This window comes from Wolffia australiana, chromosome 20 (assembly GCF_029677425.1).
Source record: "Wolffia australiana isolate 7733 chromosome 20, ASM2967742v1".
NCBI classification, from domain to species: Eukaryota; Viridiplantae; Streptophyta; class Magnoliopsida; order Alismatales; family Araceae; genus Wolffia; species Wolffia australiana.
Window position 1 is genome coordinate 5,432,211 of NC_135854.1, and position 71,397 is coordinate 5,503,607.

The following is a 71,397-nucleotide window of genomic DNA, read 5'->3' on the forward strand; positions in this document are numbered from 1 at the left end:
TAGGAATAGATTATCTTTTTCTTCTTTACAGATATGTACTATCTCCTCTAGAAATTGGCATCCGTAGGACTTTGAAAAATATATTGTAATTTTAATGACACTTCTATCCATCAAATTCATTTATATATCTTAATGATTGAGTGGTTTCAATAAAGAATCTAACAAAATCATAATTTAGAACAAAATTACTTAATCTTAGCATCTGATATTAGTTGTATTTTTTAATTTAAATCAAAGAAAATACGATCAAATTTTTTAATTTTTATTCTCTATTTGATAGGGATCACATAGCAGCCAAGATCAATAGAGCCCACAGGGGAAGATCACAAATTTTTATAGTAAAGCTTTTCCAAAAAATATGTAAGGATTTTAATCTATTAATGGAAGGTTTTCTTAATACTTGTTATGATAATCTTTTTTGTGGATATTAATCATAGCTTTGGTACATTTATGTTTCATAATTTATGTTACAAGAATTATTTTAATATCAAGCATCATGTATCTTAATTTTGCCTTTCTTAATAATGGAAAAAAATAATCCCATAACTGAATTAATTAACTATTATTATTTAGTTAATCATTATACATCTTTTTATACAACCGTTAGGAAAATTAAGGAAATCAAATCATTATCTCCAATTATAGTGCAGGGACGCAGACGGGACGGGACGCAGATGATTCGAGATGAAATTTTTCCCGTCCTACGTCCCATGTTAGCGTAGGGACGAAAGACGGGATGGTTTTTCGTCGACCGACAAAAAACTGTCCCGTCCATTAATCTCGGGATGATTTTTTGTCCCGTCCCATCCTTCATCCCAAATGAAAATTTATAATTAAGTAATATTTTTAATTATAAGTTTTAAGCTTTCCTATTTGAAACGCATAGTTCCCTGCGCGGTGCAGGACAATCTTCCGAAGGAAGGAAGAAGAAGAAATTTTAAGGCATCCTCTGGAAGTCTGAAGGAAGAAGAAGACCACCAGGGCACCAGGCGCAGGGCAATCCTCCATTCGCAGCTTGAGTGTCTCCCAAATCTGAATATTATTATGCATCTTCGCCTTGCTCGACACCCACTTCCCCGACTGGTCCGGGCCTCCTTATCACTGCAGCATCATAACCGGGGAAGAGGATCTCGTTCCTGGTACATCCATACATCTCTCTCTCTTCATCTTCATATCCATGCATCTCTCTATCGCTCTATCTCTCTACATATCTTTTTATTCAATATTTATGGGTTCCTTCACGCAGTTCACTTTGCCCAGAACTTTTACATCTGAAGTGGTGTTCACACGTTATTTGACCTATCATTTTTCTCAATTTTTTTTGTCCTGGTGGGGTTCTGTCGATTAATTTCCCCTGTGGTCCCTCCCACATCCCGAGTTGCTCCCAGCCCATCAATCAACGCGGATCTATCTTTCATCTTGTTGGAAGCTAAGAGGGGGGTGAATTAGCTTTTCTGATTTTATATTATCTAAATACCTTTTAATGATTCCTTGTTTTAACTCTCACCTCCTTTCTCTAAGACACCAAGTTTACTTGGTTCCTCGATCCACTAAGTGATCGAGTCAATCCAAGGTCCCCCTTCGAGTCCAAACTAGGACTCAGGATATCCTTATCAAGGATCCTCCCTTGTAAGGTACCCTCACCCAACTTACAGAGTTGCTGAGGAGTCTTCCGGTGGCATTTCTCGTTCCTTGGTGCACGAGCTTCAACCCCGAATGCCTTCGGGTAGACCGTCACGAGCACTTCCTTGTACGCCTACTTCTCTCGTCACCGTCACGTCCTTGATGCCACCCACGTCACCTCCCCGCCTTCTGAATCTTCTTCACCTGCTCAGATTAGTAAAAAGGAAAACAATGCCACTCCCCGTGATTGATTCAACAGTCAATCACCGCACTCAATGATGGATGAGTATATGATAATATCACAAGCACAAGAATCAAATCTTCTTTCAATCTCAGATCAAATTACTATCAAAAATCTCTCTCAGATCACAGAAATCAACTTCAAATATTTCTTTCAAAAGATCAAGATCAAAATTCCACTATCCTTCACAATACTATATGAAAAATCACCACTAAGACTATGATTGTGAAGGAATCTATCAACCTTTTCACTAAATGAGTGAATGATCAAAATGAAAAACTTCCCTTATGAGTAGAGAAGCACAGCCACACCAATTGCAGGGGAAGAACTTCACAAAGAGGAGCACTTTCTTCACACACAAAGAGCTCAAGAGAGATGGTTTTCAAAGAGGATGCCTCAACCCTTGCTCTGAAGGGGTATTTATAGGGGTAGGGGTAGATTGTAATTTTCTGAGAATTTCAAAAAAAATTTGAGCTCAAAAGGAGCTGTAATTAATTTTTTATGATTTTTTCAAAGTTTTATAGAAAGTTTCCTTAATTAAAAAATTAATTATAGTAATTAATGCTAATTAAAGTAGTAAGGTTTAATATAGGAATTTCAAAAGTCGGAAAAAATATGATTTTTAGAAATAAGAAATGATTTTGGAAAGTCAACCGCCGTACCCGACCTTTGGAATAAATCGAATTTCCTAATTCGATTTTTCGGGTCCAAAGTATATTATATATAAATAATTTATTTCTACACTAAGAGATGACTTCTGGCACAGTGGTAAATCGCTTCATTACTGAGGCGGAGGTCTTGGGTTCAAATCTCATTCTCCCAATATATATATATATATATATATATATATATATATATATATATATATATATATATATATATATATATATATTTAATTCAAACTTTAGTAGCGGACCCAACCTCGGATTTAACTGGTTAAATCACTGTCGGTCCGCCACTAAGGTTAATGGGCTCCGCCCATTTAGGCCTTATTGGGCCCTTCTTAAATGAACTAAAATGCCAGAAATTTATTTAGGAGTCAATTTTGCACTATTTAAAATACTTTTAATTGTTTAAAAAATTCAGAAAAATGTTTATAATATTTTTAAAGTATTTAAAAATATTTCTAAGGCTTCTGAAAATAATTTCAACATACGTTAAATATGAAATGACCTTTTAAAATATTTTAAAGTATTAAAATAACATTTTAATACTTTAAAACTATTTTCAGAAACTTTAAAAAACATTTTTCATTCTCCCAAGTACTTTATGATTATTCTAGTTTATTTTATAGTTTTAACACATTTAAAAAACATAATCTTAAAATATTTTAAGCTCTAATTATAAATTAGTTTCTTAATTATAAATTCATGATGTTAATGTAATTTAGTGTACATTAAAACACAAAAACCTCAACACATCTATCTATCCATCCAGTCGTCCATCTTTGTAACTATCTATCTATCCATCAATGAATCTATGTAACTATCTATCCACCAATACATGCATCTATGTAACTATCTTTCCATCCATCCGTGCATCTTTGGGACTATCTATCCATCCATCCTTGCATCTTTGTAACGATCTATCCATCCATCCATCTTTGTACTTATCTATCCATCCATCCTTGCATCTTTGTAACGATCTATGCATCCATCCAAATCCATCCATTTTTATAACTCTATCCGTCCGTCCTTGCATCTTTGTAACGATTCATCCATCTGTCCATCCATCTTCCTAATTATCTATCCATCCGTCCATTTTTGTAATTATCAATCCATACATCATAAAATCTTTGTTACAGTTTATCCATCCATCCATCCATCTCTCTAATGGTCTATCCATCCATCTTCGCATGTTCGTAACAATCTAGCCATCCATCCATGCATCTTTGAAACTATATATATCCATCCATCCGTCCATCGTTCCATGCATCTTAGAAAATATCCATGCATCTTAACATATGTCATCCTTGAACGGCTTCAAAGTCGAGTTCACAAAGATACCCAAAATTCTATTCGTCGTTGGGTTGTCAGCCCTCTGAAATAATCGTAATGACAGTTGGCACCTGTTTTCTCTGCCAACTTAAGTTGTCAATAGAAGAAATTGTTGGGGTTGGTCCGTCAGCTTTCATCATGGAGCATTTTATGGAGTCTTTCACTATTGTTCAAATATGACAAAGCAAAAACAACATGGCTATAATATTGCTTGTGTAGCGACTTATACTTTGTCAGACTTATACTTATACTTTGTAAGGTTAACTTCCTTGCAAGTATTCTGATCTCAGAACCAGAATCGTGAGTTGTGAAAATGGGTTTCTGTTTTTGTTATTTTCTTTCTAAAGAGTCCCCTTTTGATGGTTAATTTTCCATTTTATTTATGTAATTCTTATTTTATTTTTTTTGAAATAGAACTTCTTATCTTTATTGTGACCACTCCTTTCTATGACTATCTGGAAGCAGTATATAAAATTAGTAGGGCAGTCTTCTTCGTCTCGTCGATAAGCTTGCATGGACCATAATTATATCTGTGTTACTAATTACTGAATATGTATCTCCACGTATCGCAGGAGATTTTATTATAAACTCAAAGTATCAGCTAATCTTTAAGAAATGTGTACCATACGTTGAGATACACTATTGTTAGTAGTCTTTTTCATCATATCTCCTTTTTCTGATGGGGCACGCAACATTTTTATTACTTTGCACAGTTCTTTGGGAATTCGAGGTATCAACCGTATTGCAAAGTCCATCAGTCTGTTCAACTCCTGAAGGTATCAATTCGAAGTTCGAGGTACCAACTTCACCCTTTTTTTCAGCACTGGCTCCTCCTTCAAAGCTTGTTTTTAAATTTGAGTTAATTTATAAATTCATTAAAATAAATGTACCAATGTTGGTTTTCTAAGAAGAAAAATACAGTCTTCTGATTTTTACGAACGATGAGAAATATAGAGATATCATGTGTCTGTAATGTGGAATGGGGATAATGAAACAAGGTAACTGGTCATCAAGTATGTGCTTATGTACTTATTGAATGATTATGAAACTTGGGATAGGGATAATGAAACTTGTTGAATGATTATGTACTTTTCATGGATTTATTTACTTTGGAGAATTCTGTTGTTTAATTTTGATACTGTCAGTTTTGTTATTCTTTATTCCTCTTGATGATGATCTTACGGATGGGGTTCATTGCCTGACATAGCGTGCACTGATACTCGTGCGGAGCAACTTCAAAAAATTGATCTAATACTTTAGACAGACTGCGTCTTCTGCAACGAGTTGATATGTTGTCATCAACCTCTACTGGGATGCACTCCGCGGACATCGACGGCGTAGCCTTAGCCGTTGATTTTGGGGTAGTAGCATATGTAGAGTCCATTACTTTACCAAGGTAATTAAGAAGACACAATCATTTGTAAAATACATGTCACATATATTTAAAATCTATCAAACTGGAATTTTGACGATGTTTCAACTTTGATTAAAAACGAAGACTAAGATAAACTTGACTCAGATTTTGTTCTTCGAATTTTGACGATGATTATTGTTGACACTTAAGTTCTTTTTGTAACTAATAGTCCCATATGGGACATTCTTAACTAGCCCATTAGGGCTCCCCTATATAAACTCTTGTAATCCCCTCTAATCTTTAATCAAGTTGGTTTTCTCTTCCTCAAACCTGTTTCTTGGTTCAACAATTATAAAGGGCCGTTCAGAGATAAGGAATCCAAAGTTTAAGAAATATGGGGTTTCTTTTGCTTTTTATTGTACAATTAGTTGCGACGGTTTGATGGATTGGTTGTTTTCTATTTCAAAATGATGAGCTAAATGGCCATTCAGAATTCTGGAATCTGGGGTTTAAGAAATACAGGTTTCTTTTGGTTCTTATTGGACAGTTAGTTCAGATGGTTTGATGGATTAGCTGTTTTTCTATTTCAAAACGGTGATCTAAATGGCCATTCAGAAATAAGGAATCTAAGGTTTAAGAAATACGGGGTTTCTTTTAGTTTTTATTTGACAATTAGTTGATATGCTTTGAAAGATTAGTTATTTTTCTATTTCAAAATGATGATCTAAATGGTGCTTCTCCTGTTGTTTATTGAACAAGTATCTGAGATGGATTGATGGATCAACATTTTATATCTCAAAATGATTATCTGAATGGCCATTGAGATGGAGTCCAGGGTTTAATATAATAAGGCAAGGTGATAATGGGGTTTCTTTTGGTTTCTATTTAAAAATTAGGTATGGTTTGATGGCTCAACTGTTTTTATATTTAAAAATTAGGAATGGTTTTCACAGGGATAGTCGGTCAAGTTCTTCAATTTGTTCACATTTTGTTCTTCGAACTTTGACAATCAAGCTACAATTTCTAATTCTTGGTCTTCAATTTATTGTGAAGATTATTATTTACTTTCACTGACTATTTATGCCGCTTTCGACTTCAAAAACATTATAGCCTGTTACATTCTAGAATTACTTTCATTTATTTGCAGGATAAAACTAAGTTGAGTGATAATTAAGTCTCACCTCAATCACTCTATTTACCTTCATGAAGTGGCCGGCCTTTGGTCGTGGGGGAGGCGGCTACGGTGCTTACCGGTCTCCTACTGAAAATACTTAATATTAAAGTAATCAGTAGGATTTTCTGTTCCCTTCTCTGTCGTATTGTTCGTCTAATTTCCTCGAACTGAAAATACTTGTTTCAAAGGGTGCTAAGCATCTTTTTTTAGTCTTGTCCTTTCGTGGAAGATGTTTCTTACCCTTCTTAAATATCATTCAAAATCATTTACTCATAATCTGGAGTCAGGTATATTCTCAAGAGCAATACCAGAAAAGAGTTGACATCTCCGTGACTCTCGCATTGCAGTATTTAAAGGGACTGCATGAACATTTAAGTAAGTTGATGTCTACAAATTAAATTAATTTGAAAAATTAAAAGTATGATATTTTTATATTTTTTTAAATACTCTGATCTAGTAATTAATCTCTAGAAAAGCAATACTCAATTTCTTAAAGAGGGAACCAATCTTTTAGGTCTCGGTTTTCCCTATTCATTGATTTAAGTAATCAAAATTGAACCCATAAACATAATATTTTAATCAGTAGCACAATATAATAATAAGTAATAGTGCAATTTCTTGTTACCTTCAGGGATGCTAGAATTAATTTCTCCATATCTAAAATTAAGAAATCAAAATTGAACCCATACACATAATATTTTTCCATATCTATAATTAATTTTGATTTATTAAACTCCCCAAGTAAATTTGATTTATTAAGTTGGAAATGGACTCAACTGTAATATACTTACCCTGAAGTGGGGATTTTAATTTATTTGAAAATCCATACATTTTTCGGGAACTTTTTGCCAATTTTTTTCCGTCCACATTCGTCCGTCCACCATCCAGAATATCGGACAGACGAGTTTTTCGTCCAACAGCACGAAAATCGTCCCGTCCCATTGTTCGGTGGACGATTTTTCGTCCGCAAGTTCGTCCAAACCCCCTAGATGGGACGATTTTTTCGTCGGGGGACGAAAAAACCGTCCGGTCCACGTCCCTGCACTATATCTCCAATTTTGGATTTAATATATTTCACAGATTTCAAATCATCATAATATAGTATATTTCACATATTTATTATATGATTCTGTAAACGCTCAACAGAATGAGTTTCTCTAAAATTTTTGTATAAATGAATTTCCGTACATTTTTAAGCCAAAAACATAATCTTATTAGTTATTTGATGACATTAATTTAAAGATTTTGTAAACTTCAGATATCCTTGCTTTAAGGTTATGTCATAGATTTTACTTACAATTTGGGTCGAGATGTCTTGGAGTTTTTAAGTTTATGTATACATAAATTCCATTTTGTTCATTGGTTTAAAACTTCGATACTGTACATTACTCTCAACATTTCAACATTAATTTTTTATTAAAATTTAAATTTTAGCTTTGAAGTTTTACAATAAAATCAAATAATTTGCTTTTATTTCATTGATATTTTTTGAAATTATGTTTTGTTGACAGTAAATATTATTCCAGTTGAATTCAGAGATCTTTCATAAGTGAGCTATTAAAAGGTCAGATAAGATAAAGAAAACCTACTGAATTCCAATTTTTTTTAATTTGACAAGTTATTGTGTTAAAGATGAATACATATTATCAGAAGTGTAGATTTGAACCGACGACTGGCAAAAAATATATTATAATATTTTGATATTTGAACTCACTCTCTCCCTCCGTGTTATTTCTCTCCAGTTTCTCGGCAGTCAGAGACTTTCTCCTTTGGCCCACGACGAGGGAGGCGAAACCACCTCTGCCGCCGGCCGCCGAGGCCCGCGAGCTCTTGGCGGAACCCCCCCTCTCACTCTCTTTCTCTCTCTCCAATATCTACAACGATCGCCGATAACCTTCCCCTCTCTCTCTGTCTATGTCTCTGTTCAAGAACGCCTCACTCACCCGCGTGATTCGATTCGGTTGGGTCTCTCTAGAACGCCCCTCTCTCTCAAGAATGCCTCTCTTTCTCTCTCTAATGCCTCTCTCTCTCCTTCTCTCTCTCTCTAGCACGCCTCTCTCTCTCCATCTCTCTCTCTAGCACCTGGCAGCCACGAGGGATTCCACGTCATCACCGGGATATGTCATCGTCGACTGAGCGAGTTTGGGATATACCGTGCCAAAAAAAAAGTTTAGGATAAGTCTCAGATTTTTGATACAGTTTGGGATATTTCGTGCTATTAACCCCCAAATGGAGCCAAAACAAGCTTGGCAGAAACGAGCAGATTCAAAGGGGACCACATTAAGTAGAAATTTTATGCCATTCAAGGGGGACCATCTTATTAGAAAAACTATTAACTAACCTTTCTAGTAAATTATGAATCACATATCATAAAGAAAATTTTGATTGTGTCTTAGAAGTTTGAAATCAAATTCTATAGTAAAATTTCTGATACTACATCATAAATGGATCTTGAATTGGATTTCAAAATCTGACCTTGCACACAATTGTTCGTGTTTTATCGTCTTAAAACTTAAAAACCAACGTGCTGATTTCTGATACGTCAGTTTAATAGCCAAGAAATGAAGATCTTATTGAATTCTTATATGAGAAAAAAATATCTTAAAAACGATACCAACTCTGATTTCCTATCCGTCAGATTATTAAAGTATTAAATGTCACTAGAATCAAATGAACAGTGGTGTTCAACTAACCATATCTCAATGATCTCAACCTAAAAATTGGAATTCTCCATATTTCTAAAAACTATTATTTATAGATGATTTTTATCATTTTTTCATAATATCACACAACCCTACTGAAATATTTATCCCAATATTTGATCCTAATGGTTATACCCCTAAATAGAAGCATAATACCCTCAAATTTATATATAGCTTCAACCTCTCTTCAGCATTTGTAAGGGCATGAGATACAGTGCTGAATGACCACAAAGTTTCTTGGTCTATATCTTTAATCCACATTCATTTTGAATGAAGGGTTTAAGCAAGCTCTGGGAAAAAAAGCAGTAACAAGCATTAAGATCTCTCATCAATAGTATAATTTCCTTAAACACCATTACATTGTCAATAATCTTATTTATTATATGATGATGTGAAACTCCATGCAGTACATAAATTTGGTTAAACTAATCATTATTTGATTCTTTATCGTTGGAAGTTTACAAGGGCATTATATTTATAAGGTAATGAATAATTTGCATAAGTAAAAACGTTATTTAAAACTACTTTATTGATGAATTATCGGTGAATCAATTAAAACACCCAATGATTGAAATTAACCTAAAACCTATTCAGTTAATTTTATATTTTCCTCAAAGTGCAGAGAAGTAATCCCGTGGACGGATGTAGAGAAGCATTCGTCCCGTCCGATTTACTCATCCGTACATAATCCTGTTGAGTATTGGCGAAAATACTATACATTAATAAGGTAATGAATAATTTGCATATGCAGAAAATTTATTTACTTAAAACTACTTTATTGGTGAATCAATTAAAGCACCCAATGATTAAAATTAATCTAAAACCCATTCAGTTAATTATAGATTATCCTCAAAGTGCAGAGAAGTAATCTTAGGGACGGATGATGAGAAACATTTGTTACGTCTGTTTCGTCCATTCCGTCACCCATCCATAAACCTAGTAATTATTGGTGAAAACAGTATATATTAATAAGATAATGAATAATTTAGATGCGTAGAAAATTTATAAACTTAAAACTAATTTATTGGTGAATTATATGCGAATCAATTCAAACACCCAATGATTGAAACTAACCTAAAACGTATCCCAGGGACAGATGACGAGAAGCATTCGTTCCGTCCGTTCCATCGTCCATCCATAAACCTAGTAATTATTGATGAAAACACTATATGTTAATAAGGCAATGAATAATTTGCACAAGTAGAAAATTTGTTTGCTTAAAACTACTTTGTTGGTGAATCAATTAAAGCACCAAATGATTGAGAATAACCTGAAATTTAGTATTTCCTCATTGCGCATAAAAGTAATCCCAGGGACGGATGACGAGAAGTATTCGTTCCGTCCGTTACGTCGTCCGTCCAAAAACCTATTAATTATTGGTGAAAACATTATATATTAATAAGTTAATGAATAATTTGCATAAGTAGAAAATTTATTTACTTAAAACTACTTTATCTGTGCGGTCAGAGCCCTAGTCGACGAACACTCATCAGTTCTTCCAAATCTCTACAGCAACTCGCCTCATCAGGCATTGTTGAAGGTAATGGTTCTCTTTCCTCCTCCGATTCCTCAAATTTCTTCCTGTTCATCATCTGTAGAAGATTCGAGATTTACAGTCATCGATGGGTACTTTTCTCTGTTCTTCTTACTTTCGCTTCCTCATTGTTTTCTGTTTCTACCTCAAATTTCCAATTGTCTTCCCTTTCGCTTACTCAAATTCAGGTTTCCCTTTCCTCTTGTTGTCTCATTCTGCATTTTTCTTCTCCGATTTCTGGTTTTCTCTTTGTTTTCTCTAATGACGCTGACGTATATCCCTTTGTGGGTTTCATTTGCTACTTCTCTTGAATGCTATTCTTTTTCCTGGGTTTTTCTTACTCTCCGAATTGTACTCGCTTTCCGGTTTGCGTCTTGTTTTTCTCTCACTCACTCACGTCATTCCACCCTCTCTCTCTCTTTACTTTAAGTCTCATTCTCACTCTAACTCTAACAAAGTCTCACTCTCACTTTGATTCTCAACTCTTACTTTAAGTCTCACTCTGATTCTCAATCTCATTCTTCCTCTCAGTTTCACTGTCACTCTCGCTATAACTTTGTCTCATTATCACTCTTACTCTAAGTTTCACTCTCACTCTAACTCTAAATCTCAATTTCACTCTCACTCTAAATATAAGTATCACTCTCACTCTAACTCTAAGTCCCAATTTCACTCTCACTCAACTCTCACTCTAAATTTAAGTATCACTCTCACTCTCAACTCTCACTCCAAATTTAAGTCTCACTCTCACTATCATTCTAACTCTTAAGTCTCAATTTCACTCTCACTCAGCTCTCATTCTAAATTTAAGTCTCACTCTCACTCTAACTCGAAGTCCAAATTTAAGTCTCATTGTCACTGTCACTTTCACTCCCACTCTCAACTCTCAACTCTGAACTCTCAACTTTCAAATCTCAACTCTCATCTCTCAACTCTTACTCTCACTGTCACTCTCATTCTCACTTTGACTCTCAACTCTCACTCAAACTCTAAGTCTCACTCTCACTCTCGCTCTTACTCTCACGCTCACTCTTACTCAACTGTAAGCCTCACTCTCATTTTGACTCTCAACTCTCACTCTAACTCTAAGTCTCACTCTCACTCTAACTTTAAGTCTCTCTCACTCTAACTTTATCTCTCACTCTCACTCTAACTTTTAAGTTTCTCTGTCATTCATTCCGAGCAGCCCACGAAGGTGTGACTTTCAAGACTTGTTTAGGCTGTTCTCTGTTCCATCATGTCCACCATTTTTTCAGCAGTTACCCTGGACTATTTTTTTCTTGTTGATATCCCTATCTCTCTATGTATCTTTACAAAAATCAAATGGAACCATCATAAGAGACAATGCTCTCTCTGTTAGATGACTGTTTTCTGGAGATGTCCTTTATGTTCATGTCTCAATTGTATGAAAATTATTAGGTTTGACTGTCGAGTAGCTCTGGGTAAGGGAAATAGTTTAGTGTCAGCACAAATAACCATATACAAATACTTAGCTAGATAACTCACTATTTTGACTTTTATTGACTTATGCTTATTGATCCCTGAACCAGGCCAACTTCAATCTCTCTACATGTCTCAATTTCTATTTATCGATGGTTTCTGCATGAATGAATAGATTTCTTTTGTTGGCGCTCTTAATTCCATTCCTTTATTATAAACTTCTCGTTGAGCAAAAATTCTATGCCACAAAATCCCACCCGTTTAGTTCTATGTTAAGTATATTATCATGGCAATGGGGTTGCATCTTATTAGTATAGCTTCAAAGCCTCAAAATTCTTAGCTCCCGTAATGGATTACTGCCTATGTATGTTTCTCTTCCTAGGTATCTGTGCTACGTTAGTTTATTGGTCTTTCTAACTATGAAGATGTTTCAAGTGAGATCTTGCTTGTTTTCATATAATTAATCTTCTCTCTACAACGATGGTTGTCCTTTTTCTGAAGCATATTTATTTGCGTTGACCCATTTGCTTCATGTTTCTCATCTTTGTCTATTGCAGGCTTGAACCCTTTTCATGAACTAATTTGATAGTTTAAGAGTGGAAATGCAACGCTTTACCTTCATGCAATATAATCTTCTGTTCAAGCTGGGACCTGTAGCCGACCAACTTTAAACTTTGTTTGTGGTTTCTTGACAGCATTTGGAGACTCTTTGTTGTGCTTACTTGATGGGAACTCAGACGGCATGTTTTACCCCTGTTGATGTTAGGATTTCAGTCGGTGTATCTGCTGTCCTCGGAGGAAGGTCATTGAATGATAACCGATTTAGCGGGATTAACTGGCCTCGATTAAATGAAGAAAGGAGCGGTGGCCCCGGCCCTAGTTCTCGGTTTTCTTCTGGATTTACTCCTTTGAAAGCATCTCTAAATAATTCTCGCAGCAATGACCCCTTCTTGAATTTACATCCCACGATCTCTCTGCTTAGAGGTGATGGGAACGAGGCAATTATTACCCCTGGAAAGGATAATTCAACAGAAGAAAATACCATTGGTGCTGCCCTGTCGAATAATTACAACGAAGCTAAAATCAAGGTTATTGGTGTGGGTGGGGGTGGCTCAAATGCCGTCAACAGAATGATTGAGAGTTACATGAAAGGGGTTGAGTTTTGGATTGTAAATACAGATATTCAAGCTATGAGGATGTCCCCTGTCTTTCCAGAGAATCGCTTACAGATCGGTCTAGAGTTGACTAGAGGGCTTGGGGCTGGTGGAAACCCAGATATTGGGATGAATGCTGCAAAAGAAAGCAGAGAATCTATTGAAGAGGCAGTTTATGGGGCTGATATGGTTTTTGTGACGGTAAGCCTTCATCATCTTCTTCATGCCAGTTTTTTTGCATCAATTTTATTCTGTGAAACTTATTTGCTTCTTTAAATATTGAACTGTGCTTCTGTTTACCGGTTTGCTTTGCCTGTATTTCTTAAAATGATGTAAAATTTTTGGATAGTCTCTGATCTTCCATGTTGACTTTGATCCAGGCCGGGATGGGTGGTGGAACAGGAACAGGTGGGGCCCCAATCATTGCCGGAATTGCCAAGTCAATGGGAATCTTGACCGTTGGTATTGTGACCACCCCATTTTCCTTTGAGGGAAGAAGACGTGCCGTTCAAGCTCAGGAGGGGATTGCTGCCTTGAGAAATAATGTCGACACGCTGATCGTGATCCCAAATGATAAACTTCTGACTGCCGTTTCACCATCAACGCCTGTAACTGAAGCATTTAATCTAGCGGATGACATTCTCAGGCAGGGTGTTCGTGGTATATCTGACATAATCACGGTCTGTATCTATAAATTCATTTGGTTTCTCGGCAGTTGGAGCTAAAGGATGAGATAATTACTGGTAGGCGACATGGTTATTAATCCATGGTGGCTTTATCCTGCAGATTCCTGGATTGGTGAATGTTGATTTTGCAGACATCCGGGCTATAATGGCGAATGCTGGTTCGTCTTTGATGGGAATAGGGACTGCAACTGGTAAATGTGCATTTTAGTCGTGTTCCTTATATTCGATCACCATATAGAGCAACATCCTTTTAGAAGAAAAAAGTCATTCATTTTCTATCCTGACATTTCTCTTCTTTTCATTCGTCATGCTTTTACTGCAATGCCTAAATGATTAGTTCATCGCTTGTGCTTCTCTGAATTCGAAAGGGTCCTGCATTCAACAGTATAGACAGATTCTTCAACCCTACCTAAGGACAGACGCATCTTTCCCCCTTCTTTGTGCTCCCTTTAAATAGGGGGGCCCTTCCTTTTGTAGGGCAGGTAGAAAGTATTATGCAATTTGGAAGCTCTTTCTCTCTTTCCCCCAACGTCCATGTCCTGTCTCTCTCCTTAGAAGGTCCTCTCCTTTGTGATTGTCTCTAGGTCTTTGTTTGCTTCTGCAGGCGTCTTGTCCCTGGTCAATTCCTACTTCCTCGCTTCGACCTCTCCTCTGACCATTCCTGTTCACCTTTTCATCCAGGGAACTCTTTCTAGCTCATCTCCCCTCCAAATTATTCCATTTCATCATCGCAATTATATGGAAGTCAATACGTCTGGCGAGGAACGCATCAGAAAGCTGTTCCACTGTTTGTGCATTGGGCTTTTGATCCATCATTGATTGAATTATTGGATTGTACAAAACAAATTGAATAATTGGATCGGGAAATGATTGGTCGGTACTGGGACCTATCAAAGAACGAAGAGGAGGCATCAGATAGCTGAATCCATACGTGCCGCGGAAGCTGCAGGTGCGCCTTTAAATTAACAGCATTGTGAGATGGTTACAAATAAAGGTAGAGGGCAACTCATAGAGAACTTTTTGGGAAGTCAAGAACTCAAGCGTGTCGCTGCGGAAGCGGAGATCCTCCAGCTAATGGAGGGGAGAGCGTATGATCTAGCCAGTCCTCTCAATCTTTTCTTATTTTCTTCTCATTCCTTTATGATATCTTCAGCAGGATCCAAGTAATTAAATTGTTTCCTAAATTGGAATTCCATAGTTCTTGAATGGGAGGTGAAATAAGGATTTTAGTTTTATTTGAGGTTTCTTCTGTATAGGATCACAGATCCTCTCACTTACCCTGAATCATGGATTGGTTCTACGGGTCAAACAAAATCCTTTTCTAGCAAAATCTGGGAAGTAAAATAATTGATCCGATCCTTCGTCTACCTATAGCAATGGTGTTCAACAAGTTGTATGGAAGGAGGATTTGGTTGGAAATTGGATGATCTTGGTGGAGAAGGGCTTTCGTGCGGTCTAGAGATTGTTTCTCAGCTGTTAAATTTGGTGATTGTGTTTTTTCTTTCTAAATTCGATATCCTTTATTACTATACAATTATTTTTCACTAGCTGCATATTATGGATCAAACAATTCTCCCAGAGGCTTAAATCCTTCACATTCATAATTTCCTGCGAAGGGCACATTATTCGAAACCATCATTTTTGCACGCAGGAAAAACAAGGGCACGAGATGCGGCTCTAAATGCCATTCAATCCCCTTTGCTTGACATCGGCATCGAAAGGGCCACCGGCATCGTGTGGAACATCACTGGAGGAAGTGATTTAACATTATATGAGGTAGGCATGTCCGACTAGTGGCCTCCCGTTTTGACAACGCCTCGTCATCATTGTCATTCATCTTGTTAGATTGATGACAACGATGTAGCCTCATCAAGGTCATTGTCCATCCTAGCTGAGGATATATGATAGGGGTGATGTGGATGGCCATTGGATGACAGAGTATAACTTATACAATTTGTTCCCTCAATGTGGCTCTCCCTCATCTCTGGGCATCCCCCATGACGATGGCAATTACAACAATGAGTCATCAGTCCTCATCATTTGTGGTTAGTGATTGCTGGAAGAATGTTGATGACAATTCTGTCATCATCTATCTTCGTCTGAGCAAGATTAACAAGATGATGAGAAGCGGCAACGAGACAATCATCATTAGCATTGCCATCATCAGCCTGTTGTAGAACGAGATTAAGATGATGATTTCGCCATCATCATTGTCGTCCTCGCAATGTTGACTCATCATCATCGTTTTGTCATCATCATCAGTGACACTATTCATCTGCTCGGATGACAATGACCGTGACAACTTAGATATTTCCACCGAACCTACCATCCAGTTCATAACCATAATCCCCTGACCGTTATACTTTATTTCTATGTAATTAATTTAATTTTTGAACCAGGTCAATGCGGCAGCAGAAGTAATTTACGATTTGGTCGACCCAAGCGCCAACTTAATATTTGGTGCGGTGATAGATCAGTCCATGAGCGGCCAGGTGAGCAAAAATATGTTTATTCTTGGATTCGGAAGGACTAGTATAGAAAAATTTTACATGCTAAATTTCATTGGATTATGGAACTGTTTAATAAGTATTTGTTGAGCATGCAATTTGGTTGGATAATTCCTGAATACTGGGAATATTACGCTCGAACCAATGCAGGTCAGCATCACCCTCATCGCCACTGGGTTCAAACGTCAAGAAGAGACTGAGGGCGGCAGAGCTTTGCAGGTGCCACATTAATATATTTTTCTTCCTCCCGCTCTCTCTCTTTATTTAAATTTATATATTTCTCTCTCTGGTTTGTCCCTCTTTATCACTTAAAGGCTCTCGCACGCTCTCTCTCTCTCATTCTGTTCTTGTCTCTCTCTCTCTCTCCCCCTCTCTTTTTGGGAGGGAGAGAGAGGGAGAGAGAGAGAGATTCCTTTCTTTTCTTTCTCTTCTTCATCTCTCTCACTTTCCATCTCTCACTTTTTTTCTTCGTTCATATGCTCTCTCGGCCTCGATCTTGTGCAGGGGGGCCTGTCGGATGGGTTGGGTTCGAGGCGCTCATCCGCGTCTCCGGTCGACGGAAGTGGCAGTGGTGGCGTGGAGATCCCCGAGTTCCTCAAGAAGAAGGGCCGCTCACGGTTGTCCAGGTTCTTGTGATCTTTGCCTCTCTCCCTCTCTCTCTAGACTTAGTTTACCCAGTCTTCTCAGAGTCAGGTACCAGAACATGTTCAACTCTTTCCAATTTTGTTTGAATCATAAGTTTTTCATAAATTAGTGCAGTTGTTATGTTAGAGAATGAAAATTGCTTCCTTTAGCTGTCTTCTCTGTCACTAGAACAATAATAATGTCGGATAATTCACTGGACAATAACTTGGATAGTCCAGGGGAGATCTATCAATTATTATCGACATCGTTTCTTTCACACTCTCTGCAATTTTATTCCTAATTAGCTTTCTCTCATGAGTCAGGCATTCAGGGAATGTGAAGGTTAGTCACTTTATAAATAACAGGTCATGAGATTTTATTTGTGTAATAATGGCAGTATTCGGCGTTGATGTTTGAAAAAAGATTTATCTTATAACTGGTTCTGCTTGAAATGTCCAAAATAGTGTTACACCCTGCTTCCCATTGTACCTCCACTGGAGCCTCTCAGTCTCTACTTGTAAACTTCAAAAATCAAAGTCCTTTTTGTCAATAGGGTACAACAAAAACTTTTAAACATAGGGCCAAGAAGTATTCAAGAATGCATGGCTTTGATTCAAATAGATTTTCTAAACAGGTTTTGAAGATCATTACTTGACATGATCTTATTTTTGAAGATTTTTGAGGACCCAGCTTCAAAAAAATGAAAAAAATATGTAGTTCAAATGCTTCACTATCTTTTGGTCCAAAAAATCACATTTTGGGATTTTTGTCCACCACTTGATATATTCAGTATCAGACTAATCTCTCTTTGTCAATTGGGATGGAACACAAGAAAGGAAAAAATTGCGATACTTTGATAAATGGATACAGAAGAACAACAACTTTGATTGTGGATAGGACGGGTGCACAGCCATGAAGACCAAATAAAGACCTACAAATTAATCATAATATATATTAGACCAGAACAAAATACATTTAAAAGACCATGTCCATTGCTCTGGCCATAATGTGACCATGTCATCCCCAAGGATTTATTTCACCAGTTCTCTGAAGGGGTATTTTTACATACAGTAGTTTCCATAATATAATTGAGGCCCACTCAACTTTTAGCCCTCAGTCTCCCTCAACTCTGTTCCCTTGAATCTGTCTCTCTATCACCATCTTTCAGGCAGCTGCTCTATTGATAGATCCCTCCCTCATCTCTAATTAATCTCCTAAGAAATATCTCTTCCTTGATAGACATAATCAACTTAGATAAATGAATCTATCAATTTCTTTTTCGGTTCCCTATTCGTAATCATCAATAATTCATTATATTGGTAGATAATCAGTAAAATTCAGTTTAATATTGGCAGGAACAGAAACTGAAATCCATGAGTACAGAGAGATACCTGTGTAAATAAATAGAAAGAGATTGAATAATGGAAATCAAGGAAGGGAAAGATTGGAGTCCACCTCAGTGAATTCAGGTAAGATTCTTCATCAATTCCAAGGGGCTCGTGTTGTAGGCGACTCCCTCGAGTGTTTTGGGAGGTTTATATCAGACAATCTAAATCAATTTCCAAAATCACCCCAAGTAACCTCTTAATCTCACTAATTCAGAGGCCCCCACCATTATTTTACACACCGATTAGGTTCCCATGAAAAAATTCAATGGCCTGGTAATGCCTTGATTAAAACAACGGCTGGTATGGTTTCAGCAAATGTAATAATGAAAAATCCTCTCTCCTCTCTCTAGAAAAACACGATCATTTGTAAGAGCATCGCCATATCTTGATGAGCCCATCATCCCCTCCGGATGCCAGCAAACTTTGGTCCTGGAATCCACACATATAGACGCATTCATACAAGTAAGGATTAATAATTTTAGTTTGAAACTAAACAGCAAGACCCAATAGCCGACCTTCGGGCTCCACCTCACTACGTTGACATCCATCTCATGGGCTTTCTCCTTCTTCAAGAGCATCTTGTAGGAAGGGCCATCAATCTGCAGTTCAATATATTTAATTAAAAGAACAATCAAAGATAAGGATTAGAAATTTCCATGCACAAGTAGCGAAAACATAATTATCAGAGAAATAATGTTCCAGCAAATATATCTGGAAGGCAATATACTTACAGCGCTGTATTTGTCCTCAGCAAAGATGCAAATGGCATCATCACCGGCTCCCGAGGCTATCAACCCTCCGCTGATAATGCACAAATTTTAATTAACGAGAAATTAAGTTTGGCTCTAACCAGGAGAATATAGTGTTTTTTAGAGGAACCAGGAGAAAAATGTTAAAAATAAAATAGCACGGAGAACCAAGAAACATAATTTTGAATTACCATGTTTACAATTCAAGTTATCATTTACCTTGACCAGTCCACAGAAAAAATAGTCCGTCTGTGAAAGCCGGAGAGTGTGCAGATGTGCCTCCTAAAGAAAAGATAAAAGAGCAATCAGCAAATAAATCCAGAATTTATAACAGTCTTAAGCACATAGCTACTCTTTCTGATGGGTGGTCAGAGATTGAGTCAGACTGGATCCGATCAAAAAGTTTGACTGATTGGTCACCCCTGATCGTAATTGGATCTATCTAATCTCATCTATCAGACAGGCTGGATCGATTGTGAATTAGTCCTCTCTCTCTCTCTCTCCAAATATAGAGGGTTCGGCAATTAGATAGGATACTTGTTTGGCCCTTATGGTATTCCGATCGATTAGATGGACCAGTTCAAGATCTGTTTCATTGACTGATCTGATTGATCAATTACATCGATCAATCCACACCTGAAATACACAATTATTTTAAAAACGACAAAATATAATATGGCATGGCATTCTACACTCACCAGGGGTCATGGCCATCATCACTTCCTTGGAGTGAACTGGTATCCCAAAACTTTAATGTAAGATCATCACTGCAAAATGAAAACTTCAACGTTCAAAATTTCTCATCTGGCACATTTGTAAAACTTCTTTCACCATGTGATATTGTCCAACTATGTACCTGCAGGTTACCATTTTGTCTCCCTTTGGGCTAAATGATAATGCCCACACTGTAGATGTATGGCCACTGAAAGAATGTGACGAAGAAAAACAAACCCAACATCCTCATTCAGCCATAAAAGTTAAAATTTGTTAAAGTTTAAAGATAATGTTATAAAATTACCCACTAGACTCCTCCAGGGTTTGGATACAACACCAATCATCAAGATCACCATCCTCTGCCCAAACCTGTTTGCGAGAAAATAAGATTTCATTAAGAACGATTTTGTTTAACTTAGAAGTGGTGAACGATGACGAATTTGTTGTTATTACTGTCATTCCATAATTTATTCATCCTCGTTATTTGGTATGAAAGGAATGGCGAGAAGATGACAAGATACTGACAGACTGATGACTATGAGATGACGAGATGATGGTGAGACAATGACCAGTCGATGAGGTAATGAGGAGGCGATGACGAGAAGATGATAAGATGGGGACGAGGTAATGATGAGATGATGACAAGAAGAAGATGAGGCAGTAACAAGATGATGGCGAGACAATGACAAAACAATGATGAGAAGATGACATGATGATAACAAGACCATTGTGAAGTGGTGATGAGACAATGGCAAGACAAAGCAAAGTCAACGACGAGATGATGGCGCAAGATGATGATGAAATGAATCGAATGTATGATAATCATGATTTGTCATCATCATCATCATCATCATCATCATCACGCTGAAAGGATCCGAACCCTAATTTCAATGAGAAAATTAGAAATAGACTGGACACCTTGATAGAGTTATCATAGCTAACAGACACCAGAATATCCAATGATGGGTGCCAAAGGACTGTTTTCACATCCTGAGAATGCCCTTGCAAGACAGACACACAGTCATATTCTTTGCCATCGTCCTGAACTTCCCAAATCCACACAGATTTATCGCGGCTACAAGTAGCAAGCAAGGACCCAGAAGCATTCCAGGCGACGCTCTTCACTTCATTTTCATGGCCCTGAAAATCCACCAAGAACACGATCATCAGTAAGAAAAAAAATGGGTTTTCTAAAAAACCCACCAAAAAAACTGTGATTTTTCATAAAATAACCCAATAAATACCTCCAATGTTGAGATACAATCGAAGTCATCGCCAGCATTTTCCCAGATGGCAGTCGTAGCATCAAAACTTGCAGTAGCCAACAATCTCCCCGAAGGTGACCACGCACAAGATCTCACCGTTCGAGTGTGAGTTTCATCCAGAACAGCCTACCGATCAATCAGAACACGGTTAGAAACTCATCGCAGATTGATCGGGAAGCTACGTTTCCAGAAGCATATGTGATAATGAATCCAAATTATAATTTACTTTGTGAATGAGCAAATGATAACTTATTCAATAATCGGTGGGTGGGTTAGAATTTCATCTCAGGTTGATCGGGATGCAACGTTTCCAGAATCATATATGATAATGAATCCAAATCATAACTTACTCTGTCCGTGAGCAAATGCTAATTTATTCCGTAATCGATGGGCAGGTTAGAATTTCATCGCAGATTTTTAGGGACGCTACGTTACAGAAATCATAAATTAAAGTTTATTTCAAAGACCCATGAGCAGGGAAGAATTTCATCGCGGACTGATCGGGAAGCCACGTTCCTAAAACCATAAATAACTAAAATTTATTCTCTCAATAAGCAATTGATAATTTACTCCACAGATAGATAAGAGGGTAAGACTAAAATCACAAATCCATGCGGATAATTACCTTTCCAGAATCATCAAACAAGGAAAAAAATGCTCGATTGGGGCAAAAACTCGATCAAACGCAGAGATTTGAAAGCGGGATTAAAGGAGACGAACCGTGCATTCCCATGAATCGGAGGACAGATTCTGCCGCCATATGCGGACGGTTTTGTCACCGCTGCAAGACGCCAGAACCGCCGGCGAGCCGTCCTGGCCGGCGGTCGGATGCCAGGCGAGATTCCACACTCTATCGGTGTGGCCTTCCAGCCGGCAGACCTCCTGAAGCTCCACGTCGCCTTCCATGGCCATCTTCGGAGAGAATCTCTCCTCTGCAGAGATGCTCCGACGAGGAATCTACGCTATCCGCTGCGGAATTTCAAGGGAGAAGATCGGCTTTAAAAATGTCGATTTGGTCGAATGAGTAAACTCTGACTTTAGGACTTCATAAATATATTCCATGATCCGATAATCTATAGGGTTTGACAGCTATGGATGACGTTAACGTTGACGTTGACTTCATTTTCAAAAAAATTAAAAATTAATAATTATTTTTTGAAGTCACAAAAATCATTACACTTAGGGTTTTGCGGTCCCGGTCTGGTCCGATTTTTTAGCAAAGACCGAAACCTTACCTAAACTTCGGTCTGCTTCCGGCCCGTTCTTGTTCGGTTCCGCTCCAGTTCAGACCGGTCCTGGTCTGGTCAGGTTGACTAGTCAATGTCAAAGTCAAAGTAGAAAACTTATGTTCATAGTAATGTCAAATATCTTCTACATCAAGTGGGTGCCCACAGATGGTCAAATAGAAACCTCTCTGTCGAGTTGTATTTTATTTTTTAAAAATTTTATAAAAAATATTAAATAATATACTTTCAGTTCCGGTCCGGTTAGACCCTTGGACCTAAACCTGTTTGACAAACGGGTCCACTTTCAAATGGAGGACCTATGGTTCCAGTTCGGTCCAGTCAAACCGCTCCCCAGTCCTAAATGTCCAACCCTAATTACACTCCCAATGGTTTTTCCTAAACACATGGTTCATCTTTATTTGTCATGAAGTCATAAGATCTCATAGACTTGTTAGATCTAAGGTCCTGACATCTCAAAGCTTATAAATATCCATAAATTGATCTTTGAAACTAGCATCCTTTTTCCTGAAATTCCTTAGATGCATGACCTTCGGGCTGTACCATTTACTCCTCCTCAAGGTTTTCATCGAGGAAATCAGTCTTGGCATCCATTTACTAGATCTCATAGCCATAGTGTGCAGCCATGACAATAAGGATTGTTATTGATATAATCATGGAAACAAGTGGGAGTGTTATGGTTTTTTAAAAAATCCACTTACATGACCAAAATCTTGGTATTTCTATATTTCTATTCATTAATTTATATTTCAGAAAGCTACAGGAGAGAATCCACCTGAAACAAAAACACTAGACCTTTCACTTAAATATATAGATATGCACAAAATATTCTTTATGAGTCAGTTTTAAAATAATGTGGAATGAAGTTACTGGATAAAATTCAATATCATATACAAAGATTAAGTATGTCTATTTAATGTTACAAAAGCCAAATTGTATCAGTATTAGAATCACGATCATAATTTTTTAACTAACTTGTATGGAACTAAATAAAAAAGCAAGTAGAAACACATTACTAATAAGAACTTCCAAGGAGAATGGACAGGGAGAGCACCTTGATTGAGATGTGAATTGGAATCCCCCCATTTTGCTTTTATCATATATTATTATCATGATAATCCATCTGAGTGTCCTTGAATTTTCCTAGGACATGAAACTCATCTGCTCTCTTAATTTAATCAGAATAATTATCAAATAATATTAATATGTTTAACTCAATGATCAGCCTTTATATCTTATGGTTAGCTCATTAAACTTTTAAATCATATTTATCTTGTTTGTCTTGTGTTTATTTTTAGTCAAGCTATTGCTGCTAATGTTAATAGGTTACTACTCTATGTGACATTGGTTTAATTATACACATATGTATATGATTCTCCATGACCGTATAAGAATTCATGAACATATTTCTAGGCGGTACATGTTGTGCTGCATGAGTCAAGAACGAATCGTGACTTGGGTGGAAAAAATTAGCTTAAAAGTAAATGAAAATAATTTGATGTATTATATATTAGAGAAGGGCACTAAGTAGTAATTGAAAACGAGTTTACGATCCAAAAAAAACTCTACAGTGTGCTATTTTTCAGTTTTATAATTTATTTTTTGAAATGATTATTCGGGGAAAAAAGGGGATCTGTCAAAGATTTGAGGAAAGTTTTGAAGATTTCATTTTGTATTTGATTTTTCCTTACTAATTAAACTCCTGATGTAGAACAGGGGCAAACCAAGGAGAACTATTTTTGGTTTTAATAAAATATGATATTCAAAGGTTCTTATGAAAGTCAATCATCACAATAAAGGTGCATGCTAAACTATTAAGCACCATATAACTTCTAAGAGAAGGAAACTGATGGAAGTAGTTCATATTTATATGGATAATGTATTTTTACATCTATGATTATTATATGGATATCATTATGATTCAAATTAGATCATTGAGAAGGGATCTTATTGATATCAGTAATTTTGAACTGACACAGTGAGAAATGAAACCCCAGAGTGTGAAATGTTACTTTTGATAGATATATATGTGTGTGCGTGTAAATATTTAGTTATATGTTTCACTTATAACGAGTGCCATCACTATGCTATTTACAATGATTAGGGTCCAGAAATATTATGACAACAGCGTCCAACTACATGTAATAACTTCACATCTAGTGTAGGATTGTATTTTGCTAGCAATCTTGGTGAATAATACAGAATAGATCGAACCCTCAAAGGTTACACCTTAGGGCTTCCCATTCGCTTACTTATTTTTTTAAAACTCATTCAGTAATTATGTTTCTTAACCATTCACTCAAGAGACTGAACAGGCCTCCCACAGTTGGCATTTTGTAAACAAAAAAGAGAGAAATAGATGAAAGACAGAATAAACTCACTATGAATTTTCTTGATCATGATGTGAACTATGAATTACCTTGTTTTCTAGGCAGCCAATGATGGGGAAAAATTCCAAAGAAAGGAGGTGAGAGAAATAAAGCTGCATTTATTAGGTTAGTATTTCTATGTTTATAGAACACTTTTTTTCACTTTCAAAGAGCTGCTGGTCCAATGGTCCAGCGAAATTTTCAGCCTAGGAGCCACTTAGTGCTCTCTCCAGCTCTCTTTTGGCATACTGGCCAAGCTGACAGTTGCTTTCTCAAATTTTTGTCGGGCGCCAGGCGGATCTGCATTTTAAGCCCTTGGACTAGCTTTTTGCCCCAAGATGGAGGGCAAGGATTCAATACACCAGGGAGATTTTTTGAGGAAGGTCTGGCATGTGATGAATTGTATGTTGGGCCTCCATGTTCTCCAAGGTTGCTTCCTGCTCCAGGCCAAATAGGGAAAAAGGGCCAAGAGTGCACTAAGGCAAAAGGGGGTCCATGAGGGGCCAAGGGGGCATCCCTCAATAGCTAAATTTTCAGTGATAAGTTCCTAAGTCCTGGAAAAGGTTAATCAAAGTGGGCTAGTGAAAATAATTTCATTTTATAAAAACATAGTGATGTTGGAACAATGACAAAATCAATGATAACATGCATATTTAAATGTCCAATTAAAATGGAATGATATGGATTCGGAAGGTAGAAAATAATATGAATGCATGTTATTGGACATATTTCAGAAGGTTCATGTATAACTAACTATTCGATTTAGTTTCATAACACATAGAGAATGGGTTATATTCATTGAGAGAGAAAGTATGGATATGGGAGATAGTTCATATGTATAAATTTATTTTGATTTGTATAGAAAGGGAATAACCTAATAGCAGATAAATTACATATTAGAAAATTTTATTGACAAAATTAATATAGATATCTCATATTTAAATACAAATACATAGATATATCTTATCATGTGAATGGTGGTATAAGATATAGACTGACAACATATGATATACAGTTCTTGAATTTGTCATAGGATGTTGGGTACTTGACGAACTCAAATTTGGGGGTCTTAATTTTTTGTTGATAGTTGAACTCAAATTTTTTGTTGATAGTACTTAATTGTTTATTTATATTTGGAGAGATAAATAAAATTTATAAGTTATATGACTACATCATGATGAGCAAAGGACCTCTCCACAAAATAATGTATAATTTGCTTTCCAAATATATATGTGAAAAGGTTTTCTTTTTAAATAATTCCAAAAAATCTTATATATATTTCCACTCAAATATATCTCTCCAAATATAACATCAAAATTTTTGAAAAAACATAATCTTAATTATAAAATTATTTTATTTAATTTCATGAGATTCTAAAGCAACTCAGACTTAAAAAAATTTCTCATGGAATATGATTTAAAAATTTTCATAAAAACACCATAAATATAACAGTAAAATATCATTCTCAAAATATTTAATTATTTTAAACTTTTATCATACCCTTTAACTCAACTAATTATTAGTCCTCTATAAATGCCCTTGAACTTCCTTGGATTGGGAATTCACCTTGGAAAGCTAGAAAGATGATCATTAGGTGTTAAAAATATTCATCGAATACTATAACACCTATGATAAACTCCCTCGCCATTATGGAAAGAGCTGGTGGACATGAGTGAAACATATTTCTCATTGGGTGTAATACTATAATACAGGATATGAGTGAAACATATTACTATTGGAATAAACAACAATGAGTGAAACTGTTTAAAGCAGGCCACGAAAAAGGTAAATATGATACATAAATAGGTTAAAAAGATAGCTTTGTGGCTAAATAAAATTCATTATGTGCGTATGACTAGAAAAAATGACTAATTTTATCCCAAGCACGACTCTACGCAGTGGAGACCCAAAAAAAACTAGATATTGTTCACTAATCACTCAACCTAGGAGTATACTACTACAACCCACTAGAGATCCATTTCTCGTACATCAAGAGGCACTACAATAGAAGAAATTCTGTATAATTTTTCTTGAACTTAAATTAAATAAAATCTTCAAGGTGGGGTTTGAATAAATGCATGATATAATTTTTGAAAAAATAATGTGCATCGCATGAGGTTTTATGGTTTTGAGATTGTCCAATGTTCATTTTGTATGACAATGTTCATCCAAATCAATCAAGGTTATCATAATTTTCATCCTCAATCTCAAATGAAATTAGTAAATTCTGTTTAGACATGACTCCATGGTGATTTTTGAAGCTTTGAATAGTATGTAATATTTGCTGCATCTTTCATGCTTATTGATCGCCCGATGGTAAGAAATCATGTAAACAATGAGCTTTGAATTAGGTGTTATGGCTTTGGGCTTCTACATCATCAAGCTATCTGATCATAATGATCTCTAAAATGCCGCTGTTAAATGTCTGTCATCCAAATTCTTCAAAGTTATCCTCATCATCATTGGGAACCTCAAATCAGTCAATTATGCTTTGGATATATTTCTAGTGATGAAGTTTGAAGCTTGAATAATATCTAATATTTGCTACATTTTTCTTGTGTATTGACGGTCAGGCAGTAATAAATCACCTAAGTGGTGTGGATTGCACTGTCTTATGGATTTGAGCTTCTTCAATGTTATTTTACATATTAATCCCCCAAATTATAGTGCCAACTCTCTATCATCAAAATTCATCAACGTTGTCAATGACATCATTAACATGAAATGAATAAGGGAGTTTGGACTAGACACGTATCTTATCGTAAATTTTTAAGCTCGACTACCATCTATTATTTGGTAAAAAAAATTTACTTATTGAATTCCAGGAGGTAATACATCACTAATATGGTGTGGATTAAAATAGTTGATATAGTTTTGAGCTTCTTAATCTTATTTGAAAATAATTCAGTTGTTCCTAATCGGATGGTATGAGCATATACGTATTAAATAAATGAAGAAATGGGCAAACCTTAGTCCAAACGTTGAGGGTTTCATCTTCTATGTATTCTTTACCAAGATACTTGGAAAAACACATTCCTGCGTTAGACGTCAAGCTATCTGATAAGCCTAAAATTGATGTGTAAATACGTCGTTGATTGGGCGTTTAGACTTATACAATAAAATTTATAAATACCCATAATCACTAAATACAGAGTATAGAGAAAGCAAGAAGTCGAACCACAGGGAGGAAACAAGGAAGAATTTTTATCCAATTTTTAATAAATTAATTGAAGAATGAATTAATTTTGCAATTAATAAACCTTAATTATATTTATTTATGTTTTTAATTAATCAAAATTAAGTAAAAACTTAATTTTGATTTTAAATATCTTCGGTCAAAACACTCAAAACAGTTCAATTTTAATTATCAGATCAGATTAATTTGACTTATTAATTTCCCAAGTATTATAAAATTTTAAGACAATTTTTCTGAATTAAAATTGGGAATTAATATTCAAAAATGGGTTTTTGAAATTGCACTTCAAGATGGATGAATTTTTTAATGAAATTTTATATTTAGGTTTTTTTTATATTGAATTGAATTTTCAAACAATAACTTTTGAAATCTTGAGAGAGAAAACAGAAGAATTAACCTAGAGAGAGAAAATGAAGAATTTGGGGAAAAAGTGAAATCCGGCCCTAATTAAAAATTCTAAAAATTGTTCCAGATCTATTTAAAACTAAAGATTAAAAATCAGATCTCTAATCAGACTCAAATTGCAATGCTAATTTCATTCAAAATAACTTCTTGGGCATGTACATTTCGGCCATACCAAGGCGTTTTAGAATCTCTCAAGAAGAAGTTCAAAATACAAATCAGAAACTTATAACTTTGAATGCAGAATCAAGATCTATCGACTTCCAAAGCAACTCCTGTGTCCTTCTAGGCCAAATCCTTGGGGAGAGCTTCAAAAAGTCAATTTCACCTTTTTCAAGACATCTATTTAAATATCCATCCGTCTAGATTGTAGAGGGAGAAAAGACAAACATGCCCTCAAAATTTCAGCTCAATTGGACAGGTAGATCTCAAGATATCATCGTTTTACTGAGGATTAATCCTAGCCGTTGGATTAATTTATCTCTCCTCCAAGAAGCTAGGAAATGGCATTTTCTGATTGGTTGGCGCATTTTTTCTCATTTTCCCCCTTCTCGGATAGCATTCTGACACGTCATTGTCTGTGTCCGCAGAGCACAATCATTGGATAATTGATGCTCCCTTTGAATGGCAATATTTAGCCAAGTATTTTAAGCCCTGTAAAAAAATATTTCTTCAATGAAATGAGGTTAAATACCATATAAAAATACTGTAAATTTAACAATAAAATCAAAATGTATATCATTTATCTCCATTTGTATATGATAACATGCAAATATGGTCATTAAAACACATAAATGTAATGTAAAATTCATCAATTAAACATATTAATTTTCATGTTATTATTATCACATGTTGCCTGACTCGGGTGATGTATAATTTTGTGGACCCTAATCAATATCAAAATATATTCAGATATATGTATCGGGTGTTATGAGAGACATCCCTTCATGAACAACAAAGTATGAAATGATATTATTTTGATATATATATAATGCCAATATATATAAAATCCAAACTTAATGCTATAGTTTCATCATAATAATACCCACATACTAAGCATAAAAGCAAATTTATACTGTCCCTATATCTATGAGCTACTTGCGTGCTTTGCCTTGTTTTGAAAGCTACATGGTGTTTGAGAAATTAGCGTGCCTTTCTCGACGGTGATTAACTTTCACAAGTACCCTTGAATATCATAATATATTAAATAAAATATACTTGCCGTTAGTTCACCTCTTGTCTAGATCAAGAGTTGAATCCTTAACTCAACTCATTAAATCAAATTAAAATTAAATCATCTAAATTTTCCTTTAGTATTTGACAGAGCACCTTTTGTTTCCTTTCAAATCATATCTAAAAAGAAATTTTAAAACAGAAAAATATCACAGTCCAGAGTTTTAAAATCGTTTTCAAATATTTCTATATTGGCACTCTTTTATATGCAATCCACTGATTTATTTAGATTCATTCTTAAGCTTGGCTTTGCCACCCAATCCTTGATTATTTCTCGAGTCATGTAAAATAATATATGCTACCCAGTTGCTTCTGATCATTCAATGTATCCAATCTGTGATTGGATTGATGTTATAGTTAAGTCCTAGTTGTTGATCTTCAACTATTCAGCTCAACAACTCTGAATTTAAGCAAGTGAATTGGTGAATAGAGTACATTGGATCAAACATTCCAGGTTAAGTTACTTTAATCTAACACCTCACGTGTCATGAAAAAGAGTAAGGAGACTATAAATCCCACATCAAAAAAGAATAAATCACATGGAGAATATAAATACACGCGGAATATTTCTATTTCAAATTTCTCTAAAGCTGAATTAAGCCTCTATTCCCTAATGATGGCTTAATGACACACCATGTAGTGGGCTGTTCATGCATTGTCATCATTACATGTATGCTGCATCATCTGTTGTGATTTGCCAGTTTGCTGCCATGTTGCAGCGCTCCCAGATTGCAGGGCTCCCACATCATCATGGTTGCAGCGACCCAAAATTTTCTTATTTTTAATCCAACCAAGATAGGAAAAATTCATAAAGACTAAGACTAAAATTCAGAAAATTTCCTAATCTTTAAAAGATCATCACTCAAAGTCTATAACTCCTTTTCGTATCAAAATTTTGGTATTCTTCTCTAAAGTAATTTGTCTTATAACTAATGCCACCTGAAAGTCAAAAAATAAAAATAAATAAAGGGTTATGAAATTTAATCCATTTATTTTTACATTAAAAAGTAAAACCCAAAATTTTCCAATTTTAAGGAATTAAATTTTCTGCACACAAGTAAAAAACATTATAAAGTCAATCCATATGGTTGTTTTACCATGTATTTGACACTGGGAAAAGTAAAGTGTAAATAATGCTCATAATTGGCACTAATTTAATTTAAAATACTGACCTGAATGAAGTGCTTATAGAAAACCTTGTTTTCTAAGGCAGGAAGACAATCACTCTTAAGATAAAATGAAAACTCACATTATTTTTCATTATTTTGGATGGTTATTACTTAATAACCTCAGGATCTCACAAAATTTGAACTTGAAAATGTATGAAAAATATCTTAATAAACTAAAAATGATTCATTATACCTTCTTGATAATAATTACAGCTTCAATTACTATTTTTCACTCTACTATGTAAATATTTTTTGTTGACTACAATAAATTAACATGATCAATTAATCTGGATAGGATAATAAATTATTAGAGATATTTCTCTTAAAGTAATTGATTTATGCATTATGTGAAGATTGATATCTCTTGGACATGCTCCCATGGTTGCACGATTTGAAAATGTAATTTTTTTTCAATTATTAAAAAGAAAATTTAGGACCACATGAAACAAGGATTTAGATTGAATATTTTTTCAAAATCACTGACAGAAACATTTTAATTCACATGCATTTGCCATAAATATTTAACATATAACTTTTTTGATAACTTTGAAAATATATTAAGCTGATTGAAAACCATATGAAAGAATAATATCATGTTTAGTATTCAAATTTTAAATTTAGATATACCAATGTCATAGATCATAAACATCAAAACTATAAGTGAACTTTTCCTCAATGTGAGGTCCCTAATTTTGAGATAACTTTTTTCTTGCATAACTTGATGTGGAAATATGATGGAAAATTTATATTGATGTGTTAATACATTGTTGATAATTTATTCAATCATTAAAATTCATATATGACCGTGAATCTTAAAAAATATAATTTTTTAGAGGTGAAAAAGTGTAGTGTCAACATGGAATGAATGAATTTTAACATAATTATTTGGGCATGAGATAAGATAAGTGACATGATAAGAAATATTGTGATATTAGAGGTTATAGTTGAGGACATATATATATGATCATTAAAATATTTACATGTTTATATAAATGGGATTAGTGGACACGTCGGATTATGATGGTGGGTGGCAAAATTTAGGTGTGATGGAGGGATCTGGATTGATAAGGACGGATGGATCTCCATAAGAAGAAGACAATATAAGCACAATAAACTCATGTTATACGCTTAATTTTTTTTCAGGATCACTGTAATTTCCAGAAACAGGAAAACCCCATTACCTTTCTTTTGCCTTATAACTTTGATCTATGATCTGCACCAACTGGATGGATCTAAAATTCACAATTTCCCCTCGACCAACCAATTTAGGAGTAGTTCCAATATCACTTTTACATGATTATGAGGGACTATCAATGGGGTATAGATTGATAGAGGATAGGGAGACAAAGGTGACCTTAATCTTGAATCTGTTTTTGCATGACCAATTATCACGATTTGAAGTAGGATAATTCTAAGACATTTTTAAACTCTCCTTGTAGGACCTTCGTGTTAATGAAATATTTGGATTCACCAAATATTTTTTACAATTTTCTTGTTTAACTAATGATATGAGCCATCCTAGGATTCCTAAATACTCCCTCATTTTCCTTTATTGGCCCCTCTTGTGCTGCCACATCCCCAAGTTTTAGCCTTCAAACTACGTTTAATGCAATTAAAGTTATTGAATCTGTTGTGCTTCCATGTGTCTCCACTTTTCAATCACATTTATAAAATCTTAAAAAAAAATTAGTGGTGACATATTAACAGGTGTTCCATGAGATTTAATGTGAATAAAATGGACACCTTTTTCCACATGTCCCTGGGCATTAAAATAGAATCAATTAACCTGTGACTTCCCAACTATGGCATCAATAATTGATGAAAATCAGTAATTATTGATTTTCCTTCCAGCACAATATTTGATACCATTAGGATAACTTTTTGCAATTATTAGCACAGCTGACCATTGGCAATATCAATAATTGGTTGCAGTTTGAATGAATGGGATGGCAACACAGGACAGGGCACAATCGATAGGGGAAAATCCATTTAATTGTTTTGGGTGTTATCAAATGAAACTAGGAAAATATAATTTTGAAACAAATATTACAGAATATACTCAATGAGAATACTCTGTTTGAAGCCATCCTTGTGTTCAAGCATTTACTCAGGGTTATCTATGTAAAAGCTGAGAATTTAGAGTAGCCAAAATAAGATTAAATATCAGAAAAAATTTAAAAAATCAAACTTAGGGTTTTTAAAAATAATAACTGTAAATAATTTTATAAATAAATAACTAAATTTTAGTTGCAATGTTATATGAAAAAAAAGAAAATATTTTTTTAGCTGCGGTTGTCCTAAGGTCTGGTCAAGCATGACTCACATGTTGAAACCAAAAAATATTGTATGCGAGTTACTTTCAGATCTATTTATAAACTATAACTTTTTTTATTTGATGAAGTATTTAAATCTTTACAATAGATATTTTTATTTATTTAATTAGGAGAGATTTGGTCCTTGTCGTATAACCTCATTAATTTGGACACTCTATAGCATGCGTCAAGTTTTGAATGAATTTCCCATGATTTCCTATAAAAAATTGTTCATATAAGATGATTATAATTACTCCTCAATATGATTCAAAATTTTCATCAAATTCCAATCGAAGTAGTGCATTAAATATTTCATGTTGCTTGTGTTTACGTGGTACGGCTATTTTAGAAGGTGTATGTAATGCATGGATAAGATATTTGGAAATAATTTAAACGTCTCATTAATATATTTTTAGTCTGCATGAGAAAAAAAAGACAAACTCAAGAAGGCACATGCACCGCTACTGGTTTTAAATAATAAACCGTTTTGAATTGTGATTTTGTGGATTATTATCTTCAAAAACTACAAAAAGGAATCAGCCAGGTAGGAGGAAATCCTAAAGGATAGCTTTTAGTAGAAGTAAGTGTTATATTTTTCAAGTAAGACATAGTAAAATCATTCCAAATCAAAACATATTGTATAAATATCGTTTGAGTGGAAATTTTAAATTACATAATTATATTTGATGGAGATTATGCATAAAATGTAAACAATATAGTAAGACATTCAGATTTCAAGGGAAGTCGTATCCTGAAAATTCACACGTACTTCTAATAGATATACTGAAAACTAAATCATGATATTATTTTCTTTATAGTGAGTCATAACCTGGTCAGTCTACCAACATATATTCTGAAATGATATCATTTTTTGTATATCTCGCTAGATGTCACAAGGTTAAATCCCAAGCTAGGTCTCTTGCTTGAATTTGGCGTGTGCCGGCCTCAATGTTCCGGGCAAAACACTGAGCAGCCTTGATCTCTTGTAGTTGAAGCTTTGTAGATTGCTTAAGACCGCATAGAAGGGGTTAGAGGAGATGGCGGTGCTCAGCACCATCAGGAATAGTGTCATGACATTTATATCATAAAGAGTACATCATCATTGGGGATAATTACTTGGGGGAAGACGAGGGGTGATGCAACGAATGAGACAAGGCGCTTTGCGCTGAAGTAATGTCGCCACACCGCCTCAGGGCCGCCGCTCTGCCACTACACAAGTGGGCTGGGCCGGGCGCCGCGCGCCCGCGGGCCTGGCGATCACACACGCCACCCCTGCCTTGACGGTCACACACGCCACCAGCACCCATGTCAACACTCTATCGCGCAGTCTGCGCGACGCCGCCGCATTCAGCGCCCACGAGCTGGGCGCTGTGCGCCCAGCACTACCCGCAGGAGCGCTACGCGCCCGCTGTGCCATCTTGGCGCTCTCAGTGCACCACATGCCTTAGTCTCCTGGCGGGATGTCTCCACGCCCCGCGCCCCGCACACGCAGTGCACGCGCTGCCCGCGCGGCCGCTGCGCGGCACCCCGCACAACTCCTCGCGCTGCAACCGCAGCACGCCGCCCGGCTTGCGCGTCCCGCACCGCGCACAGCGCTCGGCGCTGGCGGTTAGCGTTGGCACCCGCGCGTGGCGCTTGGCGTTGGCGCGCGGCGCTTGGCGCGAGCACACACACATCGTTCAGCCCGCGCGCCCAGCACGTGCGGACCGTACCTGATCCGTCCCGCCTTGGGCGCAGACGGGCACATGCACAGTCTGCCGTGAATCACCACCAACAGTGGCAATGGCCTGAAAGATCAGGTACTTGGGCATCGCTACCCATAATGACTGAGTCCTTTAATGTCGTGAGCCGAATTATAACGGACACGCCCTCCTAATAAGCACGCAGGCCTCTGGGCAGGGAATGTCGCCTAGTTAGGGGCCTAACACTAGATGACGTTCTTAGAGGCAATATTATGAGTCATCACTTTTTTTCGGGTATGAGAACAGTTTTATATTTTTGTATCTCGCTTCCATGCTGGAACTGATTAGGTCCTGGCAAAATAAACCACGCGTAGATTAGTAGACAGGCAGTGCCGTTGATATTTGGGACGATGCGACAACGATTATCCAGGCTATTTAAATTCTAGTAAACGTGCTTATTCTTAATTGCCAGACCAGGGAACTGAGTTCGGCTGAATAGACATACTTTTTTGTCATTTTCTTTGAGTGGGAAAAACATGAAAGATGAATAAATCCACAGACACTGCTTTCTATTTCTTATTTCCTTTTGCTATATACTGTTTCTGGGGTCCCAATCTTTGTACTTGTTGTCCTTGTAATTCATCTATTAGCAAGACAAAGATGAGAATACAATGTTCCACTTGCTCAGACGGCTCCGTGGCAGAGGAGGGTCTTGCGGCCATTAAGAAGCTGAGTGGGTCTCGAATTATGCCGGCAATCCCTTTCAAGAAGCGAACTCAACGACGTAGCTTGTTCCTCACTCATCTCCATAACCTAATAGTAGCAAGTAGAGATACAAACGTTAGACTAGTAACCAGAAACATACACAAATAGCAAAGTAGCCTTCTAGAGAGATAACATATACCTTGCCGAGAACGTTCCATATGACGTTCTCGGTACATGGAGGCGTCGTGAGGGAGCCAACGTATCTATAATACTTACAAGTTTTGTACGCCAGAGCTTTTGTGCCAACTACCCCTGCGGTCACGTTTGCGTGAGGATTTCCATTGTGTACTTCCTTTGATAGAAGACCCACAATTTCTTTCAACTGCAGCATTGTAGAGTCCGATCAGACACTAGCACTGGGGAACTCAACAATTATAATGCAAGAAAAAAAGAACGTAAATTAAGAACAAACGTAAAATGTAGAGCTTAAAAGAAGATCAAGTAAAAAGAGGGATTCTCACCTGGGATAGGAACGGATCAGGTTGACCATACTTGTACAGAATAGCAACTATGCTAATGCCCCCATTGGCATTCACATGAACAAGGTGAATCTCGACTGGGTAGCTGTAAGGAATAATGGTAATAATCATAAAAAAACATGAATAGATATTATAAAAAAGTTCTATGAAGAAGAATAATAGGAAGATAAAGAAACATAGTAATAACTGCTATGAAGATGTAGAAGCCGGAGAACAAGACGAAGAAGACAAAGAAGAATACTAAGAATAATGAAAATCATAACTTGATGAATACTAATAGAGAAGAAGATAAAGAATAAAAAGTGCTACGGAGAAGAAGAAGAAGAAGAAGAAGAAGAGGCAGATACGAGGACCTCAGAATTACTAAATTTTTTTAATTGGATGATAAAGATGAAGAAGAAGAACAAGAAGAACAAGAACAAGAAGAAGAAGAAGAAGTAGAAGAAGAAGAACAAGAACAAGAAGAAGAAGAAGAAGTAGAAGAAGAAGAAGAAGAACAAGAAGAAGAAGAACAAGAACAAGAACAAGAAGAATAAGAAGAAGAAGAAGCAATAAGCAATTAAAGAAGAAGAACTGGAACAGGTACAGGGAAAACAACTCGAAGAAGAAGAGGGAAATAAAGAAAAAGAAAAAGAAAATGAAGAAGAAAAACGAGAACATGAAAAAGAAGAACAGGAAGAAAAAAGAAGAAATGGGGGGCTTTCCGACTTACCGGACTCCGTCGATGGTATGCTCAGCGGGCGAGTGCCAGTGCACCTGGCCGAGCTTGTAATCCTTGCCATCGATGACGATTACGCCTGCTTCTTCCCCATACTTCACCTACCGTCATCATCCTCTCTCTCGTCAAAAAAACACCTCACCATGAGCGGTACTTGTCGAGAAACAAAGCCCAAGAAATGCAAGCGCACCATGACGTTGAAGCCATTGTCGACGAGGGTAGCGTTCGCTGCGTTGTACGCGCTGCAAAGTGGTTTTAAGCTCGTGTCGACGACAGCGGCCGCGGTAACGATGTCGATTGGCGACTGACGAGTCCCGTTGGCGCAGAGCGAGTACTCTTTGCTAAGCTCACCCCATTTCTGGGGGCCTGTGTTTCCCTCGTAAGAAAACCTCGGATACCCTGTAGAATACTTCTTCATTTTTTGGCGTGTGAGCTAGAGAGATGGAGAGATAGATTGAAAGATGGATGGAAAGATAGATTGGGAGATAGAGAGATTGGAAGACAGAGAGATATAGAGAGAGATTGCTTGAGAGAGAGAGAGAAATAAATAGGAGAGATATATTACTAGATAGTTAGAGATTGATTGAGAGCGGGGGATAGATCGAGTTATAAAGAGATTGATAGAGAGAGAGAGAGAGACGGCTAGATAGATAGATAGTGATTGATAGGGAGAGGGGGATACATCGAGATCTAGAGAGATTGATAAAGAGAGAGGGGGAGATGAAGATATAGAGAGACAGGGGAGATAGAGATCTAGAGTGACAAATAGAATGGGGGGGGAGATAGAGATATAGAGAGACAAATAGAGAGAGGGGGGGAGATAGAGATCTAGAGAGACAAATAAAGAGAGGTTGGGAGATAGAGATATAGAGAGACAAATAAAGAGAGGGGGGGAGATAGAGATATAGAGAGACAAGAGAGAGAGATCGAGATAGATAAATAAATAAAGAGAGGGAGAGATAGATTGATAGATAGATATATATTGGTAGAAAGAGAGATAGAGAGAGAGAGAGAGGGAGAGGGAGAGAGAGAGAGAGGGGGAGAGAGAGAGAGAGAGAGAGAGAGGAGAGAGAGAGGGAGAGGGAGAGGAGAGGAGAGGGAGAGAGAGAGAGAAAGAGAGAGAGAGGGAGAGAGAGAGGGAGGGGGAGGGAGAGGGAGAGGGAGAGGAGAGGGAGAGAGAGAGAGAGAGAGAGAGAGAGAGAGAGAGAGGAGAGAGAGGAGAGAGAGGGAGAGAGAGAGGAGAGAGGGAGAGAGAGGAGAGTGAGAGGAGAGGAGAGTGAGAGGAGGGAGAGAGGAGAGGAGAGGGAGAGGAGAGGGGGGAATGCCGGAGAGGGAGAGGGAGAGGGAGGGGGAGAGAGAGGGAGAGGGAGGGAGAGAGGGAGAGAGAGAGAGAGAGAGAGAGAGAAAAGAGAGGGAGAGAGAGAGAGAGAGCTTTCTCACCTGGTGCACTCGACGCTGTGTTGAGAAGAGGTAGTAACGCGAGGACCCACGTTACAAGTAATGTAGCCATGAGAGAATTTGTTTGTTCTACGATGAGGCTTATATACCCTTCATGACACACCATTTTACCGATTTCCGAAGCAACTCTCCGATTGGTAGTTTCAATCTCTTTTTTTTGGTTGATTGGTTCCCACTTTTTTCATCTGTCTTCTTACTCACATATTTTTCGCTAGCTCTCAAGTTATATTTATCTTTCTCCTCTCTCGTTTACTTAGCTCTCTCTTCCCCCACACACTCTCTCCCCTAGGCCCCTCCTCTCCCCTCTCTCTCTCCTGCCAACTGTCTCTTCCAATCTTTCTCTCACCTCTCTCTCCTGCCAACTGTCTCTTCCCCACTCTTTCTCACACCTCTCTCTCTTCCCCATTCTCTCCCTCTCTCCCCTCTCTCGCTCCTGCCAACTGTCTCTTCCCCACTCTTTCTCACACCTCTCTCTCTTCCCCATTCTCTCCCTCTCTCCCCTCTCTCTTCTGCCCACTCTCTCTCTCCCCCGCTCTCTTCCCCATTCCTTTCCTCTCCCCTCTCTCCTGCACACACTCTCTCTCTCTCTGGCCTCCGCTCTCTTCCCCATTCCTTCCCTCTCTCCACTCTCTTCCCCTCTCTCTCTTTCATCGCTCTCTCTTCCCCATTCCTTCCCTCTCTCCTCTCTCTTTCATCGCTCTCTCTTCCCCATTCCTTCCCTCTCTCCTCTCTCTCTTTCATCGCTCTCTCTTCCCCATTCCTTCCCTCTCTCCTCTCCCTTCCCCTCTCTCTCTTTCATCGCTCTCTCTTCCCCATTCCTTCCCTCTCTCTTCTCTCTTCCCCTCTCTCTCTTTCACCGCTCTCTCTTCCCCATTCCCTCCCTCTCTCTCCTCTCTCTCCTCTCTCTCTTCCATACTCTCTCTCTACGTCGCTTTCTCTTCCCCATTCTCTCCCTCTCTCTCCTCTCTCCCTCGCTCTCTCTTCCCCATTGGCCATTTCCTCCCTCTCTCTCCTCTCTCGTTATCTCTTCCCCATTCCCTCCCTCTCTCTCCCTCGCTTTCTCTTACCCCTTCCCCCCCTCTCTCTCCCTCACTCTCTCTTCCCCATTCCCTCCCTCTTTCTCCCTCGCTTTCTCTTACCCATTCCCTCCCTCTCTCTCCTCTTTCTCTCCCTCTCTCTCTCTTCCCTATTTCCTCCCTCTCCCTCCCTCGCTTTCCCTTCCCCATTCCCTCCCTCTCTCTCCTCTCTCTCTCCCCCGCTCTCTCTTTCCTCTTCCCCCCCTCTCTCTCTTCCCCATTCCCTCCCTCTCTCTCCCCGCTCTCTTCCCCATTCCCTCCCTCTCTCTCCCTCGCTTTCTCTTCCCCATTCCCTTCCTCTCTCTCCCTCGCTTTCTCTTACCCATTCCCTCCCTCTCTCTCTCCTCTCTCTCTCCTTCGCTCTCTCTTCCCCATTCCCTCCTTATTGAGGAGTTTTACTCGCCTCCGCCGAGTCATAGCTGTGGAGTCAGCGAACTCGGCGTCTCAAGCAGGCGTCTCTTCGTCCGCCGAGTCAAAGTGGTGGAGTCAGCTCGGCGATCCTCTGATAGGAACTTAAAAAGATTAGTTAGTAGAATCAAATAAATAATATATACTCGTTAAAGATTAGAAAATAGGATTCAATATAAGTTTAAACATAGAGTAGGATTCAATATAGAAAGGATCAAACTATAGACGGTCCGGATTAAATCATAGGGAGTTATAACAGTCAGAATTAAGTCTTGATGCTGTAATTGGTGCACCCGATCTGCTATAACGGTGAAGATTAAAACAACATTTTAAACTTTTATATCCCTTGTAAACTGTTACAACGGAGATATATATACGATAACTACTCATACTTATAAGTATAAATATACAACCAATGTTTCACTGATGACTTGCGGGTTAATACAAAAATCTTGATCTACATCTGAGTCTCTCTCTCTTCTTCCTCTTCTATCTCTTCTTTTCTTTTCTGAGTTCTACATTCTTTCCCTTCACCTCTTGATAAGGTGATTCGAGAAGATCAAACATTGTATCAGAGCCAGTGGTCGTCAAGGCAGAAGGAGCTATCGTTGAAGCATCTTCTTCAGACGCTTCATCTTCAATGAGAAGCAGTGTCACCGTTGGACAAGTCCCGGTGAATATCCCGCCAGGAGCTACTGTCTTAGTCAAGCTCAATGATGAAAATTACCAGACGTGGAAGACCTCGGTTCTTCCTATTTTCCAAGGGTATGAAATGTTTACATTTGTTCAAAATGACCCATCTCCCTTTTCTATTCAAGATCCACTGGGCAACATACTAGAAAACCCAGGGTACCGACAATGGTGGTTAAACGACCAAAAACTCTTGGGATTCCTTCATTCAACTCTTTCAGAGTCTGTAACTCCATGCGTTAGCCAGGCCAAAACAACCAAAGAAGCATGGAATTTACTCGAAGGTGCCTTCTCCAGCAGAAACAAAGCCAGGGTGATGGAGCTTCATCAGAAATTTCACACTAGGGCAAAAGGTACCATGTGTGTTGAAGAATATGTACGATATTTTAGATTTGTTACTGAATAACTAGAAGTTGATGGAGCTAAGGTCGGTGAAGATACAATAAACTACACTTTTCTAAGAGGTCTATGTATGGAACATAGTCAGTTTGTTATGTGTGTAAATGCTAATCTTGGTCACATGAAATTTGAGGAAATAGTGACCAATCTCAAGTCCCAAGAAATCTATCATATCAGCAAAGGGTAAATTCTAGTGCATTTCCTCCCATGGCTAACCAAGTGCCGAATTATACATCAAACCATACGCCAAGGAGAGAAAGTTATCAAGCTAGAGGCTACAATCGAGGTTGAGGAAGAGGGAGGACCAACAGATTTCAGCCAAGGTGCCAAATATGCACCCGATTTGGTCACATGGCTTGAAATGTCAAGAATTCACAAGAAATCAACAAAATTGGGGACAACCGAGGCAAAATTTTCAGACCAATCCACAGGCATACATGGTTAACACTCCAGGAGAAGGTAAATGGTTTCCTGATAGTGGGGCAGCACACCATGTTACAGCAAATTCAACCATCATCTCCTCCACCGCAAACTTTCAAGGGAATGAGCATCTACTTGTGGGTAACTGTGCAGGTTTGAAAATTCTATCCATTGGTTCTTCTAAAATTTCCACGTGTGATAAAAATTTATTTCTGAAAGATATACAGCACATACCTGAAATTAAAAAGAATTTGTTATCTGTTCATAAACTAACTTCAGATAATAATATTTTTGTTGAATTTCACCCATTTTATTGTCTTATGAAGGACAAGAAAACAAAAAAAATACTACTCAAGGGAACAATTAAAGATGGGCTCTACTGTCTTAAAGCCAATTTCTGCAAAACCAGCTGCATTCATTGGAGAAAAAGCATCATCAGATATTTGGCATTCTCGACTTGGACATCCCCATTTTTGAGTTTTAAGTCTTGTCATAAAAAAATTTGGACTTCCGTCTTCAGAATTTTCAAAAAAAATTGTTTGTGATTCCTGTAGGATTTAAAAATCTCATAATATTTCATTTTCTGAAACTCATAATAGATCCAATAAACCTCTTGAAATAATATACTCTGACTTATGGGGTCCCTCGCCTATTCTGTCTAATTTTGAATTTTCTTATTATGTAATATTTGTAGATGATTATAGTAAATATGCATGGCTATATCTGTTAAAACGTAAAAATGAAGTACAAGATAAATTCATTGAATTTCAAAAGAGGGTACAAAATCAATTTTCTACAAAATTAAGTATTTTCAGTCAGATAGGGGAGGAGAGTATCAGTCTCTCAACTCAATCTTGAAAACACAAGGAGTTGTTCATCGGGTATCATGTCCTCATTCCCCTTGAACAGAATGGAACAACAGAACAAAATCATAGACATGTAGTTGAAGCTGCTTTGACTTTATTAAACCATGCATCTATGCCCAAAATAGTCTGGGATGAAGCAGTAGCAACAGCTACATATCTTATAAATAGGTTGCCTACTCCTGTTTTAGAAAACAAATATCCTTTTGAAATTTTACACAACAGTAAACTGGATTACTCCTTTTTAAGAACTTTTGGAATCTTTGTTACCCTATTTAAGATCATATGCACAACATAAACTGGATGCAAGATCAGAAAGATGCGCCTTCATGGGGTACAGCTCCATGCATATTTGGTACATATGTCTCTCTCTACAATCATATAAAATTTTTATTTCGAGGCATGTTGTGTTTGATGAACATATATTTCCATTTGCTTCCAATATTTCAGATGGAAAAGATTCAGGAATACTTGGATCTCACCCAAGTGTAGCTTACAATAGTCCAAATATTGATAAATCAAATAGATTATTACCGACATCAGATTCCAATGGGGGAACCAAATTCCAATATTGGTAATAATATAGATAATTCATCAATATCTATAGTAGAAGAACAAAATTCTGATGCCTCAGAATCGATTAATACTCAAGAAAATTTTACATCTGATACTGATAGTATTCCTGGTTTAGATATTTCTAATACAACCAATAAAACATCAAACTTAGATAAGTCTGTTTTAGATATATCTTGCACATTTGATCGAACACCTGAACCATGAATTCTGATCAAAATAAAAACTCTCAAGGATGTTTATTCTAGAGATGATCATAAAATTACTCATCTCCCTTTTTCAGCTATAAAGCATCCTATTCCCGAGTGTTTACTTGCAAGTATTAGTAACATATAACCAAACACCTATAATGATGCGTCAAAAGATAACAATTGGATGCTAGCAATGAAGAATGAATACGATGCTCTTATACAAAACAAAACTTGGATTTTGGTACCCAGGAATCAAAAATTTCAAGCTATAGTTTGTAAATGGGTATATAAACTAAAATATAAGCCTGAAAGTACAATTGACAGATATAAAGCTAGACTAGTAGTTAAAGGTTTCAAACAACAAGAAGGATTGGATTTTAATGAAACTTTTAGTCTTGTAATTAAGCATACTACAATTTGGTTACTACTCTCTATTGCTATTAGCAAATGTTGGAAAATACATTAACTTGATGTATCAAATGCATTTCTACATGGAGAGGTTGAAGAAACTGTCTACATGGAACAACCTTCAGGTTTCAAAGATATATCTCATCCTGATTTTATTTTTTTACTTAAAAAATCAATTTATGGTTTAAAACAGTCGCCAAGAGCATGGTTCATAAATTGTCAACATCGTTACATACACTTGGTTTTGTTGGTTCTAAAACTGATACTTCTTTATTCTTTAGTACTAAAAATATTCCATTTTTTATTTTAATATACGTTGATGATATTCTCATAATATCTCCTGAAATCAAAGAAGTTCAATATGTTGTCTCAAAATTACATGAAAAATTTGTTATTCGTGATTTAGGACCTGCCAAACATTTTCTGGGTATTGAATTGCTACCTCATTGAGATGGTTTTTATTAATTCAATCGAGAGATCTTTTGTCAATTCTTAAAAATTCATAAATGGAACACTCAAAACCATTATCGACTCCCATTGTACTTTCTTCAACAATTAAAAATGAAAATAAAATCGATTCTTCATAAGATACATTATACAGACGAATAGTTGGTGCACTTCAATATTTAACGCTAACATGTCCTGATATAGCGTTTGCGGTGAATAAAGCATGCCATAAAATGCATTCACCAAATTCAGAAGATTGGAATGCACTTAAATGTATCAATTCAATACTTCGATATCTCAAAGGCAGTCTATTACATGGATTACTTTTTTATAAAAACCCCAATACTAACATTAGTGCATTTAGTGACTCTGATTGGGCAGGTGATAAAGATGACATGAGATCGACTGGAGCATATTTAATTTTTATTGGAAAAAATTTGGTGTCATGGAGCTCAATGAAACAATCAACAGTAGCAAGATCAAGCACAAAAGCTGAAAATAAGGCTCTAGCAAATGCTACAAAAGAAAATTTATGGATTCAATCATTGCTAAAAGATTTTAAAATTTATGATGAAATCATTCCAACATTATGGTGTGATAATCCAGGTGCAACTTATCTTGCTGCAAATCTGATTTTTCATGCCAGGATGAAGCACATGGAGATTGACTACCATTTTGTTCATGAACAAGTTGCAGCATGAGCTTTTAAAATTCAATTCATTAGTAGTGACAGTCCATTGGCCGACTGCATGGATGACACTCTGAACGCTGTCCGGTACGACCCATGCTGCCCATGAACTGGTCAACTAGATCAACACCGGACAGCCCCATGGTGGTTGACTTGCACCAACGTGCACTCGATCTGGATTGGAAGTTACACGGGCTTGAACTGCGCCAGAGTGCCATTCTAGATGCCACCCGGTACGACCTGCGCTTCCCGCAAACTGATCAACCGGGCCAACGTTTGACCGCCTCACGCTCACCGCATTGCACCCCACGTACACCTCGACCAGGAATGAAAGTAACTCGGGGCTTGAACGCTCACACGAGCGCCACCCTGGATGTCGTCCGGCTCTACCCATGAGCTATCTCGCTCGGTACAGTGCCAACTGGGGGTCACGCTTGAGCACACCGGCGTTTGGCGATCGGCGATCCAGCTCCTCTACGCGAGCACCACCGGGTCACTACTGCGACGATCTGGACGAGTGCCCACCGCACTGCTCAGCCAACCCGTCGCGTCGCTACCCGTTGATCGTTGCCTAGATTCCGCCCCCCTTGTGCCGCCCACCACCGCTCGCCACCAATGTCGTCTCCACGTGCTCTGACCCTCCACAATTGGTCTCATCTGCCGATCTCAGCCTTGCGTTCGAGCCGCACTGCTGATGCGCCTTCACTCCCTCTTCGCCTCCACTCCTGATACTCGCTCTTGCGCCGCGTCATCGCCGCCAGTCGAGCAAAGCTGTGCCCATCACCGGCACACCTCCGTCGTCCTGCCCGCACTGGCCCGAGCACCAATGAAGACGTTGACGATGAACACCGCCACTGACGAGGTACATCATTCCCCTCTGCTCGTCAGTTATATTACGTCTTTCAGTATATTTTCGGTTGCACTCCATCACACTTGGGTTAATTTAGGTGAGAGTTTAATTAACAAAAACTACGAGTAGAGAGATTTACTAGGGATGAATCGAGCCCGTTCGTTACGTGCGAACGCCAACGGAATTATTCTGTTCGACGCCGTAGTTGCCCTTCGTCACTCCGACGAGGGTCTAAAGTTCACCATCACCATCACTAGTCATCCCACTCCGGGGCTCGGAGCTCGACGAATCCCCATGAGTCAGGTCTACACGTACATCCCACCTAGGACACTGCATCGCGTAGTCCCATCCCCTGAGGGATTTATCCGTTGGACGACTTTTGACATCATCTTGGTATCGGAGTATCATCTCGATACCCTACCGGACGATGTCTCCGACGACGTCTGGCATCAGAGATTCAATTCTCTATTCTCTCTTTCTATTACATTGCCTTCTTTGGGATTCTGGTCATTTATCTCTTCTCTATGGGCTGATGGAAGCGAGTGAAAACTTCCATCGGGAATAATGTTTACTTCAGAGTTATGTGCACCTAAATATGTGGTATAGCCTCATTAAATGTACATCTACAATCTCCTAAGCACAACACCAATTTATTTATCATGTCTTATCCTAGGACTAGAATAATACATGGAATTTTCATGAAAGTAATATCTTTTGATATAATAAAATTCCTCATATTAGGAGAAAAACACTTAACCTTCTTGGGTATTAGGGTAGCCGAAAAGTATGAACTTAATAGCTTTTGATTCCAACTTATTCAATCCCACATTAGGCTTATGAACAAAACATACACATACACATCCACATATCCATGGTTTGAGATTATTCTTCAGATTTACATGAGGATAGACTAAACTTATCTAATTAATAAGAGACTGATGACTTTTACTATCGATGGTAATCTATTAATAAGATGGCTGGTGGTCAATGCAGCTTCTCCCCACTTATTATTTGGAGCATTTTTGTGAAGTATTAGAGCTCTTTCTTTTCAAAAATATGCCCAATCTTTCTTTGAGCAAGTCCGTTCTGCCGGGGTGTATAGTTACATCATGTCTCAAGTATGATACCCTATGTTTAAAATAAATCCATCAATCTCTGATTGCAATAATCTTAGCATTATCAGTTCAGAAAGCATTTATGTCAGCATTGAATTGCTGTTCCATTAATTGTAAAAAATGGAATAATATTTTAAACTTAAAAATTTTTTAAAGTAAAATAACCATGTAAACCATGTACAATCATCAACTAACACAATAAACCAGAGATGATTTTTCAATGAAACATCCAAAGCTGGACCCCATATGTCATTATGAATCAGTTGAAATGGTAAATATTTTTTATTCATCAACGGAGGATACTGAGGCCTCGTGTGTTTTGAAAATTCACGCACATCATTTTTTAATGTAAAATTTGGAAAAATAAGCTGGAGAACTCTAAGTGAAGAATGCCCCAATGATGAATGTATGAGTCTCAGATCCTGTTCATTCTTCACATTGAGCTCCTGCTTTAGGTACACAACTTGCCCAATGTGTGAAATAGGTAGAATCCTTGGATGATTTTAGCAAGTCCAATCCTCTCATTGGACTCCTTTTTCACCAAGAATGATTCACCATTATCAAATTGTACATCATAATGAGGTAAATTACCTAATTTATGAACACAAATGAGATTAACACATAGTTTAGGAATGTGTAAAACATCCTCTAATATCCCAATTGATTCTAATCTAATCTTCCTATCCCTTCTACTCTTAAAAGTGTTCCAACCTCTGTTTTAACCTTCTCATTGCTTGGACATGGGGCATAAGATAAAAAAATATCAGATTTTGGGGTCATATGATTTGTAGCACCTAAATCTAGAATCCATGCACTTTTTTTTTCATGATTATCAACTATGAAGCACTGGTGAATAGTAGATAGTCTTAAGGAACTATAACAATCACCTGAATCAACCATTGAATCAGAACTGATGATAGACACGACTTTTGGATTCCAGTTTGAGACTGCTTCCTTGATCTTTCCCAATTTTGACAAGCTCACATTCAACCTTAGAGTTAGCTGGTTCATCCCAGACTGTTAGTTTCATCAGCTTCAAATGTAAGGAAACTCTTTCCCCAGTTCCTTGGTTTTTCCAGTATATCCCAACATTCTCTATTATGTCTTCTTCTCTTTGTACAATGTGTACACCAAAATTTCCCCTTGGGATCATGTTGATTACCTCTTATATTGTTCCTGTGGTTCTGATTTTGATATGCCATGTTGTGGTTTTTTTGTCCCTAGACTGACCAATAAATGCTGAATTTGAAATCTGGTCAGGATTTTGACTGTATTTTATTGATACTTCCAATCAACTATCTTCATGAATTGCAACAGATATTGCATCTTCCATTGCTGCCTTGTTAGGCCTATAGAATATTTGGACTCTAAAAGCCTTAAATAGGTAACCTCTATCTTGAAAGATATATCCTCTATCTACTGAGTTAAGGTTTGTAGGCTGGTGATGATCCAATTCCTTCCAAATAGTAACCAGCTCATTCACATATTCCAAAACAGACATTGGACCTCACTTGATCATGTAACACGATGAAACTAAGTCATATATATTTGCCTCGTCTTTCAATTTTGGAATGTCTTAGGTGAGCTGATTCCCATAAATCCTTACAAAAGGGTTCATATTTTAATAATTCTCCAACTCCAGGGACAATAGATTCTACGAGTCACTGAAGTAGAAGGGATTCATTGCTGATCCACGTAAAATATGCAGGATAATCAATATTAGGACCATCTTTTGAAAGGTGATACATCATTTTTTGTGCAGATAGCTGTCTTTCAATATAACGGGTTCATTGAAACAGATTATGGCCACTAAATAGTTCTCTTTCAGGAACCTTTGTCAGTATATTAATCTACTTATGATCATATAGCATTACTTCCCCAGTGGTCAGAAGCAAACCTACTTGAGGTGCCAAACTGGATGGATCAGAATCTCGGACCATGACATTCTTTCTAGATTTCCACAATACTCTTTCCAGTCAGTTATTTCACAAAACAAGAATTTAATCAAAAGAAAAATAGTTGATCATACGATCTAGCACAAACTACGTAAACAAAGAACAGATCCAAATAAGATGAAAGCAAAGGAATTTGGTCTTATTGCTTTTATACCATGTCAAGAAATTTAGATTATTATCTCATTTTTTAGGTCTTCAGAAAACAAAGATTTAAGAATCTCTTTCATTTACTCGACAGATGAACAATGCTTGATCTCCTCTGAGAAGAATGCCCCAAACAATTCAATAAAAGGGCTAACCTGAGAGCAGGAAACAAGAAGCTCCTTCCCATTAAAGAAAGGAATACGAGGGTATTTCTATTTATTAGGTACCCAAGGAACCCCCAATGGAAAATTTATATACAATGTCATTTAAGTTCTTAATATTGAAAAAAAAATAACTTTTACATATTATGAATATATCCTAATGAATCTTGACTTCTATAACCGTCCAGCTCTGTCGTCGATCCTCATTTGCCGTTGTGTTTGTCTTCTCCACACCTATTATAGGAATCCATCCATCTAAAAGTTTAAATCCCAAAAGAGTTTTTGATATATAATAAAATCCCAAAAGCTTATTGGATTTCATAATTTATAAATAGAGGAGAGGATCAATCCCATGATCTGTGAAATGAGAAAAATTCTATTATTACTTTATTTCCTTGAATATTTTCAAGATATTGAAAAAGTCAACTTGAAGGTATAAGTCCATTTTGAAGAATAAAAAATCTAAAACCTAACTTTGAAGGATTTAATATATAAATTAAGTGAAGCAAACATCTAAATCACTTAAAATAAAACAAATTAGAAAGGGAAAATTCAAGGAAAGAAGGATATCCTAGTTTTCTCACTATCCTTCATGTCACCATAGACTCTGCCACTTGTCAACCAGTACTTGCCTATAAATCCATTGGTATCAGATACAAAAAGCTTTCATCATTCATCCTAGTTGTTGCTCAAAGGCACATATCAACTACCATCTCTACCATAATCCCTGATAGATAAATAAACCGTTTCTTCTCGCTCCAAGATCCCTCATCACCCAGCGCAATCGTAGAGTTGTTTAAGAAAATATAATTATAATTAATTATTATTTATACTAAAATTTTCAAAAATTTTTCTAAAATTGTTCAATTAAATTTGGATAAATTGGAATAAATAAGTTAATTATTTTTCACTAATTTGATTTTATTAAGTTAGATTTTCAATAACTTCTCCTTGTGGATTATAAATAATTTTGCACAAATGAAAAGCCTAAAATTACATATTTAATCCCAATTTATGTTTTATGAAGTAGGAACTTCACTACTCTCGGCCCGTAGCCTTTGGGCATCCGTGGCCAATCTCATCGTAGGACGTTCTATGCTTGCGACTCTTCAGCATAAGATGCACTCTCACAGATCTGTCACCCAATATGCAGAATCTATAAGCTATGTTACCAAGCATGGTCCTCCATACCCTGTGTTGGCATCACCCCTGGTCAGCATGTGCTTCAATGAAGACTAGCATCAACTCCACATAATACGTTGGCTTGGACCAGGACTGGCGTTGCCTCCAAAACACTAGGCATACATCATACATGGCGTTAATGGTTGCTCTTGGCTAGCTGCGGTGCATCCATTGCTGTTGGTCCTAGCCGAGCATGGCCACATGCTAGACGCATGTGCACCACAATGTTGGCAGCTCCTTTTGTTGAGAGTGCTTTGTGGATTGTTAGCGGACAACTTGCCCCGGGAGTGCACTGTTGGGAGCGTACCTGGATGGCGCCTTGATAACATGTGGAATGCCACCACTAAGGTAGGCATGGGAAAAAAAATTCGTTCATTAGCGAATGTGCGAACAAACAATAACAGGGAAAACCCCATCTGATGAGGTTTGCAAACTGTTGGTCAATGGTAGACATTCCTGATGATTTTTAGCTCTCTCTATACCGGCCGGGCCGTCCCGATACCAGTACCGGATACCGGTATCGGGACGGATGCTGGACCGATGCCGGTGCCGGAAATTTCCGGTATCCGGTTTTTTCGATATCCGGATACCGGATAACAGTATCGGATATCGGTTGCTACAGTGACGACATCCGATACCGACATCCGTCCGATACCGGCATCTGTCTCCCGTCTCAGGGAGACAGATGACGGTATCGGATATCGGATGCGGATATCGGTTTTCGATATCCGCATCGAATTTCATAAGACATAAGTTGTTTATTATGAAATGAATGTCCCTCGATTTATTTTAAAGGTTTGAATCCAAAGTTCTGGCAACAGCGGGAGCGGGCAACGGCGGGCAACGGCGGGCAATGGCGACGGCGGGCGGAGTAGGCGGACGACTGGGGTGTAGGTAAATTTCTGATTTCTGTAAATCCGACAAGATTCTGTTTTCTGTTTTCTGTAATTTCTGATTTCAAATCGTCCTTGCCCATTGTCTGCGTCGATAAATTTCATACTTCGTCTTCCATATCACTTCCGTTTTTTTCTCTTCTCTGGTTTTTCTCTTCTTTTCTGCTGGTTTCTCGTCTTCTGCTACTGTGTTTTCCCATTCAAGAGAATCTTATTTTGTCTATCTACTGCATTGCATAAAGAGAATCACGAGTGTAATTTATAATCTGAATCGGTGACTCAAATTACTTATTTCTGATTACTTTTTATCCCTGATTACTTCTTTCTGCAAATCCGAAGGTGTTTGTTTAATTCAGTCTTCTTTTTAAGCTAGTTTTTGTGTACCCATCGCGATCTATGAGGTGATGGTCAATGTCTTTACAAGATACTAATCTATGTCACATTATGATCCAAAATTTTTACTTTTATCTCTTATGTGCGATCTGCTGAATGAAACACAGCATTTGATGGTAGTAAAAATCAGGAATTCCCTCCTAGCTTATTTGTCGGGCTATCTCTGACGTAGCCAGCCCACATCTATTGTGAAAATTATATGAAAACGAGTTTAGCTCCTCAAAGCTGGCACCTCCTCTGATCCATTAATAAATTTCCCCCAATTATTAAAAAATATTTTTCATAATTTGATGGTCACTGAAATGAAATCTGGGAACGAAAAGGATTCATGTAATCGTATACCATTAACTTCGTCATTCAACGGATGCCATCCATCAAAGAAAGTTTGATCCTGGAGATATCATCCACTAAGGACGAATGGGTTTCGAGATATTTTAAGGAATAAATCACAAAATGATGCATTGCAGGGGAGAAAATCTCGTTCCTAACGTATTTTGAGGCCTCAAATGTTTACGACTGAACTGAAATAGTTGAGTGGCGTCCTTCCAAGCCCTCTTCACGCAGTCTATGCCCCTGAAATACACTTTTAAACTTCTTGAATCAACTTGCCAGACTAGTTTTTGTTTAATTTGTTCTAGAAAAATATAAACACCATTCAACGGTATGTTATTTGCTTGCGCCAGTGCTAAAGAACCTTAGTCTTATAGTTGTTTTTTCTAAAGTTTATTAATGCATTAATAAACGGCATGTCAACCTGATCAGATGATTAATTATAAATGGTCAATCTGATCAGATGATCAGATGAGTAACTTCTTGTTTATATTTATAAATTGTCTCTTTATAATCCCATTTTTCAAACTCTGAACAAAGGGTTGGAAAGGGAACACTTTTCCTCATCGTCTTCTATGCAACGTCCTTAGTTCCTTCTTCTCCCTTTGAGCCATCATTTTCCCCCTCCTCAACTTCTTCAAACTCCACCTTTTACTACTCCCCAGTTGTTTTCTCTTCTTCTTACCCTCACTCTTTTTCGTCCTCTATGTTCATGTTCTCTTCTTCCTCCTCAATCCCTTATCTGCCCTTCGTCTTCCTCGTTAAAATCCCACTCTGCCGTTTTATTTCTTCATCGTTTTGAGTGGCGGAAATAAGAACCATTCTTTCCATGATTAAAGGCAGTTCAAATGCGATCTATTGTCTCGCATTTCTTTATTTTTCATATCTGTTTTCTGTTATCGTACATTAAGCGTTTTTGCATTTTCCTGTTAATCAATGAGCTATAGCGTTCTAAATAACTTTCTTTTGCGACGACGTGTACTAAAATACCACAGAATAAGACTTGTCATCGTTTTCCATTGTACTAAAATACCGCAGTATAGCGTACTATTGTGTCGCCTTTCTTTATTTTGTCGTCGTTTTCCACATCTTCGTCTTAAATTTTCTCATCGTTTTCCTCTCTCTCTTTCTTCCCGTATTTGTGTTTTAGCCTTGTTCCTCTTCTACCCAGTTCAATTCCATGGTTTTTAGCCTTCTTTATCATCGATTTCCGTTGAAGTTGCATGAGGATTTAGTTGAAGTTGAAGTTAAGATTTAATTATTCAGCTAGCGTCATTGTGTGGCAAATTATTGGAAAAATGCAGGAGCGTCTCCGGGGTGAAGATAAAGAAGGAATACAGAGAGTTTGTTGAAACTCACAAGTGACCGTTGGGGTTACATTACAGGTCTGCATTTTCTAAATTATCTTCATATCTTGACATTACAGCCGAATTGCTCTTGGATTTGAAACGATGACAAAATTCCTTTTTTTTTTGCTTAAATTGCGTAAATTGCTTACATTGCTCAAATTGCTTCCTTCAATTGCTTTACTTTTTGCATTAGAAAACTGTGCAAGTAAAAATGAAAAACATGAAAATAATAGGCTGACTGTATATGACTTTGACTTCATGTTTTTTTTTTAATCTTTTTCATGAATAGAAATCATCTTTAGCGTTAGAGAATGGACTTAATGATCTGCCAAACTTTGAACTGGTGTTTGCACGTACATAACTCATAGCACACATTGAAATTATGGTACAAAAACATGAATCCAACCGGAGGCAGTGACCCAGCCCAGGAAAGAGCTGGGTCAGGAGCCGTAGGTCCCGAACGTACCCAAGGGGGAACTCCCTGTGCCGTACAGAGTCAACTTCGTACGAATCGTTCCCTCATCATTGACTACTTCGAACTCATGGAAGATGAATACTATATATGTATACTGTGCCGGGAGTTGAACCTGCACAGTAAGAGGAGACCCATTAAGAGGCAAGCCGGCAGGAGCACAAATGTGTTTTGGCGTCACCTCAAATCCTACCATTCAGTTCGTCATGCCAAACTGAAGGGTGAAGTCCCCGAAGAACGTGGTCAGACACGTATCACTGACAAAATGCAGAGCATGCAACAGGGAGAGCCAAGCCGACGGGGGCCGATTAGAGGGCACACTCCAGACGAGACGAAGAACTTCATTGCACGGTTCGTATGCCTGACAGATTCACCATGGAGCATCGTTGACAATGTCGCCTTCAAGGATATGTGGCGCTATGCTACGCTTACCGACTTGGATCCTCCAAGTGCGAAGGTCATAAAGAAGTGGACCATCCAAATGCACGGCCAAATGAAAGTTGGCGTGAGGAAGCTTTGGGAGACTGTGGCTTTAGTGTCACTCATCGTAGATGCGTGGACTGCGGAGAACGGGACTGGACTGCTAGGCATCACCGTCCACTGGGTGGACAAGACATGGACGTACAAAGAGCGGGTTCTTGCCATCCAGGAGATCGTCGACAAGCATGACCGGGAGAACATGGCGTCCATTGTTCTCCAGGCACTAGATGAATTATGTCTGCGGACGAAGGTCAGAACTCAACGTGTTGATTGTTTTATTAGTAGACCTTGCTAGTTTACATGTCTAACGTAATTATGCAGGTCTACGCTGTTACTACGGACAATGCGACGGCGAATAAGAAGATGTTGACTTTGATGGCGAGAAAGTTGAAGAGCGTAAACCCGACGTTTACTGCCAGGAGGCACGTCCCCTGTGTTGCACACATTTTGAACATTGTCGTGCAAGCGGCGTTAAAAAGCTTCAACATTCCTTCGGCTCAAGGTACGGAACCTGAAGAAGGCGATGTGACGAGGACCGCAGATCAGTACGACATCGACCAGGACAATGAACTCGGAGATGTATACTCAGTATCTGATGAAAGTGACGGGCCGTGCAAGCCACTATGTCTGGGTGATGCAGTTGCAAAGGTATGCAACTTAGTGCGGAGTATTCGGAGCTCTACGCAATGAAGAGAAGTATACACCCAAGCCTGTGAAGACGACCCCGAAGTCGAGGACTCCAACATGGTTGTCCTAGACTGCCCTACCCAATGGAATAGCACTTACACTATGTTGGCGGCCGTCGTAAAGAAGCGCGATGTGTTGGACGAAGTCTCGACGGCTTTCTGCCGGAAGGCGACGTCATCGAAGCTGTCGAAGGACGAGTGGGAATTGGTCAAATAGTTTTGTCGCATCCTTGGCCGTTTTGCCGTATCGACGGATCATGTTTGCAAGACAGCGACGCCGGCGATCTGCGATGTCTTACATCTCATAAACGGGCTCAAGGTTCACATGGAGGAAGTGGTCCAACAAATTGAAGACGGCACATTTTTCACATCTGTTCGGCGCTTGCAAGAAGGAGATCGGTCGAATATGGCACATGCGTACAGGGCGATGCTTTCTAAGCTTGCACAGTACGCGGAGATATTGTGGGCGATTGAGGCGATCACGGCCGCAGCATTGATGGATCCAATCCACAAAGGGTCAATGCTCCACCAGGGGGTCCGAGAGGCGACTATCGCATACGTACGGTCGTTGTTGCCCTGTGACAGGTCGAGCCGTGTTCCGAGACGGGCCGCTCTGGAGGGGCAGCGAGGAGGTGAAGAGTTGGATGTGTGGCTTAGCACCACTATGCAGCGAGTGGAACTGGCACCGGTGACAACGCGGTCAGCCTAGGATGAGTTCAACCAGTTCCTTGCGAAGACTGTGACAAACGAGGGCGTGTTCACTCCACTGTCTTGGTGGGCAACGACGGGGGCGAAGCGTTTCCCCTTGCTTGCAGCCATCGCGAGGGACTTGTTATCCGTATATGCGACGAGTGCCCCTGCCGAGCACATGTTCACGGTTGGCAACGCTATTGTCACGTACAAGCATTCGCGTCTCTCGCCAATAAGCATTGAAACACTCATAACCGTGAAGTGTTGGCTCTGTGCGGACAACAAACGTTGGTACAATGACGTCGAGCTAGATGAGGATGTTGACGACGACGAAGATGGTGTGGTCACATGTGCTTGAGGTACACATCACATAACTCAACAAAATCTTATTTATACATATTTATCATTACTTATCACTTGTCTTATGCAACGCAGGTGACGATCAGTTGAGCACAAATCTTTGACAGAGACGTTGGGCTTATGCTTTTTTGACAGGGCTGCATTCATAGCATACCCGTAAATTTTGAATTAACGATGTGTATGGTATCTATTGTATTTAGTCAAATTTTAATGCACTTGACAATCATGTAATTAAATATCCCAATATTACTACGACAATACAGTTGAATGCACTTGCCATTAATTTCTTAATTCCATTCACTAACTATCAAACGCCATAAATTTCCGTCAAGTAACCTTAAAAGTTTTACTGTTTTTATTAACTACAACACGTTAATAAATATTTTTATTAACTACATCTACACTCCTTAATACACTAACTACAACACGTGACTTTGTTCTCTTAAAATGAAAACTCCTTTAATTTAATAATTCAATTAACTAAATACCAAACGCCATAATTTTTTCCTAAAATAACGTAATAATTATTATTATTTTTATTAACTACATCTACACTCCTTAATACACTAACTACAACACGTGATTTTGTTCTCTTAAAATGAAAAGTCCATTGATTTATTAATTCCATTAACTAAATATCAAACGCCATGAATTTTCCTAAACTAACATTATAATAATTATTATTTTTATTAACTACAACCCGTAATTCTGTTCACTTAAAATTGAAATTTTTTGTATTTCTTAATTCCATTAACTACATATGAAACGCCATAAATTTTCCTCAAATAACATAATAATTATTATTATTCTTATTAACTATATCTACACTCCTTAGTACACTAACTACAACACGTGATTTTGTTCTCTTAAAATGAAAAGTCCATTAATTTATTAATTCCATTAACTAAATATCAAACGCCATGAATTTTCCTCAAATAACATTATAATTATTATTATTTCTATTAAATACAACCCGTAATACTCTTCACTTAAAATTAAAATTGTTTGTATTTCTTAATTCCATTAACTACATATGAAACGCCATAAAGTTTCCTCAAATAACATAATAATTATTATTATTCTTATTAACTATATCTACACTCCTTAATACACTAACTACAACACGTGATTTTGTTCTCTTAAAATGAAAAGTCCATTAATTTATTAATTCCATTAACTAAATATCAAACGCCATGAATTTTCCTCAAATGACATTAAAATTAATAATATTTTTATTAAGTACAACCCGTAATACTCTTCACTTAAAATTAAAATTGTTTGTATTTCTTAATTCCATTAACTACATATGAAACGCCATAAAGTTTCCTCAAATAACATAATAATTATTATTATTCTTATTAACTATATCTACACTCCTTAGTACACTAACTACAACATGTGATTTTGTTCTCTTAAAATGAAAAGTCCATTAATTTATTAATTCCATTAACTAAATATCAAACGCCGTGAATTTTCCTCAAATAACATTAAAATTATTAATTTTTTTATTAACTACAACCCGTAATTCTGTCCACTTAAAATTGAAATTGTTTGTATTTCTTAATTCCATTAACTACATATGAAACGCCATAAAGTTTCCTCAAATAACATAATAATTATTATTATTCTTATTAACTATATCTACACTCCTTAATACACTAACTACAACACGTGATTTTGTTCTCTTAAAATGAAAAGTCCATTAATTTATTAATTCCATTAACTAAATATCAAACGCCATGAATTTTCCTCAAATGACATTAAAATTATTAATTTTTTTATTAAGTACAACCCGTAATACTCTTCACTTAAAATTGAAATTGTTTGTATTTCTTAATTCCATTAACTAATAATTATTATCATTTTTATTAACTGTATCCACACTCCTCTAGTATTTTTTGCATATTAACATAGTGAATAATGGGCCACGGGGTGGCTAAAATGTGATTCAACTAAAGAATGGGCCGACGGTATATATACTCTCACGGAAGTTAAAATTTTTCGGTATGGGATTGCAAGTTAAACAAAGAAATTGCTGGATATCGATAATCGATATCCCAATATCAAAAACCGATATCCGGATATCGAAAACCGATATCCGGCATCCAAGATCCACCTCGTCCCTACCCCTCCGATATCCGGTATCGATATCCGTTCAACACCTGAGGGACAGATATCGCCCGATATCCGATATCCGATATCCTAGACCGTCCCACTTTAGCCCGGATATTGGATATCGGTTGTCCAATATCGGATATCGGACGGATATCGGGACGCGTGAACCCTAACCCGCCCCTCTCCCATGCCCCTCTTCCCTCCCTCTCTACCTCCTAGGGCCCTTATTGTCCCCTCTCCCCTCCCTCTCTCTCTCTCTCATAATACTGGTCTTTCAAAATCTACTATGTTCGCCAACTGTTTGCTGACAAACACGAACGCGCCAAACACAAACACAAACATATATTTTCTTCTGTATGTTCGTCGACAAACAATCTTCACTGAGTGATGAACATCAAATTTCCCATCCCTAGGCTGGGCGCCCTGTCATTGTGGCAGGAAGTCCATGGATTAGGGCCCCACAATCACCTCCCAGTATATATATATATCAGAGTTCAAAACACAAATTGTTGGGAAAAATTAAGTCTCATAGTTACAGAATATGCAAGGTAAATACATCAGCAGAATAAGGATGGAGGATGGATGATAAACGGCGACCATGCCCGACAGGAAATGAATGAATTTCAGTCCATCATCCATCCACATGTCATCATCGTCACCATTCCATCATCAGTTCTATTTAGCCATTCATGTGCGACGAATAACATAATGCTTAATGGAAATGACGGAAATTATCCCTCTCCCTCTTTCTTCCACTGTAGGGAACGACAGCCACCATCCGTCACATCACACGTCACGGTGATGGCAACATGACCGATGACGTGATGGTGACGATGACGAAATTAGGGGGCCGTGACAGTGACAGTGATGGATGACAAACTGGGGGTGACGGTGACGTGACGATGACGGGGGGCCTCAGACAAGTGACGTGACGGGACGGCTGTCATGGATGACAGCCGTGATGGATTTTTAAAAATGACCAAAAAAGCTTACAAATCGTCGCATTTACGCTTTTCGGCGGCCGAGATTTCGCCATGTGTTGTCGCTAACTCGATTACTTGGCATTTTGTAGAAAAGTCCCTACACATAAGGATGTCGTCCAAAGATAATTGGAGATAGGCCCCTCCAATTCTCTCTCCTATGTATGGTTGTTTTTCTTGTCACATGTGGCGGTGACGCCGTCCGGTGACAGGGACGTGACGGGGACGCTGCAAACCATGACGGTGACACGAACGTGATGGATTTTTCTGAAATCCTCGGATATGTGACAGGGCGGTGACGTGACGAAACTTTCATCACATCATTGTCTGTCACGGATCGTCATCCGTCCCATCATGTTCGGGGTGTCCCGTCCACGACGTGCCGTTCCCTATTCGACTGTACCCAAGAACCCGTCAACCCTTGTTGCCCCGTTCCTCCCTCGAATATCCATGTGATAACCTAACCACCTCTGTATATATCTCTCTCTTTCCATACCATCATGACTGATGACTAATGACGGAAACAACTTCGTACACTCATCCCTTCACCTGTTCGACAAACGACGGGTCGAGACGAAACAGACGACAATTCCGCCGTCTGTTCTCCAACCCTAATCAAACAAATGCCAACTACCCAAAACTATCCCTGGAATACTGCTCTGTTCTACTCATGTGATCACAGTCATTTTTTCTCTTTATCGATCTTTTGTTTAATACTATTTTCTTCTCCTCCGTGGATAGGCCATGAGTCACTCGTGGGCCCCACGTAAAAAAAATCTGGGCCGTCTAGAATGCTCTTCCCGTGAAGTGCGCGGTCCATGTTGTGCCACGTCGACATCCATTCAACGGGGTACCGCTTCTCGTGGGTCTTCTATTCTCTGTCCTGTCACGCTACAAGAAGCAGAGCTGACGCGTTTACACGTGTAGCCCCGTGGAGATAGAGAGATAAAGAGGAAACGATAAGAGGAGCTAGAGAGAGAAACTGGAGAGAGAAACTGGAGAGAGAAGCTAGAGAGAGGAGATGGGAGACCATGAGAGAGAGGTAGAGAGGAGAGGGAGGAGAGAGAAAGTGAGAGACAGCTGGAGAGAGAGAGATAGCGAGAGAATAAGAGAGAGAGGTAGAGAGAAGAGGGAGGAGAGAGACATAGCGAGAGAATAAGAGAGGTAAAGAGTAGAGGAGAGAGAAAGGGAGAAACAGGTGGAGAGAGACATAGCGAGAGAATAAGAGAGAGAGGTAGAGAGAAGAGGGAGGAGAGAGAGTGAGGAACAGGTGGAGAGAGACATAACGAGAGAATAAGAGAGAGAGGTAGAGAGAAGAGGGAGGAGAGAGAGTGAGGAACAGGTGGAGAGAGACATAGCGAGAGAATAAGAGAGAGGTAGAGAGAAGAGGGAGGAGAGAGAGTGAGAAACAGGTAGAGAGAGATAGCGAGAGAATAAGAGAGAGGTAGAGAGAAGAGACAGGAGAGTGAGAAACAGGTAGAGAGAGATAGCGAGAGAATAAGAGAGAGGTAGAGAGAAGAGGGAAGAGAGAGAAAGTGAGAAACATGTGGAGAGAGAGATAGCGAGAGTAGAAGAGAGGAGAGAGAAAGTGAGAAACAGGTGGAGAGAGAGATAGCGAGAGAAGTAGAGAGGAGAGAGAAAGTGAGAAACAGGTGGAGAGAGAGATAGCGAGAGAAGTAGAGGAGAGAGAAAGTGAGAAACAGGTGGGGAGAGAGATAGCGAGAGAAGTAGAGGAGAGAGAAAATGAGAAACAGGTGGAGTGAGATGGCGAGAGAATGAGAGAGATAGGAGATAGGAGAGCGAGAGAATAAGAGAGAGAAAGAAGTAGAAATAGAAGTAGCGAGAAATAGGTAGATATAGAAAGAGGAGAGAGAGAGAAAAAGAGAGGGGAAAGAGATATTTTGCAAGAAAGAGAGGAAAGAGAGATAGAGAGGGGAAAGAGGACGATTCTGCATAAGAGAGGCAAGAGAGAGAAAGGAGAGGAAGGAGAAAGATTGTGCATGAGAGAGAGAAAGAAAGAGGGGAAAGAGATACATCATTCATGAGAGAGGCTAGAGAGAGAGGAGAGAGAGAAGGAAAGAGGGGAAGATCTTGCACAAGAAGAGGCTAGAGAGAGAAAGAAGGACATGAAAGAGGAAGATCGTGAATCAGAGAGGCTACAGAGAGAAGAGAGAAAAATACAGAGGGGCAAGAGGAAGATCGTGCAAGAGAGAGGCTAGAGAGAAAGAAATAGATAGCTAGGGTCACTAGGGTTTAGAGAGAGAAAGAGCAAGAGAGGTACAAAACAGTGGAGATATGGAGAGAGAGGGATCAAGATAGAAAAAAAGGAAAAGGGAAATATCAAAAGAATAGAGAGAGAGAGTGATAGAAAAAAGAAAAAGAGAATAACAAAAAAAACAATAGGAAAAACGAGAGAGACACAAAAAAGAAAAATGAAAGAGCAAAAGAAATAATTTGAAAAACGCGATGTACAGATACATCAAAATCGACAGAAAAGAGGGCGGAGAGAGAGAAAGTGAAAAATCAAAAAGAAACAAGTGGAAAAACAAGAGAGAGAAAAAAGGGTCGAGAGAGAAAGTGATATGTCAAAAGAAAGAATTGGAAAAACATGAGAGAGAGAGAGAGAGCTACAGATAGGACAAGAAGAGAGAGACACACACATACAGATAGGAGGAGAGAGATATCTAGAGCAAGAGAGAGATCTACAGATAAGGAAGAGAGAAAGAGAGAGATATCCACAGATAGGAAGATAGAAAGAGAGATATCTGCAGATAAGAAGAGAGAAAGAGAGAGATATCTAAAAATAGGAAGAGAGAAAGAGAGAGAGAGATATCTACAGATAGGAAGAGAGAAAAAGAGAGAGAGAGATATCTACAGATAGGAAGAGAGAAAAAGAGAGAGAGAGATATCTACAGATAGGAAGAGAGAAAAAGAGAGAGAGAGATATCTACAGATAGGAAGAGAGAAAAAGAGAGAGATATCTACAGATAGGAAGAGAGAAAAAGAGAGAGATATCTACAGATAGGAAGAGAGAAAAAGAGAGAGAGATATCTACAGATAGGAAGAGAGAAAAAGAGAGAGATATCTGCAGATAAGAAGAGAGAAAGAGAGAACGATATATCTACGTATAGGAAGAGAGAAAGATATCTACAGATAGGAAGAGAGAAAGAGAGATATATCTACAGATAGGAAGAGAGAAAGAGAGATATATCTACAGATAGGAAGAGAGAAAGAGAGATATATCTACAGATAGGAAGAGGGAAAGAGAGATATATCTACAGATAGGAAGAGAGAGAAAGAGAGATCTACAGATAGGACGAGAAAGAACGATAAAGAGAGAGATCTACAGATAGCAAGAGATAGAAAGAGAAAAAAGATCTACAGATAGCAAGAGAGAGAAAGAGAAAGAGAGAGATCTACAGATAGCAAGAGACAGAAAGAGAAAGAGATCTACAGATATCAAGAGAGAGAAAGAGAAAGAGATCTACAGATAGAAAGAGAGAGAAAGAGAAAGTGAGAGATCTACAGATAGGAAGAGAGAGAAAGACAGAAAGAGAGATCGACAGATAGGACGAGAGAGAGAGAGAGAGAGAGAGAGAGAGACGAAGAGAGAAGGAGGTTAAATAGCGGTTAATCGTCCAAGAGAAAGAAGAAAGGGGCCGTTGGGGACGTCGCCCCTCTCCCTCCCCTCCCCCCCCCCCCCCCCACGAGGAAGAACCATGACGTCACTCGCCTCCCTCTTCGACAACCCTCTTCTCTGGAAGGAGGCCATGGCTGACGTCACCGAGCTCTTCGGCGAGCTCCATTTCGACCCTCCTTCCGACCCCGGCGTCGCCCCCCTCTCTCCGCCGCCCTCCCTCCATCTCTGCACCGAAAGCCTCGGCTCCGAGAGCTCCGACCACCCCCACGTGGCCGCCCATCGTTGCGCCACGTCCCACGGAATCTCCACGTCCAGATTCCCGTCCCGGCGTCATCCCCGTCCCGTCCCCCAGATTCCCCCTCCCCTTGGGAAGCCCCGGTTCCGTCTCCGGTCCTTTCGCAGCGATGGTAGATTCGTCATCACTGAAGAGCCCATCCCCTGTCAGGAGATTCTCCGGGCCCATCGACGCGACGGCCGACTGACGTTGTGTTTCGTCCCCCCCGCCGTGGGCCCCGGCATCGCCGCAGGCCCTGAGGAGGAGGATGACGCGGACGGATGACGCTATCGGATGTCGGGTTTGGCCCTTGGTGGGAATGTAGTGCTTGCTGCATGGGAATTCTTCGTCTTTTTCTGGCTCATCTCTCGTGGATCTTTAAGTGAATTCTCTACCCCACGGTTCGTCAGGAGGAGTTGGTTTGTTGGATTAGTGGTTTTTGATGGAATTGGACTCGTCTCTTTGTCAGAATCGTTCAGATGATGCGAGATGGGACCGAATGGTCATCATATTCATCGTCCGCGGCGGCCGAGGAGGAGGATGACGCGGACGGATGACGATATCGGATGTCGGGTTTGGCCCTTGGTGGGAATGTAGTGCTTGCCGCATAGGAATTCTTCGTCTTTTTCTGGCTCATCTCTTGTGGATCTTTAACTGAATTCTCTGCCCCACGGTTCGTCAGGAGGAGTTGGTTTGTTGGATTAGTGGTTTTTGATGGAATTGGACTCGTCTCTTTGTCAGAATCGTTCAGATGATGCGAGATGGGACCGAATGGTCATCATATTCATCGTCCGCGGCGGCCGAGGAGGAGGATGACGCGGACGGATGACGATATCGGATGTCGGGTTTGGCCCTTGGTGGGAATGTAGTGCTTGCCGCATAGGAATTCTTCGTCTTTTTCTGGCTCATCTCTTGTGGATCTTTAACTGAATTCTCTGCCCCACGGTTCGTCAGGAGGAGTTGGTTTGTTGGATTAGTGGTTTGAGCCGGCACAAGGATGACGATGATGGGATTGGACTCGTCTCTTTGTTAGCAGTGTTCAGATGTTCATGATCATTCTCTTTGTCGACCATGTTCAGATGACGAGAGATGTGACATAATAGTCGCCATTTGTCTGCAGAAGAAGAAGAAGAAGAAGATGATGATGATGATGAAATTATTGTCATTCAAGCTAGGGACAATGACAAGGACAATGTCAATGCCAATAAAAATTCTTCATCATATCTTTGTTTAGAATCTTGAGATGTCTAGAGACATGGCTGAATAGCCATGATAGTCTTCGTCTGTGTGGGTATGAAGATGATGATGAAATCACTATCAGTCAAGCTGGGGATAATTGTGATGTTGATCTAAAGTCGTCATTGTCTCACTGTTAACAATAATTAGACGATGAGAGACGTGACATAATAGTCATCATACGTCTGTGGAAGATGATGATGATGAAATCAGTATCATCCAGCCAGTAACACCAATATAAATTCATCATCATTTCTCTGTTAGCAATGTTCAGATGACGAGAGACATGGCTAAATAGCCATCATAGTCATCGTCTGCGTGGGTGTGAAGATGATGATGAAGTTAGCATCATTGAAACTGCATATTATAATGATATTTTCTGGATGGCTATGACGATTTCAGCCATCATCAGTGCTTTCTGAGTAGGGGTCCTAGTCTGCTGTTTGTCCGATCCATTCAGCCTGCTATAGTTGGGCTGAGATGACTTATCTTAATTGATGCTTAACACTTATCCCAAAAAAGTTTTACTTTTTCTTTATATCAGGTATTAACATAAATTTGTATGTTCACTATTGTATACTTTATTGTGTGTGTATAGGGTTGAATGGTTTGGTCTCGGCCCACTTTTTTGTAGAGACCTAAACATTACCTAGAGTTTGGTCTAGTATGGTCTGGTCTGATCTTGGTCTAAACTGCATGACTGGAAAGTCTAGTCAGATCAAACTGCACCAAGTCTAGTCAGTCTTTAATGCGTTTTAATCTGACCAGATTTTATGTCTAGTCACGTTAAACTCTATGTCTATATACACATCTCCATCTGATTTATTATGTCCTATCCACTACGCAACCCCAGATCAGGCCGAGTCAAGGTGTTCCAGTTGACACTAAGACATGGAACTCAATAGTTCTAAACTAATTTTTTAAAACACTTTGTAAGAATGAATATTAAAAGAATTCATACCTTGACTTTTATATACTCCCATGTCTATGTACACCACTATCTGTCTGATCTATGACATTTCATTGTCACGTGGTCCGGATAAGACATCTCTCAATATTTTAAATACTTCAAATAAAATACTAATTAGTTCTAGTATAATATGGATGAAAAATCCGCCACTTCATTGTACAAATACCCCTCCTACGATTAGGGTTTGCCATTTTGGATTGGGAAGCGGTCAGACTGGACCGAACCGGAACGAACAGGACCGTCGGTCCAGATCTGGTTCGAGGTTCAAGCCGGACAGGAACAGAATAATAATAAGTTTTAAATAAATTAATTTTTGGTTCCCTCCACAAATTTTTTTGGTGACACTTTCCTGGGTATAATTTCAGGCAGACAAAGAGCTTCCATAAATTTTTTAAAAAGATAGGGGGCTTATCATAATTTACCCTCAAATTTCGGTTCAAAGAGGCGCGAACTCGAAATTATAGTTTTTTTTTTTCAGTTCGAACATGCATGAACTGCTCGCCACTTCTGCAGCTCCAAAGCTCGGTTTGCGCAGCCCTGATCGGCTCCGCCATGGTAGATTCTTCGTGAAATCGTTCATAAGTTCTCTCCGCCTTGCTCCGGATGGCAGGAAATCCGCCAATTTTGATTTTCTTTCATCCGGCAAGAAGATCTATGCTATTTCCAGGAAAGAATTCAAATTCCGATCCGCAAAGAATGATTTTTTTCGATCATCTCCGCTTCGGATCATCGAGCCTTATGTTGTCGAAGAGTGGCGGTTCATACTCGTTGGATGGATCTGCAGCGCTGTCTCCGTCATCTGCCTCACGTGGATCGTTCCTAATCTAGGGCAAATCTCGTCTGTTATGGTGGTTTTGAAGCTTGGGATTGTTGGCGTGGTTCGATCTGTGGCGTGTTATCTCCAGCAGGCTTTTCTCTGGGAGGCTGCCTTGCGGGCTGTCTGTAAGATCCGAGTTGACGTCTTCCGAAGCTTGTTGTATAGAGATCTCGAATTCTTTGAGGGGAGAGGAGGGCTTCCTACTGGGGAGGTTGCTCATCGAATAATTGCTGAAGCCCAAGACATCGCTGATACTGTTTTTGCCCTGTTGAATGTTAGAACTTGTCTTCTGATTTTCTTACAATTCATTCATTGTTCTTGGGTTATCCCTTAAGAATGGCCTTATAATTCTTTGTAATTTCTCTCGATGCAGACTAGTTTGCCAAATGTTATGCAGCTTCTGGCGATGGCGACTCAGATGGTCTTGATCAGTCCAGTTCTTTCTATGATATCGGCCTTGGTAAGGAGAAATAGAAGAATTTTCTTGTAACCTCTGTCGTATTTTATCAAAATTTTACTTTTACCCGCCAAGAACACATAGAATTTTCTATGTAGTTTCTGCCGCTTATGTTTCTTGCGGTTGCTCATCTCGGGTCAAGACTCCGTGAGATATCTCTGGAGGCTCATTCGAGCACTGCGAAGCTCTCTTCCTATCTTAATGAGGTTTTTTTCCAGTTTCCTCATGCCTATGCCAAAAACCCTGCAACAATTTGAATACCATGAATGATTTATACGGATTCCGAATTGCCATTTTCTAGGTGCTTCAATCGATGCTTGTTGTCAAGGCAAATAACGCAGAGATTAGTGAAAGCACCCGGTTTCAGAAGTTTGCACATATTGATCTGATGAAGCGTTTGAAGAAGAGGCAAGCCAAGGCGCTTGTTCCAGAGATTGTGAAAGTTATGCACATCGGAGGGACGCTCCTTCTTTGTGCTGCTGCTGTGCTGGGTTCAAAAGGCCTCCTCGATTTTTCTCAGCTGGTGTCATTCATAGTATCGTTGGCTTTGTTGGTTGATCCAATTGAGGTACTTGTAACTGAAGCCTGGTTTTGTTTCGTTTAATGTAACTATTCATTTTTTTAATCATTTTCGCTTCACTTACTCTAAAATTCTTGAATGCTCTTCACCCAATGGGCTGTAGTGTTTTAAAACTGTTCGTCAAAATGGATCTTTTTTTAATTTTTTTTAATCTGCTCCGATGACATAAATAAGATTTCAGAGTGTAGGGAAGGCATACAACGAGTTGAAACAAGGAGAGCCGGCGATTGAACGTTTGTGTTACTTGTCAAAGTTCACTCCTCGGGTACCTTCATTATCAAAGCCCAGTTAATTATTTTAGATATCCCTGCATTTTTTTATTCTTTGTCTGAGTACACCCGTCTAAGAAAATCTGTGGTTAATTAGCTTGTCTTGTTGATTTTTTTGATAGGTCAAATTGTTTTTTGATAGGTCGTTGAAAGACCTGACGCGGTGGACAAAGAAACCGTCAAAGGAGACTTAAAATTCTGTGATGTTACTTTTACATATGAAGAGAACTCTCGTCCAGTTATTGACCGGTTAAATCTGCACATTAGACCTGGGGAAACTGTTGCCTTTGTTGGCCCATCCGGTGGTGGAAAGACCACTCTTACCAAACTCCTCCTCCGTCTTTATGATCCTCAATCAGGTGACTGATACAAACTTCAAGACCGGTATCTGTCATTTCTGCAAACTTGGGGCATTTTGGTATTTTTTTGATTAGGGTAGTAGGGAGGAGGGTGTTCACAATGATGCTGGTGAGAGGTTGACAGTTTGGTGATGAAGGCATAAACAAAATTAAGATGAACGAGTCTCAACATCACCATTGATGGCAAACATTCATGATGATACATAATCAGTCATTGTCAATGTTAATGGTGGTAGAAGACATCATTGACCGTCAACAAGGTCTATTTGTTTGAGTAAAACATATTTTTTTCTCCTCTCCAGACTCCCTCTATCTGGACCCTAGTTGACATAAGACGATACGGACACTGACATTTACTCCATTGAGGGGTCTTTATGTCATTTTTATCCCACTAGGAACATTTTGGTATTTTGCCGTTTTAGTAGTTTTCCCCTTGAAATATCTGTTGCTCAATGCTTTGGAGGGTAGCCAAGAAGGAAGAATTGAAGTTTCAGCTTGCCTCAACTTTAATCAGTTCAATTTATGTTTTTAAATACTTAATAATACCTCTGGGACAGGTTCTATTCTCCTGGATGATGAAGACATAAGAGGTATTCGGCTGAGGAGCCTCAGAAAACACATTGGTTTAGTCTCACAGGACATGGTCGGTTCCATCCGCTGCTATAGATAGATTGATTTTAATATATTTTCATCCTTAATATTTTTTTAAAGTTTTGTTATTTTCTTGTTCAGGCATTGTTCTCAGGCACCGTTGCAGAGAACATTGGTTATAAGGATTTGATGGGGGAAATAAACATGGATCTTGTTGAGAATGCAGCAAGAGCAGCCAACGCCGTAGAATTCATCAAGAATCTTCCTGATGGATACCACACAGATCTTGGAATGAAGGGCTCTGCTCTTAGCGGAGGTCAACGCCAGAGGTGTGAATTCGTTACCCTTGCACAAAATTTCATTTTTTCATCTAAAGCTTGTATATCTATGCATCTCTCTCTTCGTCCTTTACGTTCCAGATATCTGAAGTATCATATCTCTCTATCTATTCCACATCTAATTGGAACAGCTGATACCCATTATTCTACACCTTGCGCCAAAACGCATAACTGCATCATATCTTCATCTCTCTCTCTTCAATTGTTTGCATTCTCAGTTATCATCTCTCATCTCTCAATCTATTCTGTATCTGAATTCAGCAGATGATACCCATTATTCCACACCATGTGCCAAGACGCATAGCTACATCATATCTTCATCTTTCTCTCTTCAATTCCTTGCATTCTCAGTCATCATCTCTCATCTCTCAATTTATTCCGCGTCTGACTTCAGAAGATGATACCCCTTATCCCACCCCTTCCGCCCAAATGCAGAACTACATAATGTTTCTTCATTGATGGTGACCATTATCCCTCTCTCTTCAATTTTTCACATTATCAGTCATCATTTCCTATCTCTCTATCTATTCCACATCTGAAATCAACAACTGTTACCCATTATCCCAGCCCCCTCTCTCAAAACTAAAAACTGGAATACATCTTCACCTTCTCATGATGATGACTGCTACCCATGCACAAAATCTCATCTTTTACCTCCCTCTATCTGTTTGTGTGTGTGTGTTTCTCTCTCTAGTTTTGTTTTCGATGTCTAGTCTCTCACCTCTCCATCTATTCCCGATCTAAGATCGACAACTGATTTCCATTATCCCATCCCTCTCTCTCTCTCTTCAAACCACATATCCATGATCTATCTATCTCTCTTCCCTGATGCGCAGGCTAGCCATTGCAAGGGCGCTGTATGAGGACTCATCTATTCTGATTCTCGATGAAGCAACTTCAGCGTTGGACAACAAATCAGAGATGATCGTGAGACAGGCTTTGGATTCATTGACTGAGAAACACACCGTAAGTCAACTTTCCTTGCATCCACCAGAAAAAAAATAAAACAATTCTAGTTTTTAACAACATTGACTGAGTCTGGTTAGTTAGTTAGTTTGAGCCCTCTTGATTTAAGTCATGGAACTCGTGACGAAGAACCGTACTGTCGGTCAACCTTCTTGGCATCTGCATAAAAACAGTAATTTAACGAATTTAATACCCTTAATGTAGAATGTTATCGATAGCCTATCTAGATCCTGTTAATTATAATTAATTATCTTGAATCCTCTAGATTTAAAGCCAGTAAGTCAGCCCTCGTGGCCTCCCAATGGAAATGATACTCTTATCGAATCAATACCTTCTAATTTAGAAATATATCAAGAGCATCATTCAATCCGGTCAATATGTTTAATTCTCGTCTTTGAGTTTTATAACTAGATTAATTATCAAAAACCGTTCTGTAAGTATCCCTTCTCTCCTGGCATTTAACACAAATATAACTTAAATCTATCGAATTTCATAAATTTTAAAGAGAGAAACCTTCAAGAACATCATTAGAGTGGAGTAATTATGCATAACTATATTTAATCCTATTTGATTTTTTAAAAATGGATCAGGTGCTGGTGATCGCTCACAGGAGGGAGACGCTTTTAATGGCAGACCGGATCTTCGTGTTAGATAGAGGAACGGCGAAGGAGGTTGACAGGTCAGCTTTGCTGCCTCATACAGAGAATGCATTCTTGGAATGACAGCCGGGATGTAAGAGAACAAAATCCAATCTATCATCCGTCATCCATCATCAGTCATCCGTCTTCATTTCCCCAATCCCGTTGATAAGAACCTTCCCCATTTAGTTTCGTCATTTACCGTCACTCCGTCCCGTCCCATTTATTTTCGTCATTTACCGTCACTCCGTCCCGTCCCATTTAGTTTCGTCATTTACCGTCACCGTTCCGTCCCATCCCATTTAGTTTCCTCATTTATCGTCACTCCGTCCCGTCCCATTTAGTTTCGTGATTTACCGTCACCGTTCCGTCCCGTCCCCTTTGCTTTCATCAGTTACCGTCACCGTTCCCTCCCGTCCCATTTGCTTTCATCAGTTGCCGTCACCGTTCCCTCCCGTCCCATTTGGTTTCGTCAGTTATCGTCACCGTTCCGTCCCGGCCCATTTAGTTTCGTCAGTTACCATCACCGTTCCGTCCCGACCCATTTAGTTTCGTCAATTACCGTAACCGTTCCGTTCCGACCCATTAAGTTTCGCCAGTTACCATCACCGTTCCGTCCCGACCCATTTAGTTTCGTCAATTACCGTAACCGTTCCGTTCCGACCCATTAAGTTTCGCCAGTTACCATCACCGTTCCGTCCCGACCCATTTAGTTTCGTCAATTACCGTCACCGTTGACCATTAAGTTTCGTCAATTCCCGTCACGTTCCGTCACCGTTCCGTCACCGTTGACCATTTAGTTTCGTCAATTACCGTCACCGTTCCGTCACCGTTGACCATTTAGTTTCGTCAAATACCGTCGCCGTTGACCATTTAGTTTCGTCAAATACCGTCACCGTTCCGTCACCGTTCCGTCACCGTTGACCATTTAGTTTCGTCAATTACCGTCACCGTTCCGTCACCGTTGACCATTTAGTTTCGTCAATTACCGTCACCGTTCCGTCACCGTTCCGTCACCGTTGACCATTTAGTTTCGTCAATTACCGTCACCGTTCCGTCACCGTTGACCATTTAGTTTCGTCAAATACCGTCGCCGTTTCCTTCCCGACCCACACTATTCGTCCCGTTCCATCCCGTTCCGTGCACCGAATTCCGTCATCCTAGACCAAATCGTGTATAAAAGCATAGTCCCGCTCTCCGTCACGGTCAAGACGGTCGCGCGAAGCTTGAAAACCCTAGCCATGGCGAGCGGGGAGGGAGAGTCTTTACCTCCTCCGAAGCTCGACTGGCGGGGAACGATGGAGGAGCGTTGGAGGAAGACCAGGGAGCACGCGGAGACCTATCCCTACGTCTGGGCTTCCTACATTCTCGTCTACGGCGGCCTCGGCGGCTACATCGCGTGGCGATGGCGGAAGCTGCGGCAGACCGAGCAGCGAGTCAGAGTTCTCCAGGAGCAGCTCCGCCAGATCGTCGAGGCCGAGGAGGCCGCCGCCGCCGCGCAGATCGAGGAACGGGGCTCTGCTCGCCGGTGATCAGGTTTGCCCTTGAAACGAAGAATTTTGATCTTATTTCGAGTTTTTTGGCCTCCATCGCTTCAAATTTCCTCTTTTTCAATATGTATACTTTCTCGCAGTTTGCGAATCGAAAGCCTGCTTAGTCTGCTGCTCAGATTAATTGTTTCGCGAGGGAGAGTTCATGTTTTTGTTGGTATAATTGCCTCGTTTATATGGAGCTATACACGAATTGGACGGTTTAAAATCTACAT

General features: G+C 38.7%; 6 protein-coding genes across 9 annotated transcripts in view; 4 read left to right on the forward strand and 2 right to left on the reverse strand.

Moving 5' to 3' along the window:
* The first annotated feature begins 10,509 nt into the window (after positions 1-10,509).
* On the forward strand, positions 10,510-17,165 carry FTSZ2-1 (Tubulin/FtsZ family protein). 2 transcript variants are annotated; one of them, XM_078591103.1, is made up of 8 exons: positions 10,510-10,631; positions 12,761-13,420; positions 13,600-13,899; positions 14,006-14,096; positions 15,557-15,681; positions 16,305-16,397; positions 16,563-16,631; positions 16,917-17,165. In XM_078591103.1, the coding sequence occupies exons 2-8, from the start codon at positions 12,791-12,793 to the stop codon at positions 17,046-17,048; spliced, it is 1,440 nt and encodes a 479-aa protein (XP_078447229.1). In that variant the 5' UTR covers positions 10,510-10,631; positions 12,761-12,790; the 3' UTR covers positions 17,049-17,165. The 2 variants fall into 2 exon arrangements, with proteins under 2 accessions (XP_078447229.1, XP_078447228.1); XM_078591102.1 differs by having other exon boundaries at positions 10,527-10,631; positions 12,623-13,420.
* A 1,438-nt stretch (positions 17,166-18,603) lies between these two features.
* On the reverse strand, positions 18,604-22,177 carry EMB1345 (Transducin/WD40 repeat-like superfamily protein). The gene is made up of 10 exons (XM_078591331.1): positions 21,873-22,177; positions 21,132-21,278; positions 20,806-21,027; positions 20,192-20,256; positions 20,030-20,095; positions 19,872-19,940; positions 19,393-19,455; positions 19,156-19,225; positions 18,940-19,023; positions 18,604-18,853 (listed from the first exon to the last, which is right to left on the reverse strand). Exons 1-10 carry the CDS (start codon positions 22,062-22,064, stop codon positions 18,785-18,787), a joined length of 1,047 nt encoding a protein of 348 aa, XP_078447457.1. The 5' UTR covers positions 22,065-22,177; the 3' UTR covers positions 18,604-18,784.
* Positions 22,178-35,245: 13,068 nt separating this feature from the next.
* Positions 35,246-38,285, reverse strand: LOC144716350 (alpha carbonic anhydrase 1, chloroplastic-like). The gene is made up of 6 exons (XM_078591468.1): positions 38,162-38,285; positions 36,912-37,120; positions 36,716-36,822; positions 35,986-36,088; positions 35,664-35,846; positions 35,246-35,572 (listed from the first exon to the last, which is right to left on the reverse strand). The coding sequence occupies exons 1-6, from the start codon at positions 38,283-38,285 to the stop codon at positions 35,444-35,446; spliced, it is 855 nt and encodes a 284-aa protein (XP_078447594.1). The 3' UTR covers positions 35,246-35,443.
* A 23,800-nt stretch (positions 38,286-62,085) lies between these two features.
* LOC144716231 (uncharacterized) lies at positions 62,086-62,859 on the forward strand. Its single transcript, XM_078591328.1, has one exon. The coding sequence runs from the start codon at positions 62,217-62,219 to the stop codon at positions 62,694-62,696; it is 480 nt and encodes a 159-aa protein (XP_078447454.1). The 5' UTR covers positions 62,086-62,216; the 3' UTR covers positions 62,697-62,859.
* Positions 62,860-65,087: 2,228 nt separating this feature from the next.
* On the forward strand, positions 65,088-69,727 carry ABCB29 (ABC2 homolog 12). Of its 2 annotated transcripts, XM_078591034.1 has the most exons (10): positions 65,088-65,708; positions 65,808-65,894; positions 65,990-66,097; positions 66,193-66,459; positions 66,653-66,736; positions 66,883-67,099; positions 67,657-67,742; positions 67,832-68,019; positions 68,865-68,994; positions 69,585-69,727. In XM_078591034.1, the coding sequence occupies exons 1-10, from the start codon at positions 65,103-65,105 to the stop codon at positions 69,714-69,716; spliced, it is 1,905 nt and encodes a 634-aa protein (XP_078447160.1). In that variant the 5' UTR covers positions 65,088-65,102; the 3' UTR covers positions 69,717-69,727. The 2 variants fall into 2 exon arrangements, with proteins under 2 accessions (XP_078447160.1, XP_078447161.1); XM_078591035.1 differs by lacking the exon at positions 65,990-66,097.
* A 1,146-nt stretch (positions 69,728-70,873) lies between these two features.
* LOC144716026 (uncharacterized) overlaps positions 70,874-71,397 on the forward strand; it is a 1,280-nt gene continuing 756 nt past the window's right edge. For both annotated transcript variants that reach the window (XR_013584809.1, XM_078591036.1), the window contains exon 1: positions 70,874-71,168. Coding sequence is in view for 1 of the 2 variants with exons in the window: in XM_078591036.1 (XP_078447162.1) it covers positions 70,874-71,164 (291 nt within the window). In the remaining variant the exon portion in view is untranslated. The remainder of the gene's footprint in view (positions 71,169-71,397) is intronic.

Bases quoted from the DNA above. Each gene is read 5' to 3' on its own strand.
- FTSZ2-1 (XM_078591103.1), top strand. From the start codon at position 12,791: ATGGGAACTCAGACGGCATGTTTTACCCCTGTTGATGTTAGGATTTCA. The intron at 16,398-16,562 runs GTGAGCAAAAAT...GAACCAATGCAG, and splicing joins ATCAGTCCATGAGCGGCCAG to GTCAGCATCACCCTCATCGC. The intron at 16,632-16,916 runs GTGCCACATTAA...GATCTTGTGCAG, and splicing joins AGGGCGGCAGAGCTTTGCAG to GGGGGCCTGTCGGATGGGTT.
- EMB1345 (XM_078591331.1), bottom strand. From the start codon at position 22,064: ATGGCCATGGAAGGCGACGTGGAGCTTCAGGAGGTCTGCCGGCTGGAA. The intron at 20,096-20,191 runs GTAATTTTATAA...ACATTCTTTCAG, and splicing joins ACCCTGGAGGAGTCTAGTGG to TGGCCATACATCTACAGTGT. The intron at 19,941-20,029 runs GTACATAGTTGG...TTCATTTTGCAG, and splicing joins GACAAAATGGTAACCTGCAG to TGATGATCTTACATTAAAGT.
- LOC144716350 (XM_078591468.1), bottom strand. From the start codon at position 38,285: ATGGTGTGTCATGAAGGGTATATAAGCCTCATCGTAGAACAAACAAAT. The intron at 36,823-36,911 runs GTGCGCTTGCAT...TGATGACGGTAG, and splicing joins ACAATGGCTTCAACGTCATG to GTGAAGTATGGGGAAGAAGC. The intron at 35,847-35,985 runs GTGAGAATCCCT...ACAATGCTGCAG, and splicing joins CTGATCCGTTCCTATCCCAG to TTGAAAGAAATTGTGGGTCT.
- LOC144716231 (XM_078591328.1), top strand. From the start codon at position 62,217: ATGACGTCACTCGCCTCCCTCTTCGACAACCCTCTTCTCTGGAAGGAG.
- ABCB29 (XM_078591034.1), top strand. From the start codon at position 65,103: ATGCATGAACTGCTCGCCACTTCTGCAGCTCCAAAGCTCGGTTTGCGC. The intron at 67,743-67,831 runs GTCGGTTCCATC...TTTCTTGTTCAG, and splicing joins GTTTAGTCTCACAGGACATG to GCATTGTTCTCAGGCACCGT. The intron at 68,020-68,864 runs GTGTGAATTCGT...CCTGATGCGCAG, and splicing joins AGCGGAGGTCAACGCCAGAG to GCTAGCCATTGCAAGGGCGC.